This window comes from Homo sapiens, chromosome 5 (genome assembly GCF_000001405.40).
Source record: "Homo sapiens chromosome 5, GRCh38.p14 Primary Assembly".
Taxonomy (NCBI): domain Eukaryota; kingdom Metazoa; phylum Chordata; class Mammalia; order Primates; family Hominidae; genus Homo; species Homo sapiens.
Genome location: NC_000005.10, coordinates 18,707,205 through 18,779,293, shown reverse-complemented (window position 1 = coordinate 18,779,293; position 72,089 = coordinate 18,707,205). Strand labels below are relative to the sequence as shown.

General features: G+C 35.6%; 1 long non-coding RNA gene across 2 annotated transcripts, besides 6 other annotated features; it reads left to right on the top strand.

The window, feature by feature from the left end:
* Positions 32,707 to 32,986: an enhancer, noted in NCBI's record as "active region_22429". NCBI's record gives its function as "activates an Ori minimal core promoter by ATAC-STARR-seq in GM12878 lymphoblastoid cells {active_cell/tissue: GM12878}" and the evidence as "EXISTENCE:reporter gene assay evidence [ECO:0000049][PMID:35858748]".
* Positions 32,997 to 33,356: an enhancer, noted in NCBI's record as "active region_22428". NCBI's record gives its function as "activates an Ori minimal core promoter by ATAC-STARR-seq in GM12878 lymphoblastoid cells {active_cell/tissue: GM12878}" and the evidence as "EXISTENCE:reporter gene assay evidence [ECO:0000049][PMID:35858748]".
* On the top strand, positions 33,138 to 53,328 carry LINC02100 (long intergenic non-protein coding RNA 2100). 2 transcript variants are annotated; one of them, XR_001742616.2, is made up of 2 exons: positions 33,138 to 33,296; positions 45,683 to 53,328. It is a non-coding gene; the product is annotated as a long intergenic non-protein coding RNA 2100 (long non-coding RNA). The 2 variants fall into 2 exon arrangements; XR_007059121.1 differs by having other exon boundaries at positions 44,676 to 53,328.
* Positions 33,817 to 34,016: an enhancer, noted in NCBI's record as "active region_22427". NCBI's record gives its function as "activates an Ori minimal core promoter by ATAC-STARR-seq in GM12878 lymphoblastoid cells {active_cell/tissue: GM12878}" and the evidence as "EXISTENCE:reporter gene assay evidence [ECO:0000049][PMID:35858748]".
* Positions 34,207 to 34,336: an enhancer, noted in NCBI's record as "active region_22426". NCBI's record gives its function as "activates an Ori minimal core promoter by ATAC-STARR-seq in GM12878 lymphoblastoid cells {active_cell/tissue: GM12878}" and the evidence as "EXISTENCE:reporter gene assay evidence [ECO:0000049][PMID:35858748]".
* Positions 42,930 to 43,600: an enhancer, noted in NCBI's record as "OCT4-NANOG-H3K27ac-H3K4me1 hESC enhancer chr5:18735803-18736473 (GRCh37/hg19 assembly coordinates)". NCBI's record gives its function as "activates a minimal SCP1, AML or CMV promoter by ChIP-STARR-seq in naive H9 embryonic stem cells {active_cell/tissue: H9 hESC(naive)}" and the evidence as "EXISTENCE:reporter gene assay evidence [ECO:0000049][PMID:30033119]".
* Positions 45,438 to 46,637: an enhancer, noted in NCBI's record as "MED14-independent group 3 enhancer chr5:18732766-18733965 (GRCh37/hg19 assembly coordinates)". NCBI's record gives its function as "activates an origin of replication core promoter dependent on BRD2, BRD4, P300/CBP and CDK7 cofactors, and independent of MED14, by STARR-seq in HCT116 cells {active_cell/tissue: HCT116}" and the evidence as "EXISTENCE:reporter gene assay evidence [ECO:0000049][PMID:35650434]".
* Positions 53,329 to 72,089: the final 18,761 nt, after the last annotated feature.

Sequence of the window (72,089 nt, the reverse complement as noted above, 5' to 3'; positions counted from 1 at the left end):
TATTTGCTACTTAACCTACAATTTTTTCTTCATGTATTTCTATTTGTGTACTTCAATTCATATTTATTTTTCCACATTGAAACTCATTTTTCTTGCTATGTTATGTATGTTCTGTAAGCTATCATAAATCTTAAATTTTTATATACTCCAAAACAAAATATAAATCTATTTTATACCACCCCCACACACACATGGAAAAGTGATTTATTATATAAATCAATTCAATATTATAATTTATCTCATAAAAACTTTTTATCTTATAAAATGTACATCATACAAAAATATTTATGACTATTTTACAAAATGAACATAAAGTAAATTGATCTTTTTACATCTTTTCCATTTTTTGCAGTTGCAGTCTTAAACAGGGTTAGAAGTATAGAATGGGTACAAATGCATGCTCTATTCCTCAAAAGATAGTATCTTTGATTGAGATATTTAACCTCTGTGCCTCTAATATCTGATTTTTTAAACAGAAAAATGCTGGCATCTATCTAATAAAGTACGGTAAATATCTATTGAAATTATGCATATAATGTTCTCAAACAGTGCCTAAAAATTAATTAAGACAATGGACAGGATTCTCCCCTATTGTCTATACAACACTTCTTCATGATGGAAAGCTACTGGGAATGTCTAAATTTATAACTAAGTATATCAGGAAATACATAGTCATTGATGAGCTTTTTGCAGTTATTTAGTATCCAACAATTTTCAAAGTCCAATAGTTAAGGGAGAATTCTTACTTAAAATAAGAAGAATAAATGGCTATAATAGAGTAATTTTTTAAATCTTTGACTTTCTACTAAAACAGACTCCTCAGTCCTTCTGAAAGGGTCATTGTCTTCAACATGTTTGCTCTAAACACTGAATACTGTGAGCTTTGTCACCCTGACACCACCAGTCCTCAGCCACTCTTTTCTCTCCCCATCACCATTGAGTTTAGGCATTCCGTTTAATTATAACCCCACCCATCAGGATTACTGTCAGAAAAATAATATTTGGTAGAAAGTTTTTAAAGTTTTCAGATACTTCTATATGAAATCTTCTGTTTTGTTTTGTCTCTTTTTTTTTTAGTTGCATTTATATTATTTTAGTTTTAAAATAGATCATCCAGTCTTTTAGGAAAAAAAGTAGAAACATTCATTCAAGGAGAAGCCACCAACACTTTAGACATGATATACTCATTAGTTTAATTAAAGATGCCTTTTTTTTTTTTACACATTGCTCATCTATTTTACAGGTTGAGGCAGAGGCATAAAATATGGAATAGGAGAAGGGTAAAATGAAAGGGAAAAACAAATGGAGCCTAGAAAGACATAAATCTTTGGAGTTTATTATATAAAATTTAAATGCCAGAGGTCATAGAAAGTAAATTAAGAATCACTAAAAACATCACTGTTTTGCTGAGATATGTAATTGTTAATTCATGTTAAAAGTAATATTCTGATGCCACCTTCAATAATCTTGTGGCCAACCACTGAATTATCAGGCATATTGGTAAAGTGTTCTTGCACTTATTTGAAATGCCTTTTGCTAGTGTCACCAAGGACTTTCCATATCCCAAAACAATGATTAATTTAGAATTTTTATTTAAAATATATTTTATATTATGCCTAAATAATTGGCCAATATCTCCATTTTTGGAATAACCTCTACCTTTACCCCCAGTCCATTACTCTACTAATCTCTTGAAACCCTTTGTTGACATCATGTTGGTCTTTTCTTGACTGGTGACTCATTTTTAATTAGTATATAAATTGGGAGTAGTCAGAGGTTCTATTTATCATCTCCTCTTCTCATGGTGTGAAACCCTTTCTACTCTCATGGCTGAAGTTATAGGTAATGAGCTTAACAGTAATTTCTGTCATGTAGTCTCACATGCATTCTCCTACTTGTTCCAATTTTTAATTCCATTTGGGAATATTTTAAGTTATTTTAAAGACCTCTAAAATTTATTTTGTGATTCTCTGGGCTGTGACTTGGGTAATCTTTTTTTTTTTTATCATATCTTATTCTGATTTTGACAAGCATGTTTCTATTGTTAGAATGAGAATGTGACTTCCTTTATGGTAGACAGATTTTCTTCTTTATCATTGTGTGTGTAACTAATACAGAGCTGTTTATGTCTCTGAGCATTCTAGTTGACCAGAAGCAAAACACTTGCTATTTAATTTTGAAAAACCAAGAATGCTAGCAAGCTACTGATGTCATTTTCAAATATCTCAATGTTTCCAATATAGTCAACTACTTCTGGACTGGGCTTTCTTACAATAACATCAATTCTCATTTCAGTATCATATTAAGTTCAAATTTTCCTCTAGAGTCTTGCTTAGCTTATACCTTTGTCTCAAAATTTTCTGATTTCCTTAAATAGAAGATCTCTGTTCTTATTTTTATTACTACCTACCACATTCCCAACTAGGCCTTTAACCCATTGCATGTGGCTACTCAGAAGTGTTTTTGAGAAAGGGCCTGGGGAAGTAGCTCATGCCTGTAATATCAGCACTTTGGGAGGCCAAGGTGGGTGCATTGTTTGAGTCCAGGGGTTCAAAACCCGCCTGGGCAACATTGTGAAATCCTGTCTCCACTAAAAATGCAAAAATTAACCAGGCATTGTGGCACGTGCCTGTAGTCCCAGCTTCTTGGGAGGCTAGGGTGGGAGGAACATCTAAGCCTAGGAAGTCGAGGCTGCAGTGAGCTGTGGTCATGCCACTGCACTTCAGTCTGTGCAACCAGAGTAAGACCCTGTCCAGAAAAAAAAGTGTGTTGGAGAAAGGAATATAATCCTTAGCAGAAAGTTTAACAAACTGTTAATCCTCAAAGCTGATGTGCTTTGAGGATTTGAAATAGTTGATGTACTATTTACACTTATATATTTGTAATTACTGAAGATCTTTCCCCAGCCTGTATTAGATATGTTACACTGCATTTCGATAACCAACTTCTCACACCTCTCACAGCTCTTTCTCAAATACACGTCTGAGTAGCCACATGCAATGGGTTAAAGGCCTAGGTGGGAATGTGGTAGGTAGTAATAAAATTAGGAACAGAGATCTTCTACTTAAGGAAATCAGAAAATTTTGGGACAAAGATATAAGCAAGACTCTCACACCTCTAGCTAAGCCAACTTCTCACACCTCTAGTATTAACTTTGCCATTATATCATTGAAATCTGTAGTGTTTCAGATGTCTACTAGATAGTAAGCAATCAGAACATAGATTATATTTTATTCCTCTGAACTAAAAAATTATACGGGAAATTTCTGCTGGATAGGTGGAATATTAATAAAACCTTGTGGTATAAAAATATTTGGCAATTTGAAGGATAAAATGTCTAGTAAAACTAATGCAAATTAAGCAAGGAGATATATTTGCAAAGTTAAAGAAGTATTTTTTAGAGTATTGCTATGATTTGAATCTTTATGTCCCCTTAAAATTCATGCGTTACAATTCTAATACCCAAGGTTATGGTATCAGGAGATGAGAATTTTGGAAGATGATTAGGTCATGAGAAGAGAATCCTTATGAACGGGGATTAGTGGGCTTATAAAAGACACCCTAGAATAATCCCTCACTCCTTTCCCTATGTAAAGACTCAGAAGACGGCATTATCTGTGCACTAGAAAGTAGGCCCTCACCCGACAGAGAATCTGCTGGTGCCTTAATCTTGGACTTTCCAGTCTCAAAAACTGTGAGAAATACATTTCTGTTGCTTCCATGCCACTCAGTCTATAATGTTTTGTTACAGTAGCCAAAACAGAATGAAACAGGTATGCTGAGCAGAATGGGTTTTATTCAATTTCCAATGAGATACCATTGGGTAATCAGAAGTGTATCATTTTAAGTTTTACATTTTTATTTTATCTTTTAGAGACAGTGTTTTACTTTGTAGCACAGGTTGGAGTTCAGTGACAAAATCCTAGCTCACTGCAGCCTCAAACTCCTGGATTCAAGTGATCCTCCCTCCTCAGCCTCTCTAATAGACAGGACTACAGGAGTGAGCCACCATGCCCAGCTAATTTTTTTTTTAAATTTTGTAGAGACCGGGTCTTGTCCAGTCTTGTATCAAATTCCTGGCCTTAAGCGATGCCTCTGCTTCCGCCTCCCAAGTGTAATAATTATAGGCATGAGCCACTGCTCATGCCTATAATTTTTAAGGAAACATTTTCAGAATTGTATAGAAAATGAAAATGAGTATGTACCAAAATGGAAGTTTAACTCCTCTTAGCATGTTGATATAGTCTCTATTGGAAAGATGCTTTTGGCATGAATTAGCATGATGGCAGAATAGACAAACAGAAAGGGACAAATTAATGCTAAATTTTGATGTCGTAATTGACATAACTAATACATTGAATATAGTTTTAAATAGAAAAGAGAAATCAAGTTAACCATTGTAACTCATTAAGTATTTAAGCAAAACGATAATATTCCTGAAACAGAGACTAGGAAGGTGCAGGTTTGGAAAATTTTTTTTAAAGTTTATATTTTGTTTAAAATGTAAATTCAAGAAAACGGAGTGCCATCAGAAGAGGGTCATCTGTTTATTTGGCAGGACTGGAATAAAACCCTTAAGTTTATTATATTTGAATGTTTGTTTCTTACATTTATAAAACCAAAAATATGATTATTTTAACTCTCAAGATTGAATAAACTTAATAATAGTATCTTTTATAAACCCAATTTAAGATAGAGCAACTTCTGTGCCAGAAAGTTAATTGGGGGAGCGTTGATATTAAATACAACTGCCAACAAGACTAAATACAGACTTCGTCTGGTCAGCATATTTTCTCCCTAGAGAGAAAACTAAATGAGAAGCCAAATTATAATTCACAGATTTTGTGACAAACAAGGAATCAAGGGATAATGAAAATGTAATCAGACCAAAATAGGGATATGAGTGCCTCTTGCGCTTCATAGATTTAGTTCTTGAGTAAATCAAAAGAAAAAAGATGGGTAAGAAGAAAAACCATAAAGTAAGGATGGCTGTTACTAGATTTTTTAAAATTAAGAATATTATATATTGTTATAGTTGTTTTGTCCCTGATAAACCAAAAGAAATGTTATGTTTTCTATCAGCCATTCATCATGTTATGAAACAAAAATTAAAAACAAATTATTGCCTATGTCTTTTATTCGTTATAATAAGCATCAGAGCCTGTTTTACATATCCTGCAATCTAAAAGATGTGTGGGTTTCTTTTCACAGTCACATAACAATTATACTTGATCTGATTGTATGTGAATAATAGAGGCTTCTCTCTTTGAGTAGAAACTGATTAATTTGTTCAAAATACAAGGACAACATTGAACAGTATTTTTGAAAACCTAATCATTGCATAAAATTTCTTTTTAGTAATGAAACCTATTTTTTTCTCAGACAGAATGTTATGTAAACAGAAGCCCAAAAATCCATATGAACATTCAGAAAAAGACTACAGAGAATAAAAATAGTAATTACTGTAATACTAGTTCTAACAGAAGGGGCTCAGATACTTAAAAGCAAAGTGAAGAAGCTATGATAAGAACTTATTTATGCCTGAAATTATAATAGTTACATATATCTCCTCTCCTTTGGTCATTTGCTGTTTTATTTTTTTGTCGTTGTCTTTTCTTCAAAGGGTGTTTATATTATTAGTTTTAGATAAAACAGTGCTCTTGAATAACGTTGGTCCCACATTTATCATACGAATTCATACTGTTTTTCATTACTTGCTAATTATCTCATGTGCATTAGTCAGCCTTCTCTAATTAAATCATAATATTATTGAGAATAGGAAATAAAGCTAGTACTTGTTTTTTAATCACTTCAGTAGCCAGCATCCTAGAATTTCAGTGCAGAAATCCTATAACAGCTTGTTAATCTCTCAGTCAATGTATATTTATGAATAAATATTCTGAGAATATTACTTAATGGGAATATCTGATATTCTGGTTTTATGCTCGTTTGACTCTAATCCCCTTTATAGAGTTACTTTTTGAAAAAAAAGATTGGTCCATACTTTATTATAAAATCTTTCCTAGTTATATTTTAATTTTAGCAATCCTAATTGAAACATAAAAGTTTTACCCATCATAATTACCATGTATATGGTAGGTGATATATTTTAAGGGATATAAGATCCTTTTTTTGTCTTTTAAAAACCCAAAATATGTGTATGTTTTTGTATTGCTGTTCTTATTTATATCTATCCACATCAAAACATAAGATACACATTAGCAATTTAAAATCTAATTAAGATAATATTTTAAAATATCAGATTAGAAAATAAACAACCTTCCCCATCTCACATTAAGACGATTATCTTGTGTTTCACTCATTATGCATGTCATTATGTTTTACCTTATTTAGTTTCAGTCTATGACCAGTGGACTGAACACAAATTTTAACAGTCATTCTTTAAACAATCAAGGTAGATAAGTAACTTTAATTTACAAATGAAGACTGAAATTAGTTTAATAATTTTTCAAAGGAAAAAGTGAGTGGGGAGCGGTGCAACATATTAACTTGGTAAACGCAAAGAATTTGTTTTTATAGGACTCGGAACATTCATCTTCAGCCTTACCCATAAATGACTCATGATTGCTACCTCATGAAAGAAAAAGAAAGTTGGTTTTACGTGCAGCTGCTCCTCCTGCTGCTGAAAGGCTTGGATTGCCAGCCCTAGTGAAGTCCAGGTATGTATTTTTCACTTTGTCACTTCTCTATACAACTTTCAAAGGCATTACAGGAAGTTTTGTCTCTCCACACCCACTATATTGCTATTCTGTAATGCTGTAACAAATTTACCACAAATTTAGCAACTTAAAACAACACTTATTTAATGTCCTACAATTTTGTGTGTCAGAGTTTGGTGTCAGTCATTTGAAGTTCTTATCTGGGGACTCTAGGGAGAATCTACTTCCAGTCTCATTCAGGGTGTTGGCCAAATTCATTTTCATGCAGTTTTAGCACTGGGGTCTATATTTCCTTGCTGACCACTGCAAGAGGATTATTCTTCTAAAGACTGTTTGTATCCTCTGGATAGCTCACATTTAAGACTATCTCGATTGCTCCTTAATTCTCCATATGCTTTTTATATTTCTGGTTGACTCTTCTGTTTTCCTTTTCTGCTTTTACCAGCCCCTGTGATTTCTCTGAGCTCACCTGAATAAGCCAGCATAGTCTGCCTATTTTAATGTTATCTAATTTTAAATGTTAATTTATCTTTTCATCTTCAATGCCCCTTTACAGTAGTGCTTGCAGTAGTGTTTCAATGAATAAACCCTAGTCAAGAATCTTGTGACATCTTTTGAATTAAGCCTACCACACACACACACAAAATTGATATTTAAACCTAAATGTCCTGATATGCCTGCTATTATTTCTTGTTTTAAATATGAGAAATATGCCTCAAAATTTACCTACTTTATATTCTCACCCAATTGATAAATATCTATTTTGAACTAAATAAAGTACTAACCTATTGGAGAATCAAGTCATACAAGTCCATTGGTGGAAATCAAGAAGACTGAACTTATGTACTAGACCCAGCTACTATCAGCTGGATTGAACCCCCCATGTTCTTTTCTTCTGAACTCTGTGTCCCATGACATCACATTAATAGCTGAAAATCAGCCTTGGTAGAAGTAGTTATACCGTGGGGATTAGCAAACTGTACTGCAAGTTGCAATAGATTATGCTATGATGGAGATTTGTGAAGGTAAAGGGATAACCTAACTCGGGTCGAGGAAAAGGTAGAGGCCAGATAATATTTCTTTGTGAAAGCAACACAATAGACATCTTGAAGTCTCAAGCGTTTTTTAGTACTTTGGAACATTAAATGTTTCCATTTGGTGATTATATCAGACAGACCAGAAATGCATGTCTTAACTTGCACACGTTGGCTTCAGTGAGCTTGAGCAATTGAGTTAATCTATTTAGGCTTCAGTGTCCAAAACTGTGGGGCTTGTTTGTTTGTTTATTTTAACATTCAATAAATACATACCAACCACTTCCATGTATCACGTGATATGCTAGACCTGAGAATAATGTGGTAAGAAATAAATATTTTTATTAAACCAAAATGTGCTTAATATACATTCTACAGATTTGAAACTTAATAAGCAAACGTAAGTTAGTGATAATGATTTTGTGTTTCAGGACCTTTTTAACAATTTAAAGAAGCTTAAGAAAACTTTCTTGAGAACACTTATATGAAGATATGTAACAATTTATATAGAGTTTTAAGAAATTAATCAGGCATTTTATGCCCATTCATTGACTTTCTTTGTATCCATGCAACTCTGTTAAAATTTTAGAATTTTAGGAGAAAGTGGAAATAAGTAGCTCTTTATTTTCAAAGACATAGTAGAAAAAAACACTAAGGAATATAGTCACAACACAATGTGGTTTGATGTGACTGAGCAATAGGCTATAAATATAGAACAAATACAATATAAGCAACAATAGGTGAATCAAATTAAGACCATGGATGGCATTGTGTATTTATGTAGAGAATTTAGTGTTTTAAGTTCACTTTTGGGTTTGGATTTTATAAATTGTTTTCTGTCTTCTGTGTAGCATTATAAGAGAGATTTTCCTTTCATTTTGGAGGAAATCTGTTTTAAGAAGGCTTGGGAAATGGTATAAGAGTCTCTAAGCCTTTGGGGGAAAGGTTCCCTTTTTTCCATTACAGTTATTTCCTTTGGGTTGATATTTCCCTACTTCTTCATTCTACACAAGCAATAAGTTCTAAAGAGAGCTTCATGTAACATTAGAACTATTTTAACTGAGAATCTTCAAAATATTTAAGCAAAGCATTTTAACTGGCTTGCAGCTTCCTAACTCTTAAATAATTTTTTCATAAAACAGCCAGAGGTTTCATTGCTTTTAATGAGCATGAGGCAGAAAAACTTAAACTTCATTTTGGAATTGTGTTTGAAACTCTAAATGGAAATGCGGAATAGATTAACTTTTTTTAATGATAAAAGCAAAACCAAGAATTTATCCTTAGGCAAATTAATAGCCAAATAAATTTCTTATTTTCAGTTTCTACAGGACAATTATTTTTAAAACCTAATATTGTTCCATTAAAGTGGGCAAAGTTAATATTCTCCAAGTAGATCTAATATTCAAAAAAAAAGTCCATTTCAAAAGTACATTTTGATTTGCATTTTGATTTTAAGTAACAATGAGTTTGTTTTCAAATAAAAACCAAAGTAACTCTAATATAATAACATATATTTTTCATTCATTTATATGTTTGCTCTCCATCTCTACTTTGATAAATATGCTAGTCTTATGAGCACATAGCCATTATTTTTTCATTTGTATATTAGTTTATAGCTTTAATCATTATCTCATGGCAATAAACATTTAAAACAAATTACTATTATGAATGTGAAAATTTTAAATAAATAAACTGAGAAAATCTTAAAATTTGACTTTCTGTGAATAAAAATAAACATTGTGAGGCTCTTCACTGTAGTCTCATGGCATATTTAAAAGAAAATGTTTTATGGCATTTAAGCTATTTTCATTCCAAATTCCTACTCACATTATTATAAAAATTCCATTTATATATTTGAATGATGTAATAGAGAAGATAAAGCATAATCTTTGTTTTAAAATAATGATTAAAACCTGAGTAAGTATTTGGTATGGTTTAGATATTTAACCCCTCAACACCTCATGTTGGGTTTTGATCCCCAGTGTTGGAGATGGGACCTAATGTTTGGATCATGGGAGCAGGTCCCTTATGAAGGCTTGGTGCTGATCTCAAGATAATGAGTGAGTTCTTGCTCTATTAGTTCCCATGAGAGCTGATTGTTAAAACGAGCCTGGCACATTCCTTCTCTTTCTCTTGCTATCTTCCTCTCACCATGTGATCGCTGCACACACCTACTCCCCTTCACCTTCTGCCATCAGCAGAAGCAGCCTGAGTACCTCACCAGAAGCAGATGCTGATGCCATGCTTTTCATACAGCCTGCAGAACTGCAAGTCAAATAAATCTCTTTTCTTTATAAATTACCCAGTCTCAGGTGTTCCTTTATAGCAAAACAAGTGGACTAAGTCAGTATCATATATATGTATAACACACACACACACATATTTTGCTATTATATATAATATATAATGTTTCTATTTTTATATGTAATAACAAAAGTATACAGAATATATCATTTTAAAAATCGAAGTATGATTAACAAGTTCTTTCAATATACATTTTTCAAATTAGGGGTGGAGAGCCACTATATTATTGAGTGCTGAAGAGGTTGGGATAAACAAGCTAAAACCAAGCCATCCTAATGGCCATATAAACTTCACACACCTTTTTGAAGAGTTACAACCTTAGATTCAATATTGTTATGAGAAATTAAAATTAAAGTCTAATCCCGTTTATATAATTCAAAGACACTGAAAAATCCATGCAGCTTTGAGATGATGCTATAATAGGATGGGACTCTTGAACGCCTTGGGAGGTGGATGTATTTTGTCAATGGGAAAGGCATGAAGCACAGGGGTCAAGCTTGCTGAGGATGCTTTGTTGAAATTTCTTGAGTACATTCCCTCCATCTTTAGATCTGTGAAATTATAAAGTCAAATTTACTGCCTCTATCCTACATACGACGTAGAAGGAAATGCATACCTGTTACAGAAATGTTTGTTCAAAAATGGGGAAATGGAAACCAGAAAGGGGTCACTGGAAATTCTGAAATCTAACTCAGAAAATATTGTGCATTCCTTGATTAAATCGCAGCCTGGGAATGTCTTTTCTTCCTTGCAGTTTCCCAAATTGATCCGAAGACTTAGCGCAATTCTAGTCATAATCTCAGCAAACTGTTTCTTCCATGAATTGACAAGTTGATTCTAAAATGTGTTAAATATATAGAAATAGACTCATAATTACAAAATGATCTTTTAAAAGCAGTACAAATATGGAGGGCTTACAATATATGTTTAAGACATTATAAAAACAGAGCGAAATTTGAGTAAGGATAGATAGATTAGTGGAACAAAGCAGAGAATCCTAGAATAGAACTATAATTACATGGTTAAGTGATTCACACACACACACACACACACACACACACACACACACACACACACACACACCAAAGAACAGTCCTTCTTTGTTCAAGATGCACCTTCAACAAAGCTCCTGAATCAAATAGAAATCCAATGGATAGCTTTAGACCGACAGACCTAAAAAATTATTACTGTATGTACCCTGATTAACTTACTCTGAAAACATACCCCAGCAAAATAGGGGAATAAGCAGAAAACAAAACATAGAATTTCCCAAGTATGAATCCAACGGAAGAGAGGCAATGGAGAATCCAGGAGTATCAAATGTATCAAAACTTGCTGAAAATAAAGAGTCCTGATTCAATTAAGGTAAGAGAAGGCTTCCTGAAAGCTGCCTCATGAAAAAAGATAAAAATTATATTTAGCCATTTAGAATGCAAGATTAAGTGGAGATGTACAAATGCACTGGAGGGGCAGAAAGATTAATCATAGATTTTGAATACATCAAAGAAAATAAAAATATGAGACAAATATCAACTCTAGAAAAAAATGGAAATAATTATGTAAAGGAAATATAACTGTATCACTTAACTAAAAAAATTGCTATTACATGTTTATGTTGATTAAAATGCAGTTTAGACAGATATGTATTATTATAAAATATCAAATTTGTATTAGAAAATAAGCTCTGAGTTCTAAATAATTATGATCCTGGGGGAAGAACTCATCTGTGCCATTAAATCCATAAGTTTCTATATTCTTTATGTTTTTTTTTGTTCCTTCATTGTGCCTCTGACTCTACGGCATCATTTTATCTATTACATTTGCTTGAAATGATTGATGACACTCTCAAACAGATCTACAAAACTATCAGCAATCCCACAGTGTGTCTTTGACTTCCCCTTTCCCACTGCCTGCAAAATCATACTAATTTTTCTCTATTTTCCTCAAATACTATCAGAATTCCTACTTTCACCACCACCATCGAACACATACTCACTCTTAACAGGTATTTTAGAGAAAGCCAGTAACTTAATATTTTAATGGTTTTACATTCAAAATATAAATTTAAAACCAATTGATTTTGAAAACTATCATCACTTTTGTTATTACAAAGCACCTGTTTCTTATGTACCTTAAAAATGAATTATTTTATCTATGCATTGATATACAAACATATACTTACATTGCAAATAGACCTCTCCTTTGTGTCAATTTAACTTTTTTTCTATTAAACTCAATACATTTCTATCAAATTATGTAAAAGAAGAGCTTCATCTAATAAAACTAAAGCAGCCTCGGGGGCTCCATTTCTCTTTCCAGGTTATAGCTCCATATAGTACCATGATACATTATGCACCCATGTATCATTAAGCTTCTTTTTTTTAAATTATTTATTTATTTAATTTTTTTTTAGACAGAGTCTCGCCCTGTCACCCATGCTGGAGTACAGGAGCATGATCATAGCTCACTGCAGCCTTGAACACCTGGTCTAAAACAATCCTCCCACCTCGGTCTCCAAGGTAGCTAGAATTACAGGTGCATGCCACCACACCCAGCTAATTTTATTTTTTATTCTTTTTGGAGAGATGGGGTTTAGCTATGTTGACCAGGCTGATCTCAAACTCTTGACCTCAAGTGATCCTCCCACCTCATCCTCCCAAAGTGCTAGGATTACAGGTGTGAGCCACCATGCCCAGCCCAACTTTTTGAAAGAGTGCTTCAAGCTCACTGTATTCATTTTCTCACTGCTTATACACTACATTCCAGTCTGGCTTCATTCTGCTGAAATACTCTCTAAGGGCATATCATCAAAGCCATATCTTACATCACCACCACCAACAGCAAAATCAGTTCTTTTTTACTAGACCTCTCATGGACATTCAACACTGATAACTACTGAGAACTGTCCTTTAAAGGTTTTTTTTTTTTTTTTCCATTTTTCATCTACCTCTCTTCTCTTCATACTTTTTCTCTTCCTTGTTGAAGTTCTTTAATACCTGCCCCAGGTCCTAGGAAGTAGAAGACTTCCACTTCTTAAGTGGTTTTCTCTTTCAGAAAACTTCTCCACACCCAAAGATTCAATCACCACTTATATGCAGATGAATCTCCAATATAATTCCTGAAGCCAGATACCTAGTGAACATAAGATCATATATTTCTGGACTTTACTTCCTTTGTGTTTATACTGAAACATTTCATGCAACACACATACAAAACTAAACTCATAGTCTCCGACAAATGTGGTTAATTTCCGCCATTTTCTTTTTTTGCTGAGTGGCACTGGCATCCATGCTGCTATGGAAACTAACAACGTTAAGACTCATCCAAGAAGTTCACTTTTCATATATACTTATATACTTAACCTTTCTTCAGGTACCACCATATTTAAGTCCTAAAACCTCTTTTAAAATATACACTTCTTCAGAGGAAACTTCCTGGTATCTGGCAATATGATAGCCCTATTATAAATTCTCTCAGCACTGTATCTAGCTCTCAGCACAAGTACAATTCAAGATTGGAAAGATTCTAGGTTGATGGCAGTCTTCCATGTGAGACTCTATGCTGCTTATATCTACAATTGCTTACCACCATAACATCACTGTATATGCCACACCAAAATAGCTGCCTGACACATAGTGTAATATGAATATATGAATAAGGAAAACTAGAGTAGCTACCTAATTTAAAAATTCAGTAAACAAACCAACAGATTTGTCAACCTATAAAACCCATTTTTTCCACATTGATTTTGACCCGGTCATTTTGCTGAAGTGACATTTTATGAAAATCATGATTTCTAAGAGTGTTACTTATATACAACCACTCATAACTTTACCGGGGCTCTCATCAGCATTTAACATGAGAAGTCATACTTCCTTTTGTAAGCCATCTCTTTCCTTGAATTCTGTGATTTACAGATAATTATTTTGGAGGAGTAGGTGAAATATAAATTTGAGGCTATCAACTTATTAAGTGGATTTTGAGGACAGTCACTATATTCTTTTTTTTTTTTTTTTTTTTTTTTTTTTTTTTTTTTGAGACGGAGTCTCGCTCTGTCGCCCAGGCCGGACTGCGGACTGCAGTGGCGCAATCTCGGCTCACTGCAAGCTCTGCTTCCCGGGTTCACGCCATTCTCCTGCCTCAGCCTCCCGAGTAGCTGGGACTACAGGCGCCCGACACCACGCCCGGCTAATTTTTTGTATTTTTAGTAGAGACGGGGTTTCACCTTGTTAGCCAGGATGGTCTCGATCTCCTGACCTCGTGATCCACCCGCCTCGGCCTCCCAAAGTGCTGGGATTACAGGCGTGAGCCACCGCGCCCGGCCAGTCACTATATTCTTAAGAAAGTTCTATTAATTTTGCAAATACTTTGAGGGTTATAAAAAATGGGGATATAATAAATCATACACCAAACACAATAAATGATCATTAAGTACTTTATTACTGATGCTACATATTTCCCAAATCCAGTAGAAATGTAATCAATTTTTTAACAGGATTTCAGTCTTTCTATTAAGTCTTTCAGATCAAAATTAAAGAAAATTATATTGTATACTTGATCGATGTCCTTTATAGAGTCTTCATGCTCAGTCATAGGCTCAATTACATGTGTCTAATAAGAATTATAAATAATAGGACAAAGTTACTTCAGTTAATATATTCTGTTAATCTATTTCAGTTCAGAAAAAAAAAACACTAACCTATTTAGTTTTAGGATCTAATATATGTGAACAAACTTGGGAGGATTTCTTTAATAATCTATATGCATTTTTTGTTTTACATTTTTTCAAGCAAACATGTGACCTGGATAAGTATTTGCAAACACAAAATCACTGCAGTATGTTAGAGCACAAATGCAATGGCAGGCATTATTTTTCAGTAAGTTATTGTGTAAAATATTTGAGTCATGCTGAGTACAAAATCTTTTGTTAAGGCTGATTGGGTTGCAGATTATAAAATGCCCTAATAGTACCAATACATTAGACTCACCTTTCTCAAAAGAAAGTGACTAATAATATTTTGTTGCTGAGTTAAACAGAATAAATGTCTAAGAATTTAGCCAGGAGGCTGAGATTTTAATTAGTTATTAAGGTGTTCAGGTTAATGTAAATCAGATTTGCTTTTCTAGCTAAAGAATCCAGATTGACAGTGGCATTAACATTGTCATTAAATCTTGAATAAACACAAATTTCCCAGTGCTTGCAAGAATCTGACTTGGAAAAAGATGAAAAAAGAAATACTATAGAGTATTTTGTTAATTATCAAGCTTTTTCTTTGTGTTATGTTTATCAGATATATAACCTTTTAAATTGAAGCTGATAATCAAATAAAGTACTTTTTAAAAACTGCTTGTTAGAGTTAAATGATTACTCTTAGCTTTTCTTTCTTTTTTTCTATTTCCATTTTTAATAGCCAAAAAAAGTTTCTTATCACTGTTTCTAAATAACACCATGACATCCTGCTCACAAATTAAAATACATTGCAATTCTCTAAATAACAGCAATCTACCCTTTCTAAAATTTCAAATCAAGGGTGCTTAATTTTTAGTAAACCCACCTATTCTGCATGTATAAATTCAATTTAAGAAAGAGCTTATGTTTAGTAGGCTTGAAAATGAGACTATTTTTTCTCTTAATTTTTCTCCTTAAAATTTATTAATTCCCTTTTACATTCTAGATCTATAAATACTAAAATATTCTACGTATTAACTACTCAAACCTTCATGTAATAGTGTAGGTTCTACTCATGTCACAGATGAGGGAACCAAGGAGCACAGTTATTTACTAACTTGCCCAAGGCAAGTTTCAAAATTATCTTTGAAAATGATAGCTTTCAAGGTTTATTCTATAATGGTTTACGATCATGCGTTACAGAAATAGAACAACTGGGTCTAATTACTAGTTCTAATAATTCTTGTGGAGATTCACTGAGATTTTATACACACACATGTATGTTTGCGTGTATAAACATGTATATAACAATGCCTTGCACATATGTATTAACTATTTAATATATGTGAACTATTATATTCATTACTTGGCATTAATGTTTAGGTTGTTTCCATTATACCTTCAAAATGTAATGACTTTTTGAGAGCCTATAAGAAATTATTGGAAATACACATATATTTTTAAAGGGATTAGGGATTCCTGGTATTTGAATATGAATTGTGAAGACTAGCATTGAAAAAACCCTTGGTAACTTAGCAGGAGTAGCTGCAAAGGTGTTCCTTCTTTTCCTAAATGAATTATAAAGTATAAGAGCAATAAAGTCTACTTGTTTTTTTACTACTAAAGTTAAATATATATATTTATATTAAATATATATTAAATATATATTTATAATGAATATATATATAAAATATATAATATAAATATAAATAATTATATATTAAATATAAATATAATTAATATATTAAATATAATTTATATATTAAATATAATTAATATAAATATATTAAATATATATTAATATATATTAAATATATATTAAATGCATATTTAATATATATTTATATTGAATGCATATTTAATATATATTTATATTGAATGCATATTTAATATATATTTAATATATATTTATATTGAATGCATATTTAATATATATTTAATATATATTTATATTGAATGCATATTTAATATATATTTAATATATATTTATATTGAATGCATATTTAATATATATTTATATTAAATGTATATTTAATATATATTAAATATATATTTATATTAAATGTATATTTAATATATATTAAATATATATTTATATTAAATGTATATTTAATACATATTTATATTAAATATATATACTTAAATATATATATATGAAAATGTAGAATTTGAAGCTTTGGTTCAAGTAACTATTATTCCTCTGTCAAAGCCTTTCCTGAGGAATTTTTTTTTTTTGGTGGAGAGTGAAAAGACTAGGTGCGCAGTGACCAGCTAAAGGAAGAATGAGGGAGTTCCAATACTGTGAGAATGGGATTCCAGGTGGATTTCCTGAAAATGGTTAGATTCCTCAGAAGCCTTTCCTTATTTTGGAATGTTATTTATTATAATATTTAGTTTGTTTCTTATTCTGCTCAGGAGTCTCTACTAATCTGTGGTTTGTACTGACCAGAAACAGGTATTTCAAGGAAATTGATGATAAAATATATATAAAGTAAAATATAAACCTTTACTTTTAAAGATTGTGCTATTTGGTGCACAAAGAATGGTATATGTGTTTTCTGAGTGAGATGAGAAATCAGACAGCAGATGAGTCATACATTCTTACTTCCTTTTGAAAAACTGAAAATGACTCCTGGATTGAACATAGAGCTGGCAAATCAGAAGCAAGAAAATCTAAAGGTGGTTGTGAAAAATATATAGTAGAGAAGTGGTGGTGGTGGCGAGAACCAGTTATTGTGGCTATATTACATAAATAGTGCTAATAGAATTTCCTTTTAGATTCAATACATGGTGTAAGAGAAATAGAGGAGTTGAGGAAAATTCAAATATCCTGGGCTATGCTAATAGGATACAGGCTCTTTGCAAATATTTTTATATGTTTGTTTTTTTAAAATATGGAACCCTTGAATAAAAGCAAATCTGAAGGGGGTGATTGGAGTATGTAAAGGTTAGATTGAGTTCAGATTGGGGCATATTAATTTGAGATTGTCTATTGTATGTTCAAGGAAAAATGTTGAATTGTTAATTAAACATGACTGGATTTTAAAATAGAGGCATGACTGGAGATACTTTTTTTTTTTTTTTTTTTAAATTCTCAGCATCTAAATGATATTTGAAGCTATGGGACAGGATTTAGGAACCAGGAGACTGAATCTTGATAATAAGTAAAGTGGCCTCAAACTAAGTTGTGGAGCATTTCAAAGTTATATGGTTAGAGTTTGCATGATGAGTTTCTGTATAAAGAAAGAAGGACCTGTAAGCCAGACAGGACAGAGAACAGAAGGTATGTTGTCCCTGAAATAAAGGAACAGGTTCTAGGTAAATGGTAGTAAGAAGATTCAGTGCTGTAGGAAGATCAGGCAGGAAGTAAATTAAAAGTTTACATTAGATTTTCAAAGTCGATTTTATTTGTAACACTGGTAATAATAGCTTTTTTTTTGGAAGTGTTGGAATGGAATTAGTTTAAGTGAGAATGGAAGTTAATTAATCAGAGCCTGATGTCCTTATCTGTAAAACTGAACAATACTAATAACTATTTCAAAGGGTTTGTAAGAATTAAGTTAATTTACATAAATTATAAAGCACGGTACCAGGTACATAATAAATACTTTAAAATTGGGCTTCAATGTTTATTACAATTAATTATTTTTAAAGACTTTTACTAAAAAACAAATTTTAAAAGAACAGTAAAAAAGGGATGGATATACTACAACATCTGAGTTTTTTTAATTCCAGAGAATTTTTATTATTGAAATAGACAAATAGTTCAATAGCTTATTGGAATTTTAAATGGTGTGCTTAAATAATTTAGAGAAAAGAACAGATATTGAAATTAATTCCTTGCCTTTTTCCTAATTTCACATACTTTCAAGTTAGGTATATTAGATATAGAAAGTAGACCTCAGCTAGGTGTACTTTTATATTTAGAGTGAGACAGAATTAGAAACATTTTGTAATATAGGTGTAGTCTGTATAAGCTTGCTTAGTTGAATTAGAGTTGTCTCTGAGAGTTGTCAGAGTCACAGGATTGGCAGAGGATGTATGGCAAATGTGTATTTTTATTTGTATTTATATCAATCCTGTATTAGTCTGTTTACACACTGCTATAAAGAACTGCCAGAGACTGGGAAATTTATAATGAAAAGAGGTTTAATTGACTCACAGTTCCTTGAGCATAGATGGGGAGGCCTCAGGACACTTATAATCATGGTGGAAGGAGAAGCAGGCATGTCTTAAAGGCAGCAGGCAAGAGAGCAACAATGAGAGAGAAAGAGAGAGAGAGCATAGGAAGAACTGTGAAACACTTATAAAACCATCAGATCTCGTGAGATCTCACTCACTATCATGATAACAGCATGGGGAAAACTGTCTCCATGATCCAATCACCTCACACCAGATCCTGTCCTCAACAGATGGGGATTATGGAGATTACAATTCAAGATGAGATTTGGTTGGGGACACAGAGCCAAATCATATCAAATCCCCAAAAGCTAAAGCTGCGTGTGAGGGTGATGTGCTCTCTTTGGCTTAAGCACTATATTAATGTTTTCCTACATATCTGAGTTTTCTTCCTTTGTCTCTGATAAGAGTTATTCTTTACTTCCGTTTCTAACTTTCATCTCAACAAGTCCATGAATGTAATAAAAAATAAGAAAAACACTTGAATTAATGTTTTGTCCCTCTTAGCATCTTGGAAAATGAAAACAGTCCTTGATATAACGAACTTTAATTGTCAGAAATGGCTGCACCTTGGCAATGATACAACTTTTTGTATCCACGAGAGAAACATGTTTCTCGATTTGAATTCAATCATGAAATATATGTAATTATAAAGTAATTAAAAATACATAGCTTCAAGGCCTCCTGTTGTTGGATAATAGATATGAGATAAGCATTTTGGACTAGACCCTTTGTAATTTCTATGACACTAATAGAAAAGTAAGAATTATTCTGAAGCAAAAAATGTAGATAAGCTGGAAGAGAAGAGTCACAGTTATAATTTTCAATATGATTTCTTCTAATTTCCATCATGTATTCATTTGCATTTTTATGAAGTAGATCTCATATCAATGCATTTGTTCAACAAACTATTGTTGTCATTCACTCTGTAAAATGATAAGGCCATACTGATGAAAAAAGTCATGGCCTCTTTCCAGAATAATCTCACAAGCATCACGAGAGATGTTTATATCAAACTTTACAATGAAATAACAAAATGTACCTAGTACATAGTAAATTAATGAATTAACAGTTTCAGCAAAACAGGGAGGAGTCTTTAGTTCTATTTATTAATAGTAATAAAAAGTATCCAATACCTGCATGCGTGCACACATACACACATGCATACATGCACCCACATACACATACACACACACACAATGGAAATTTTTATAATCAGTATTTGGCTACTGGTTGATTATTCATGGTGAGTCAAACAGAAAAGTTTGTAACAACTCCTACTGTTCTAAATTGGACACCTTACTGCTCTAACAGAATATTCAAGAATACAGTTGACACTTGAAGAACTCTAGAGTTAAGAGCACCATCCCTGGAGCAGTTGAAAATCCCCATAAAGCTTTTGATTCCCCCAAAACTTAACTTCTAATAGCCTGCTGTTGATTAGAAGCCTTACCAATAACATATGCAGTCAATTAGCACATATTTGGTATGATATATATATATATATATATATATATATATATATATATATATATATATATAAAACTGTATTTTTAACAATAAAGTTAGCTAAAGAAAAGAAAATGTTAAAATCATAAGAAAGAGAAAATATATACGTGTTTTTCATAAAGTGGGAATGGATTATCATAAAGTGGGAATGGATTATCATAAAGGTCTCAGTCCACATTCTCTTCACGTTGAGTAGGCTGGGGAACAGGAGCAGATGGCCTTGCTGTCTTAGGGATGACAGAGGCTGAAGAAAATCTACTATCAGTGGAGTGGTGTAGTTGAACCCCATGTTATTTAAAGATCAACTGTAATTCAACTGTAATGTATTCAGACGAATAGCTACTTATTTCTCTTCCCCCTCTAACTTTAAGTATTTATTTAGATGGCTTTACAGGTAAAACTTAAAGTGATGGAGTTTAAGCAACAAATAGGTAAGTGTACTTTTTTAGACTAAGATTTTTTTAAAGATATTGCTTTTTAAATTATTTCCATCTTTGGTCCAAACAAAATATTAGAGTATAGTGGAGTATTTCGGGCATTTACTTTGTCTCTTAATAAGTAGATAATATTTAAGTTATAATATTTATGTTAGAAATATTTTTAATCTTGCTCATTGGAATAAGTTGCCCTTGATATAACTTTATTTACTTTTTGAGTAGCTAAACCATTAAAAAGATACCTAAATATATATGGTTATTTAGTGAAAATCATTCTCAGTCCACTCAGTGCAACTATTACTCAAAATATAATCATGTTATTAGTTTCTTGTCAATCTTTCCAATGGTTTTAGGCATATAGAACCAAATGTTTTTACAAATATTTTGCTTATGTTACAAAACTAATATACTATATATATCTCTGCACCATTCTTTATTCACATTACATATATATTGATGATCCTTCTATAAAAAGACATGCTCAATTTTGCTAAATATTATTCCACTGTACAGGTGTGCTCTAATTTATTTGGACAGTCCTGAACTGACACTTTAGTTATATACAACATTTCACTACGAATAGCTCTGTGCCAATGCATAATAACTTTAGTATACAGTTGTCCCTTCAACCACACAAGTTTGAACTGAACAGTCTCACTTATATGTGAATTTTAAAAATTAAAGTTACAAGTGTGACTGCCTTTCCTGCCTTCCCTGCCTTCCCTTCCACTTCCTCTACCTCTTCCACCTCTGCCACTCTTGAGACAGCAAGACCAACCCCTCCTCTTCCTCCTCCTCAGACTACTCAGCATGAAGATGAGGAAGATGAAGATCATTATCATGATCCACTTCTATTTAATGAGTAGTAAATATATTTTCTCTTCCTTATGATTTTCTTAATAACATTATTTTATTTAGCTTATATTTTGTTAAGAATAGAGTGTATAACACAAATAACATACAAGATATATTTTAATCCACTGTTTATGTTGTTGGTAAGGCTTCTGGTCAGTAGTAGGCTATTAGTGATTAAGTCCTTGGGAGTTTGTAGTTTATTGATTTTTGATTGACAGTTTTTTATTTTTGTTTGTTTTGCTTTTGGTTTTTGGTAATACTTTCATGTCTCTAAATCTTTCTGTTATGGTTACACATCCCTAATTTACTTTGCATTTATAAAATTAAAAATATACATGTTTTTAAGTATTTTTATAATGCCGTTTTAACAGTGTTTAACCCATTTAAAATTTATACCTGTGTAAATTGGAGTCAACTCTCCCCCACAACTTCAGTCATTTCAATGTCATTTATTGAGTAGTTCAACCATTTCTTTCATTCAAAATACTACTAGGTTATATAATTTCCCATATGCATTTACATATGTCTATTTCTGAACCTTATCTATCACAACTTACATTTTCTCTAGTTGATTTAATTGTAATTATTAATTAGGTCACCATTTTATATAATACTGAACCATTTTTTATTGCTAAAATAAAAGTCACTGGATTATAGGAATTATTCTGCATAATACACAAAATAGATTTATTCACTAATACAGTATTGGGTTTTGTTTATTAACACTTTATATAGATCATTTTTGTTAATATTATAGCTATGATTCCTTTTATATTCAATCCTATTTGGATTGTTATATCATCAATATTGGGCTTATTTAATAAATAAAAGTGTTGAAATTTTTCTTCTTTTCCATCCAAGTTATTTAAATATTGTGTTTTTAACTTGGTAGAAATTCCATGAAATCTTCTGCTAGATACCTAAAATTATCTATTTCTTTAGAAATCGATCTGTGTGTATATGTATGTGTGTGTTTATATGTGTGTGTATGTATATATATGTGAGTGTGTAAAAGCATATGTTTTTATAAGTATTTAAAAGCATACGTATGTATGTGTATGTATATACATATGTGTATAAATGTATATGTACTTATAATACATACACACATATATGTACACTTTTATGTACATGCACTTTTACAGACACATATGCTTCTTATAATTATACAAACATGTATAAACTTCTTACAAGTATATAGCGTATATACTTGTATACAACTATATATACTTATATATACATACATATATAAAAATTTTTTTTCTTTTCTTTTATCTTTGTTGTATCTTGTATCTACGGTGGATCTTCAATGTTGAAATTTTTCTTTGTTTTCTGGTAGATTTTCTTCAAAATATATTTTTAATGCTCGTTTCACTCAGCTTTCATTTTTTCTCTCTTCAGTATAGAAGGTTATGTTTTCTTCTATAGATATCCATTTTTCCTAATCCAATAAAAATCGTGTTTTAATTTATGAAAAATAATTTTTTTTTAGTGTTTCCTTGAGATTTGGCTATACTTTTTCAATTGTTTTCTTGAAGCATTCTTGTATAGGTGCTACAAATGTCCTCTTTCTATCATTCACTGTTGACTGAAATTTGACTTGCTTTGACACGGCCATGTGAAACATATTCCCTTTTGGTAGCAGCAGGGGAGAAGCTTTCTCTCCTGACCAGCTTGCTGTCATGATACCAAAAATCCTCTTTTTCTCCATTGCCCTAATAGCATATTGATTCCCCCTCATATTTCATGTTTGTTGGAGTATTCACTTATTCTCACTTTCTTTAAATTTCTCACCCAAGAGGAGAACTTCTTCTGCTGGCCCAGAGTCTATGTCAGAGAATGCCTTCTAGAAGTTTTTTGTTAGGTTTGTCTCCTTGTTTTTCTTGTTTGTCTGCAACAAATTCTACAGACTTTCTGTAGATTAATCTGTGCCCTGTTCTTTCTAATTCCTTCCCTTGGCTTCTATGCAAGCTTTGCTGCTGCTTTTTGGCGCATTTACATGTGCTTTGAAGTCTAAAGATATGAGCTCCCTGGTATTATTTTTAAAATAAACTTTTTGTATTTAGTTCCTATCCAAAAATTCCTTCTGTAACACTGAAAATATGTAACTGGGAAAATTCTGAACTTTTCTTCAATATCACACCAGAAGCCTTAACAATATATTTTAAAGAAACTAATTTGAGGATACTGTAATTTTATATATATTTGGAGGAGGAGGAGGTTTTGCACTCTGTTTAGTTTGGAGTTCAATGGAGGCAATATTTTCCACTGGCAATTTGCAAATGTGCAAGGACAAATTAGGTGGAAAGATTACATGTTATATATAGTGCTGAGATCAGTAAGATCATTTTGCAGATTAAGCAAATGTTTCCATTTCTATTAAAAATGTGCCCATGAATTAAGTGTGTTAGCAGAGTTTCTTATAATAAAACTGCTTAGATATTCTAGTGGATAGACTATTAGATTTAAAAATATTACATTTTCCTAATAACTATAATTATATACAGAGATAAATGATCTTGAAATTATGACAAAGACTTTACAATGTGTTTGTAATTATGACAAAGACTGTTTGATGACGGTCATTGGAAGATAAATACTGTATATTCTTCCTTTTTTTTATTAGTTAACCAAAATAAAGTATTAAAAGACTATATGGTATAAATCCTGATTTAGATAGAGGCATAAAACTTATTTATGGACATTTAGCACATACATTTGACACCATGAACCTGTTTGACATTTTTTGTTATACTGAAGCCTTACGCTAATGCATCATTTTTTAAAAATGATGATATCAACTCTAACAAAATAATAGTTACCTACATTATATATTTTATTGCTTAAAATATTAGTTGATAAAATTTAAACATGACAATTTATTTGATAATGATACAGAGAAGAGACAGGGAAATACCGGGTAGAAGAGGGCAGCTCCTGGCAAAGGCCTCACCCTCAAGCCTGAAAACCCACGACTTTAAATGGGAACGGGCATTCCTGTTTTCACACCCTAAAGTTGCCTTTTGGCCTGCCACACCTCTGTCTTGTACCCGTATAAACCCCAGACCCCTGGCTCCAGAAGCAGATGAGTAGACGAACAGAAGAGCAGAAGAATGGCAGAATGGTGTGGCAGAGAGAAGGAATGTCTGAACATTGAGAGGAATTTGGCTGGGGACAGTCAGAGTGAAAATCAGCTGCTGGATGGCCACATTCCAGGGTGAGATCATCTTCTCACTCCATCCCACTTCCAGCTCCCCATCCATTCTGCTGAGAGCCACCTCCACCGGTCAATAAAACCCCCACATTCATCCTTCAAGTCCCTGTGTGACCTGACTTTTCCTGGATGCCAGACAAGAGCTCCAGATACAGAAAGCTGTTGCACTGGCCCTTTGCCCTTGTGAAAAGGTAGAGGGTCCACTGAGCTGTCTAACACTTAAGCCATCTGTGGATGGCAAGGCTAAAAGAACACACTGTAACACACGTCCACTTGCACTTTGGGAGTCTCAGACACCCACTCTGGACGCCACTGTGTGGCCAGAGCCCAGGGGCACTTGCCCCAGCTCCTGCACCTGCCCATCCGTGGACTCCCCATCCCATAAGGCATTTGAGCATGCCTAGCGGCTGAAAAAGATGAACTGCACCCTGTCACATGTCCTGCGAGTGGGGCCAGGGAACTCTCACACTTCAATAATACTTGAAATGCATTTACAAAGTAAGACAATTTATATGTGTATTAATATCTGCATAATAAAGATCTCAAAATTAACAGATTTATACCTTTGATAGGTAAATAATAGTAAGATTTTGAATAAATATAGCACTAAGCAGTGGAGCAGTGTTTCAAAGCCTTGTGCTGCAATATTTGATGTGATTTTGAACCCCAGTTCTACTTAGCATAATTAATAAGCTTTTTATAAAGGAATGTTCTCATTAAAGGTATATATCAATGTTTTAAAATAAGCACATATAATGCTATCTTTTGAGTTTAGCTTTTTAATGTCATGTTCCAAGTGTTTTTAGGAACTGCTTTTGTGCCCATGCTACATGCTAATGATTTACCTGGAGATGTCCTTTAAGCAAGACAATGGTGAATACTCCTTAGTGATTACTTGTTATCTTCAAGGCTCTTTGAAGTTAGGCTTTCTCTATATTATAAACCTCTGCTCATCTATGAGAACGCTATGAGCCTTGTAATTCTTTATCTGCTCTTTGACACGACCTAATTGTCTGCCTTCCTATCGTCTCTTGCTAAGCTACGGATAGAAACTCTTTTAACTCTTGCTCTGAGTGTGTTTTTTTGTTGTTGTTTCTCCTGGTGCCCATGACCTGTACATGGATCTAATATGAATCAGTGATCTCATCTAAAGAGGCTTTGGAAATCTGGTTCTTTACTATGACATACCTAATTTCCCAAGATTTGAAGTCCCCAAGATGCATAACAGATCCCAGTAAACTCAAGCATTATCAGTCACTGTTATTAGCAAAGCAGTTGTGGACCACAAATCATTTTATATTTTAGGTAATTTATCTCATAATTTAGCTCCAAGCATGCTGTTACTTAAACCTTAAAAATATGCTGATTTCTATAGCTCTGTGCCTTTACAGTGTGTAGGTTCTCTTCCTCCTACCTAGAATGCCCATCTAATGTTTTGTGTGCTTAACAAAAACTACAGTTATTTCTCAGGTTCCACCAAAGGTAATATAAAAAACCTAACCTAACTTTTTCAGAAATGAATTCCTCAATCTGCTTTATTTTACTTTTGTTTGCATTGCTCTTATCCTGAGAAGTATTTTAGTTCCTTGAAAGTGAGTGTCAAATTTATCTTCTTTTTTCTTTTTGCTTTTTCTTCATTTTCCAAAGGCATATGGTAGTTATTAAAAAATTGAAAGCAATGAAAGTGATAGAATGATTAAATACATACTTTAGATTATAAAAGAACAGAATTTCCAGCATGACTATTTGAAGACTTCAAACTAGATGTTTCAAAAAAAAATCATGGTATTTTCAATTTTCGTATGTGCTTTTGTGTAGAGTTGTATTCCAATAATAATGGAAACTGTGACTTGGTAAATATGTAAATCAGTTCTTGCTAAGTATTGGCAGTAGTTTTTAGCTAACTTTCTTTGCTGTGAACTTGCTGATCTTGCTGATTATATGTGGTGCTTATCTGTTCAGAGAAGGTAGATATAAAATGTTGAGAACAGAAAGCATTTTCAGGATGGTTTTTACTTTACATAACAGGGAATCTAGGCATGTGTCTTAGATACAGGGTCACAATGCATCTTACTTTTCCCTTGCTAATACAATTGAGAGAGAGCTAAAAGCCTTTAATGGCCTTTAGAAGAGCAGAGATGCTTCATTAATGCAGCATTGAAGGTAAAAAGTTTAAGGATACACAGTTTTTGAACTGTCATAGCCAAATACTTTTCTTTGTTCATCAGAAAAGCAGATGCAAGTTGCCAAGTTGACATCAGGGAAAGGTGTTTCTCTGGGGATGCCATGATTTCATATCTCCTGGCTTACATATTAAGAGATAGAAATGTTTTCTTTTTGAAATGTCTTTGTGGTTTAAACTCAAGTGACATCGACTGCAAATAGCCTGAGGCAAAGTTAGCTTTGATTGTTCCTTTGCTTTGAATGATCTAGTCACTTTAGAAAAGATAAATCATATCAAGGGGAAAATGCTTAGAAATGAAATATGGAAGGAAAAGTATTTTAAACAACACAGATTTGTTTGCTGAAATAATGATTAACCTATCAAATTTCCTGAAACAAAGATTTAATTTTGACTTCTAAATTTTATATTATATTTAAACACATTATTTCTAGTATTATATTATTATTGTTAACTCTAACATTGCAGAATATAAACTCATTTCCTTTTGTCTCTTCATTTCTGAAGGGTCTGGGCCATCTGTATTCCTGCCTGGATAGGCTGTTGTAGTTTCCCATTGACCTTAATCACAGGGCATGGTACTACTAAGAGATGCCCTAATTGATCTCCTGTATTCCATGCATACCCGTCCTCCGTTGTGAAGTAGTGGACCGATTTCATCTTGATAGTCTGGGTCAATCACCCCAGCTAACACTGTAACTCCCTTCTTAGCCTGTTGACTTAAAGGTAAGAGGAGCCCAAAGTGTCCAGGTGGCAATCTTAACTTCCAGTTTAATGGAATCGTTGTTGTCTCTTCTGGTGGCAGCATTCCTCCCTGTGGAACTAACATGTCTAGGCAAGCAGAACATAATGTCACAAACACAGGAAGCAAAAATTTTGCTGGTGGATCACTAGGGGTGATGGTGAGTGGTTCCACTTCCAATTCTACCCCTTGATTCCTGGACCCATGAATCCTAGCTATGAGAGAAATAGTACCATATATTGGACACTGATTCAGAGCATACACAGCCTTCTGGAGAACTTTGCTCCAGCCCTGCAAAGTATGGTCACCTAGTTTGCATTGTAATTGTGACTTCAAAAGGCCATTCCATTGTTTTATCAATCCAGCTGCTTCAGGATGATGGGGAACATGGTAAGACCAGTGAATTCCATGAGCATGAGCCCACTGACACTCTTCTTTAGCCATGAAGTAAGTGCCTGGGTCAGAGGCAATGCTATGTGGAATACAATGATGGTGGATAAAGCCTTCTGTAGTCCATGGATGGTAGTCTTGGAAGAAGCATTGTGTGCAGGATAGGCAAACCCATATCCAGAGAAAGTGTCTATTCCAGTAAGGACAAGCCTCTACCCTTTCCATGATGGAGGAAGTCCAATAAAATCAACCTGTCACCAGGTAGCTGGCTGATCACCATGAGGAATGCTGCCATATCGAGGGATCAGTGTTGGTCTCTGCTGCTGGCAAATTGGGCACTCAGCAGAGGCCGTAGCCAGGTCAGCCTTGGTGAGTGGAGGTCCATGTTGCTGAGCCCGTGTGTAACCTCCATTCCTGCCACCATAGCCACTTTGGTCATGGGCCCATCAGGCAATGATAGGTGTAGCTGGGGAAAGAGGCTGAGTGGTGTCCACAGAACAGGTCATCCTATTAACTTGATTATTAAAATCCTCCACTGCTGAGGTCACCCATTGGTGAGCACTCTCATGGGATACAAATATCTTCACAGTTTTTAACCCCTCAGAGGGGTACATCTACATACCTCTTCCCCAAATTTCTTTGTCACCAATTTTCCAATAATGCTTCGTCCAAGTCCCTGACCATCCAGCCAAACCATTGGCTACGGCCCATGAATCTGTATATAACCACACATCTTGCCATTTCTCCTTCCATGCAAAGTGCACAACTAAGTGCACTGCTCCAAGTTCTGCCCACTGGGAAGATTTCCCTTCACAGCATCCTTCAGGGATGCCCTAGAAAGGGGCTGTAGTGCTGCAGCTGTCCACTTTTGAGTGGTGCCTGCATATCGTGCAGAACCATCTGTGAACCAGGCCCTAGTCTTCTCTTCCTCTGTCAACTGATCAAAGGGAACTCCCTGTGAGGCCATCGGTGCAGGATGGGGAAGAGAAGGCAGGGTGGCAGGAGTGGAGAACATGGACATTTGAGCCACTTCCTCATGTCGCTTATTTAAGCCTTCAGGACCAGCTTGAGTCCAATCATGTATATACCACTTTCATTTGATGATGGAATGCTGCTGTGCACGACCCGCTTTATGGCTAGATAGGTCAGAAAACACCCAGTTGAGGTTGCATGGTGACTTGATGACTCATAGTCAAATGTTCAGTTTCCACCAAAGCCCAGTAGGCCAAGAGTTGTCTCTCAAAAGGAGAGTAGTTAACTACAGAAGATGACAGGGCTTTGCTCAAAAATTCTAGAGGCCTCTGCTATATTCACCTATGAGGGCCTGCTGAAGGCTCCAAATAGCATCCCTATCTGCTACTGACACCTCGAACACCATTGAATTTACTATGTCATATGGCCCAAGTGGCAGAGCAGCTTGCACAGCAGCCTGGACCTATTGCAGAGACCTGTTCTGGACCCTACTCAAAACTGGCAGCCTTTCAGGTCACTTGATAATGGGCCAGAGTAACACACCCAAGTTAGGAATGTGTTGCCTCCAACATCCAAATAGGTCCATGAGGCATTGTGCCTCTTTTTTGGCTATAGTAGGGTCCAAATGCAGCAACTTATCCTTCACCTTAGAAGGAATATCAGGACCCACACCACTGGACCCCTGTAAATTTTACCGAGGTAAAAGTTCCCTGAATTTTAGTCAGATTTATTTCCCATCCTCTGGCACGCAAATGTCTCACCACTAAGTCCAGTGTGTTTGCTACTTGTTGCTCACTGGATCCAATCAGCAAAATGTCATCAATGTAATGGACCAGTGTGATATCTTGTGGGAGCGAAAAGTGATCAAGGTGTCTCCAAATAAGATTATGACACAAAGCCGGAGAGTTGATATACCCATGAGGTAGGACAGTAAAGCTATATTGCTGGCCTTTCCAGCTGAAGACAAATTGCTTCTGGTGGGCCTTATGGTTAAGAATGGAAAATAAGGCATTTGCCAAGTCAATGGCTACATACCAGGTACCAGGAGATGTGTTTATTTGCTCAAAGAATGAAACCACATCTACAGCAACTGCAACTGGAGTCACCACTTGGTTAAGCTTACGATAATCTGCTGTCATTTTCCAAGATCCATCTGTCTTCTGCACAGGCCAAATGAGAGAGTTGAATGGGGATGTGGTGGGAATTACCACTCCTGCATCTTTCAAGTTCTTGTGGTGGCACTAATCTCCACAATCCCTCCAGGGATGTAATATTGTTTCTGATTTACTATTTTCCTAGATAGAGGCAGCCCTAATGGCTTCTATTTGGCCTTTTCCACCATAATAGCCCTCACCCTTCCAGTTAGGAAGCTAATGTGTGTGTTGTGCCAGTTGCTAAGTGTGTCTATGCCAATTATGCATTCTGGCACTGGAGAAATGACCACAGGATGAATCTGGAGACCCACTGGACCCACTGTAAATTGGATCTGAGCTAAAACTCCATTAATTACCTGACTTCCATAAACCCCTGCTTTAACTGGAGGACCACGATGATGTTTTGGGTACCCTGGAATCAACATCAGCTCAGAGCCAGTATCCAGTAGTCCTCAAAATATCTAATAATTTCCCTTTCCCCATTGCACAGCTACCCTAGTAAAAGGCCAGAGGTCTCCTTGGGGAAGGATGGGAAAAAGATTAAAAACATAAATTTTCAGTAGTGTAGTGGGGTCCTTCCTCAAGGGGACCTGGCTTCCCCTTCATTCAAAGGGTTCTGGGTTTATAAACTGGCTCAAGTCTGGAAATTGATTGAGGGGCTGTGATTCTCTGTTTTATAGTTCAAATTAGTCTTTTGTCCATTCAACCTAGAAGTTTTCTGCTTATATAAATTAAGAAGGAATGCAGTAGGCTTTCTATCATTTTCAATTCTAGGAGCATTTTAATTAATTAGCCAATGCCAAAGTTCTACATGAGTCAGACTATTCTGATAACTGCTTTACCTCTGCTGTCCACTGTGATAGCTACACCCATCTTGCCTTTGATGGTTGAGTGCTGCCACTTAGCCCCTGCCACCCTGGGATCCAATTATTCCCATTGTATTTAAGTTTTGTAGTTGAGTGACTGCAGCTCCCACTGTTAGATGTGACACACAGAGAAGAGCAATTACAGAGCTCTTCAAAGATGCAAGTGATGCCCTCACAAATCTGTTTCACAAGGCATTAGTCAAGGGTATATCTTCTGGACCCTCCCAGCTTGGATGAGTAGGTCTAAAGTGACTAATCCACTCCACCATCCCAATCTCTCTAAGCCTTTAGATCCCTGCCTCTACATTAAACCAAGAAAGATCAGGCATTTCCAGCTCGCTCACAGTGGGCCATCTGTTAATCCATATTTCAGCTAACAAAGCAAATAAACTATTAGAACCTTGTTTAACTCCCCAAGCTGCAACATTAAATGCAGAGTCCATACTTAGTAGGCCCAAATCAATAAATTCAGCCTGATCCACCTCTGATCCTTTCACCATTATCCCACACCCTTAATATTCATTCCCGTGCCTGTTCTCCAGATTTCTGTTTACAGAAATTAGAAAACTCAAGCAGTTCTTTTTGACTGTAGTGCACCTCCTCATCAGTCACACTCTCAACCTCACCTCCAGGGGCCCACCAGGACTTTAGTCTAATTATAGGTCTAGAAGCAAACAGGGGTGTGGGGATGCCTGCTGAGGAGAATCAACATTATCTTGCCTGGCAACTGCCTCAGGGGAGGCCAACACTGTGGCCTCAGGCAGCATAGGGTTTATCTCCTCAGACAAAGTTGGAAAGGCTGATGGCAGCATGGGTTTGGGAAGGAATGTTGACATTACTGGGGATGGAGAAGCTGTTTCTTCTGGCAAAAAAGTTTCAATGGAGTTTACAAGCACAGTGTCCCCAGCATCATCAGGGTCCTCTCACATGTCCCCATTCCAAGTTGTAGGGTCATGTTCTTTTCCAATTAATGCCCTCACTTTAACAGTAGACACCTGGTGAGGCTGTGCATGCACCTCTTGTTGCAGGTCAGCCACTCACATGATAAAAGCTTGTGTCTGCTTTTCCACAATTTCAGCTTTTTCGCTAAAGGAGATAAAACTCTCATTCAGGGCAATCATAGCAGATTTGAGGCTCAGTATCTGCTTCTGAAGCTGGGAGTTAGAATTTCTGAGTTCATCATTTTCTTTCATTACTTTGTCAGGTGAACTGAGGAGCAACCAACCAACTTCATTATGTTCCTTAATTATATATACATATAGTGAAAGGTATTATGTATAGAGTCACTAAACTCCTTGCCTCTCATGGGTGGTGAATCAGGAGTGTCAAATGCATTTATTTTGCATAACTCTCTAAGCAGTTCATGCCAAGGATTGTCAGTATTCTCCATACAATTAGAAATAGAGTCCTTAGCATTTTGGGGTCTAATTATATTAAGCAGCCAACTCCAGAAACCCCAAAACCAATGAAATAACTGCATTCTTACCATTTTGTTCCTCTAGAACCATTTCTGGTACCAAAATTTGTATGAGGATTCCCTAGAGAGACAGAACTAATAGTGAGGGACTAGGTGGCTAAGTTGGCTGGACTTCCTGGGTCAATAGGGACTTCCCTAAGGGGACTTTCCCCTAAGCCAAAATGAGTCACAGCTGCAAGCTAAGGGTTTGAAACTTCAACCAATCATATAGGGAGTTTAAGCTCTAGCTGCAGTCTGATGTTTTTAACCAGTTAGGCCCACCAACCCACAAGTGGATAGAAAATAAGCTAATTCAACAGGGCAGAAAAAGGAAAAGGGGAGGGGTCATAAGGGAACATAAGCATAAGACACTCAAGCTAGAAACAGCAACCCTTCTGGGTCCCCTTCCACTGCGTGGAAGCTTTACTTTCGCTTTCACTTTACTTTTGCTTTCACTTTAATAGATCGTGCGGCTGCACACGCTTTGGGTCCATGCATTTCTCTAATCGAGCTGTAACACTTGCTGCTGCGGTCCATGGCTCCATTCCTTGAAGCCCACGAGACCAGGAACCCTTGGATTGAGAAAAAACCTTCAATTGGGAGGATACTTCTTATCTCATTTCTAGGGGCCCATCCGGGATTTCTCCACAGCAGTGAGTAATATTGGACCCCTTTCACTTGCTATTCTGTTCTATCTTCTCGCTAACAACTGGAGGAAAACACTGGGCAACTGTGGGCCACTTAAAAGCGACAAGCATGGCTGCCAGATTTAAGACACGGGTGTGAGGCTTTCCAGGAAAGGGCTCTCTAACAACCCCCAGCCCTCTGGGCTGGAAGCATTGGTGTGCCTGGAGCCAGTTCCACCTTTCCTGGGAAAAGCTGAGGGCTGGCTAGAGGCGGAAAACTATTGTCCCGAACTCCTGGCACTGACCCAGTCGAGATCATGGCACAGCGAGAAGCCTCTACTCTGCAGACACCCATGCATGCATTCTCTGCCTTCTCTGACCATGCCTCCTGGGTCCTAATGTCCTCAGAGATGACTTTCTTAAGTCCCTATCCTCTAGAATTTTTCCTAACCCTGAGTCTAAGAATCTTTTGGCTAGGAGCCTAAGTCAAATGGGGAGGCAATCCGAAGACCCTTGCACATGGTGTGCCCAGACTTATTCTTATGCAAATTGGTATCAATATACTTATACGGGACTTGTCCCTCATAACCTGTATCCTGGGCACTATCTGGGACATCAAACGGCATGTCAGTGGCTGATAGAAGGCCTAGGACATTTTCCCTTTTGTTGCCCTAAACTTACTCCAGATTGTAGAGGCTACTTTAATTACCAGCTTTCCTGCCTGGGGTCAGCGATTAGAACTGTAGAACTTTGGGCTGGGCATGGTGGCTCATGCCTGTAATCCTGGCTAGCATGGTGAAACCTGTCTCTACTAAAAATACAAACAATTAGCTGGGCGTGGTAGCAGGCGCCTATAGTCCCAGCTTCTAGGGAGGCTGAGACAAGAGAATGACATGAACCCAGGAGGTGGAGCTTGCAGTGAGCTGAGATCTCACCACTGCACTCCAGCCTGGGCAACAGAGTGAAACTCCATCTCAAAAAAAAAAAGGACTGTAGAACTTCTCGACTTGAAGCAGTCAGACGTATGGGCTGACAACAATGTAATAGACAATAGGTCCCCTGATCCAAGTCCAAAGGTCAATGAATATTCTTTTGAGGGAAAATGGGGTCAGAATTCGGGTACAAAAAGCACTGTTCCAACCTTGGTCCTCCAATTTGCCACTGCCTACTCTAAAACTGTTGTGCTCCAGTGCCATTTTCAAGGAATTTATCTTGCTGGGACAACTCCAAGCCCAGAAATATGCTAATTGGTGCCTGGTCTCTGAACTCAAAATACACCCCTAACCTAAGACCCACTCGCAGATGCAAAGACAACTGTGGGCATGCTGGTAAGGAGCCACTAAAATCGAGCAGCCCTGGGCCCTTTTTTCTGTGGCTAAAAAGAGGCAGGAAATGAGTGTGAGCAAAACTGCTATGTTAGTAAGCACAATTAAATCTGATAAGCAGAGTTCCATGGGTGATTGGGCACCCTGGAAAGAAGAGGACACTAGAACCATAGGGGATGCCCTAGGGAGAGTGCTCACTAGGTGATGACTAGGGGTGCAGGCACTCCTATGTTCTCCTTTCAGATAGGAGACGTTCCCTCAAAAGCTAAGCCACTCCTAAGGTGTAGTCTGGATAATTGGGACCAATTAGACCCTCAAATGCTGAAGAAGAAGCGACTTATATTTTTCTGCAGCACCACCCGGCCACAATATCCTCTTCCTGGAGGAGAGACATGGCCACCCAAGGGAAGTATAAACTATAATACCATCCTACAGCTAGATCTCTTTTGTAAAAGAGAGGGCAAATGGAGTGAAGTGCCATATGTACAGGTTTTTTCTCACTAACGGAAAACCCACAATTATGTAAAAAATGTAATATATATATCCTACCGGGGATCCTCAAAGCCTACCCCCATACCCAGGGCTCCCCACGGCTCCCCCTCTGACTAGTAAGGACTCTCCTTTGGCCCTAACGGCCCAAAAGGAACCAGACCCAAAGATAGTCAAGTAACCAAAAGGCGCCAATGGCCCTCGATTGTGCCCCCTCCAAGCCATGGGAGGAGGAGGAGACTTTGGCCTGGTGTGAGTACATGTCCCCTTTTCCCTCTCAGACTTAAAACAGATCAAACTGAACGGAGAAAAATTCTCAGATAATCCTGATGGATGCATAGATGTCTTACAAGGATTAGGACAATCTTTTAGTTTAGCATGGAGAGATATTATGTTGTTGTTAGGTCAAACATTAACTCCCAACAAAAAACAGGCCACCTTAGTTGCAGCCCAGGAGTTTGGGGATCTCTGGTACCTAAGCCAGGTAAATGATAAAATGACATCAGAAGAAAGGGAACAACTCCCCACAGGCCAACAGGCAGTTCCCAGTGTGGATCCCCACTGGGACCTCAACTCGGAGCATGGAGACTTGAGTCTCAGGCATTTACTGACTTGTATAGTAGAGGGATTAAGAAAGACCAGAAAAAAGCCAATGAATTACTCAGTGATGGCCACCATAACAGAGGAAAAGGAAGAAAACCCTACGGCATTTTTAGAGAGGCTAAGGGAGGCATTAAGAAAGCATACCTCCTTGTCACCTGACTCTGTTGAAGGCCAACTAATTTTAAAGGGTAAGTTTATTACTCAGTCAGCTGCACACATTAGAAAAGAACTTCAAAAGTCTGCCCTGGGCCCTGAGCAAAATTTGAAAACTCGATTGAATTTGGCAACTTCAGTATTTTATAATAGGGATCAGGAGGATCAGGCTGAGTGAGACAGATGAGACAAGAAAAAGGCCGTCACCTTAGTCATGACCCTCAGGCAGATGAACTTCAGTGGCTCTGAAAGAAAGAAGGGCTGGGCAGGCAACCCGCCTAACAGGGCTTGTTATCAGTGCAGCTTACAGGGGTACTTCAAAAAGGACCGCCCAAACAAAAATAAGCTGCCCCCTCTTCTATGTCCCTTGTGCCAGAGGGATCACTGGAAGGCACACTGCCCCCGAAGGCGAAAGTCCTCTGGGCCAGAGGCCACTACCCAGATGGTCCAACAACAGGACTGAGGGTGCCCGGGACAGGTGCCAGCCCATGCCATCACCCTCACAGAGCCCCGGCTAAGTGTAACCATTGAGGGCCAGGAAACTAACTTCCTCCTGGACACTGGTGCGGCCTTCTCAGTTTTACTCTTCTGTCCTGGTCAGTATCTTCCTGGTCTGTCACCATCAAAGGGGTCCTAGGACAGCCAGTCACTAGGCATTTCTCCTACCCCCTAAGTTGTGACTGGGGAACCTTATTTTTCTCACATGCCTTTCTTATGCCTGAGAGCCCTACCCCTTTACTAGGGAGGGACATATCAGCTAAAGCAAGGGCCATTCAAACCCTTAGCACACCCAGTCCCTACAAAGGATTAGACCTCTCAAAGCTACACAAAACTCTTCACACTCACTCCTTCTTGCTAAATTTATTTAATGTCACCCTTACCGAAATTCGCAAGGCCTCCAGCCAAAATCCAGCTGACTGCTTGATGTGCCTCCCCTTATGCTTTAAACCATCCGTCCCAGTACCTGTTCCCGAACATTGGAATGCCACCGAACTGAGAACAAACACCACAGGGAAGACATTGAACATTCTTAATAAAAAGAAGTGATAAATGTTTTAAATAATGAATGTGCTATTACTGTGATCAAAACATGACTATGTACTCCATGAATATGCATAGTTATTAATATTATTAATATTATTTAACAATAACATAAATTAAAAGTACATTAATCTAAGGTTAATTTATTATTGAAAAAAGAATATTTAAAATAAATTTAGAGTAGCCTAAGTGTACTGTGCATATAAAAACTATGGGTAGTGTACAGTTAGGTTCTAGGACTTTGCATTCGCTCATCACTCACTCACTGACTCACCCAGAGCAATTTTCAATCTGGCAAACTCCATTCTTGGTAACGGCCCTATACAGGTGTATCATTTTTTATCTTTTAAATATGTACCTTATCTATGTTTAGATATATTTTGATACCCAAATATTTACCATCATGTTACAGTTGCTTTTGGTATTTAGTACAGTAACATGCTGTACAGATTTGTAGCTCGGGAGCTATAGGCTATACCATATAGCCTAAGTGTGTAGTAGGCTATACCATCTAAGTTTGTGTAAGTACACTTTATGACATTTGCACAACAGCAAAATCACCTAAGGAGAGAGTTCTCAGAACATATACCAAAGGCTAAGCAACACATCACTGTATAATCAAAATCACAGGTTATTATCTCTGCTAATTTAAAATGATAATATTTAACTTTGTCCTTGACCTACAAATGTCTCAACTATTTAGTTCCTTTTGAGTTTGCATTTACCAAGAGTAGGCAGAAGAAATATATTCAAGTATAACAAATTTGGACTCTCTTATGATAGAAATCTTTATATAGAGCTTAACCCATCAAAATAAAATCTTTAAAACATATGAGCTTTCATATATAATGTGGACAGTTTCAAATGTGACAACCTATATACTACTGAGGAATGTGCTTCCATTGTATTCTTTAAGGAAATATATAAAGTACAAGAGTCCTGTGTGCCAGCATCACTTAATGATAGCTTTTTGGAGATTGTCTGCACTCTCGGAGCAGACTCGGCAACCTGAAGTTTATGACAATTTCAGAGCTTTGGCCTGAGTTGAAACAATTCTGACCTGGGAATAGGGAGCTGGATCTTATTGCTTACCAAGAAATATACCATAGTTAGTGTTCCTTTGCCAATTCAGAGTTTGACAGCCTAAGATCCAGGTATCATTTTTAGGTATATCTTATATTGATCTCTATTATACCCAAATTAAGCAAGTGTAAAGATTTTCAAAGATGTTCCCCTAAATCACATGGCTCCTACAACCCTTTGGTAGAAGAAATGAGACATCTGAGGGCATCAAGTTTAGACCCATTGAGATTCATCTCAGGGTGATTACCCTGGAGTGTTTGTGAAGGGAATCTGAATGACAGCGGAGCTCTAGTCTGAGAAAACCATTCTCATAATGCGCGTCTGAGATAGCTGCATGGATTCTATCGACTTTCTGATGGCTTTTATTTGTCTACTCAAAACAAAATTTTGCTGCAATAAAAATGAATCCATTAAAGTTCCCATTGGTGACATGTTAAGGTCAGGTGTTCAAACAATAATCCAAGAACCACCACGTCAGGAAAACCGAACTTGTTTCTTCAAGCCTCAGTAAAACACATACCAGTTATCTACAAGTATTCTGATAGAATGGTAGGACTTGAAATCCATGAATTTAGTAGGCTACTCTCTGCTTTGGAAAAATCTTTTGTTATCAAGTTGGTAATTTTTTTCAGCTCCTTCAAAGTGTGCTCTAAATTCACCATGTAGTCAAGGCCTACCTGATCATCATTTTAAATTGGAAACTTCCTCACTCTTTCAAAATTCTTGATTCTCATTACCCTGCTTTAGTTTTTCCATTGTTTGTTATCATCTATCATAAGTATAATATCCTAATTTAACATGTTCACTGTCTGTCTCTACAATGAAACTGAAAGTGCTAAGGGATATTGGTCAGCATTTTTGTTTCTATGTTTGACTTTTATACTGAAAACTTAGAATAGCATTTGGCACATAATAAACAGTACATAAATTTTTGTTAAAGAAATCAATGATAATACTTTTCTAATAAATTGAATTGCAAAAAGAAATGCTTATTGAAATTACAAATGCTGAACTAAGAAATTTACATACAATTATTCTAGATATTTCTTTCATCTGCATTATATTTTAACAGTTCCTTGGCCAGGATATCATCAATATACTATAGTAAATATTTGCAAGGCAATTTGATATGTCTTATTTACCTTTAAGCTTTTTGAGATGTGGACATTCTTACTAACATTTCTGGATCCTGGCATAGTATGTACATAGTGTTGAGTACATAGTAGGGCTTAATGAATATTTTTCTAATCTTATTGCATTGACTAACTTGCATGTATTTTCCTTTCCATGAATATGAATACCTGCAACTACATAGTCAGGAGATTTTAGTCAGTTAATTCCTAGAGCACAAATCTTCCCAATATTGTTTTATATATATCCAGTGGCTTCTCTGTGATACCTAAAAATCCTCTATTATTGCCTCAGTGGGACTTACCTTGGGTCATCTAGTATGTGTATTTATTTTTGCAAGAGTAAATAAGACAGTGTTTTAGTGAGTTCATTTGGGGTTGTTGATAATTTATCATTGTATATGAATATGTATTCATGTTTACTTACTGGAGAGTTATTTGATATAATTAAGAATTTATATATATAATATATGCATTATATATATGGAATATATATATTCTCTCTCTATATGTGTGTGAGTGTATGTGTGTGTGTATACATATTCTTTAAAGTTGCACGGGCCAGGCACTGTGGCTTATGCCTATAATCCCAGGGCTTTGGAAGGCCAAGGCAGGAAGATTTATTATGGCTAGAAGTTTGAGACCAGCTTGGGCAACATACTGAGACCCCATCTCTACAAAAAAATTTAAAAATTTAAAAATTAGCCAGGCATGGTGGCAAGTGCCTGTAGTCCTAGCTACTCAAGAGGCTGAGGCAGGAAAATTGCTTGAGCCCAGGAGTTTGAGGCTGTAGTGAACTATGATTGTGCCACTGCACTCCAGCCTGAGCAACAGATTGAGATCCTGACTCTAAAAAATATTAACAAACAGAAAGAAAAGGAAAGTTGCACAATGCCTATTCTATGGGATAGAAAACTTTCTTCTACTTCATGATGCTAAAAGTAAAATTTATATTTTGCCTCTTCTTACTGAGAATCAAGATTTTAGAGCTTCCCATTAATGTTGATGTTTTATAGCATCTGCCTGCACACTTTGCAGTTGTGTGTGAAACACAAATGGGATCAATTCATTTCTATACCCTTTATTAGGTACTAGCCTGGGGAAAGCACTCAACTGGCTTGTCTTGTGATTGTTCGGTGACAAACAGCTGAATCACTTCACTCCATCTTAAAGGAGCCATATTCATTCTCACAATTTGCCTCATTTGGTCCTGTCAAGTCATCTATGCTACATCTTAGGACTTCTTACCCCTAATAAATACCAATTTTCTGTTATTTACTCCCCTACTGCTCATAATACAAAAATCATGCTACACCTTCAATTCAACTTTAATGACAACCACATAATTTTCATGTTTAATGTTTCTCAATGTAAATCAAAATAGATATTACCCAATATTTTATACAAAAATTTACTTTTATATTTCATATTAATATTAATTTAACCAGAAAAATTACAAACATTCATGTGCTATTATCTCAAATTTAAAGGATAAGTTGTTGAATGCTAAAGCTGAAAAGGAGTTCTGAGAGATTCATGGTTTGATTAAGTCCGTCAAATCCTACCGTCTAATAGAGGAGACAAATAGAAAATTGCAACCTACTGTGATATGCACTACAAAAGTCTAAAGCATGAAATATTCAAAAATACAAAGGACAGACATTATCTGGATAGATGAAAACATAGAGTGTCTCCTGAAGTGTTGGGGAAGAGGAGAGCAAGTGAGGAGACACAGTTTAACTGAATCCGGAATGGTCAACAGAGATTAGCTTGGTGAGAACACTTTACTCACAAGTAGTGTCTATTCAAAGTTCAGAGATTAGAAAGAGCCCACCGAAGTTGCTTAGAGAACTGCACAAGTTCAGTGCGATTGCAGAAAAGTATGTGGCTGGAGATGAATGGGAGGTGCCGGCAGGAAATGTAGTCAGAGATTTTGAGAAAAGTCTAATTATCAGTTATCCATATTGTCATGCCAAAGAGTTTGGATTTATTATGATGGTCTTGGCAATATATGATACAATTAAAACAGAGTGCCCCTTTCAGTAAGCAAATAAGCATAAAGATCCGAAGTGCCAGAAGGAAATCTGGGGATATGATAGATTTTCAGGAGTCATCAGCATATGGATGGCAAGTGAGTTCATGGTATGTAGAAAAACAAGGAAAAGGACCGAGAGAACATTGTCAGCCCTTAAGAAATTTTAGACCAAAGAGTCAAAGGAATTAAGAATAGCATGAATAGCCAGGTGTGGTGGCTCACGCCTGTAATCCCAGCACTTTGGGAGGCCGAGGTGGGCAGATCACAAGCTCAAGAGATTGAGACCATCCTGGCCAACATGGTGAAAACCAGTCTCTACTGAAAATACAAATATTAGCTGGGTGTGGTGGCATGAGCCTGTAGTCCCAGCTACTCGAGAGGCTGAGGCAAGAGAATCGCTTGAACCCTGGAGGCCGAGGTTGCAGTGAGCCGAGATTGTGCCACTGCACACTCCAGCCTGAGGACAGAGTGAGACTCCGTCTCAAAAAAAAAAAAAAGAATAGCATGAATGAGGATTGCCAGAGAATGCAAGACACATTTCTCAACAGTGCTGCGGCAGACAGTTCTTACTACATCCTTTTTCTTTCTTTTCAACCACATCTGCTATTTTGTTTAGGCATCAACATGGCAGCAAATTCTGAAAGTTTCCTCTCCTGGCTCCAGGAAACGATCTGGATTCACTGGGTATCAGCCAGTATTTGTCATGCTGATCAAAATTGTGAGAAGTTGTCTGGAAGTAAGCAACTAAAGCTAAGATGAACTCTGCTGAGACCTACTTGCTACAAAACATTTGCCCTTATAAAAATCGAGGGCTGCACAAAAGAAGAGCCTTTTTTGTGTGTCACTGCTTCTGCCTTTCTGTTTTAGAGGCTCTTGTTTTAGGATGCCAGCACTGGTAGTCTTTGCAATCAAAGGACGCACAAAGAAGGCTTCTTAGTGTCTAGACCTTGTTGACAACTGAAGTCAGCTCTACAGGCTTCCTCGATTTATTTTTACACATCACAAGTAAATGCCTTTGCTGTGCAAGCTGTCAGTGTGCATAAGTGTTCATTTCTGTGTGTGTTTGTGTGTGTGTGAGAGGGAGAGAGACAGAGAGAGAGTGAGTTTCTAGCTTGCATCCTAATAAACTATCTGATGTAGATGAGGTTGTTCAATGTCCTAATCTTATAAAGAAATAAAGCAGCTGGGCATGGTGGCTCATGCCTGTAATCCCAGCACTTTGTGAGGCTGAGGCAGGCGGGTCACCTGAGGTGAGGAATTTGAGACCAGCCTAGCCAACATGACAAAACCCCGTCTCTACCAAAAATACAAAAATTAGCCGGACATGTTGACTCGCTCCTGTAATCCCAGCTACTTAGGAAGCTGAGGCAGGAGAATCGCTTGAACCTGGGAAGCGGAGGTTACAGTTAGCGGGGATTGCATCACTGCACTGCAGCCTGGGCAACAGAGTGTGAGACTGTCTCATAAAAAGAAAAAAAAAAGAAAGAAAGAAAGTAACAGCTGAAATAAAACACAAAATCCAGCTGTATAGTGAGTGTTGGAGAAACACAATTGAAAACAAAATAATCTCCCCAGTGGTAGCAGAGAAAGACAACTGCTTTATTACTGAATAGGCTTTAAACCGGAATATGATACATATCACATGGGATCTGCTAAGAGATTATGAAAACAGAAAGAAATCTTTCCTTTTATCAGCCAAGCAGATACAACCTATTATGGGCATGATTTCAAGATAAAAGATAGCTCATCCTCAAGTAAGAATTTAAAGTACACCCTAAATTTGCTTGGTAATTAGGGTGATCTTCTGTGTTAACTAGTTGGCTTCATTCAGAGAAGAAACCAACTTCACATATCTTTATGACAAGATACATTTTTGCAACATAAAGCAACAATTAGGCTCCTGCACTCCAGTGGAAACTGTGAGATTTGGATGATCTCTTCCTTGTTTACATTTCAAAGATGTGGCTTCCAGGTCTCTGGGAACGATTCACAGGTCATAAAGATGACAAAGGCCAATCCAGCTTTCAATAGAATTTATATACATTTCAAAGAAAGGAGAAAGTTCTCGCAAGTACAAGTTTTCTAAAGTAAATGCTCTAAGAAAAAGAAAGGAAGGGAAATGCCTTCCTTTCTTTTTTCTTTCTTTTTTTATTCTTTTTTAATTATTTTAATTTTTTTGGAAGGCAGTCTCGCTCTGTCACCCAGGCTGGAGTGCAGTGGCATGATCTCAGCTCACTGCAACCTCTGCTTCCCGGTTCAAGCAATTCTTGTGCCTCAGCTTGCCGAGTAGCTGGGACTATAGGCAGGTACCACCACGCCTCCCTAATTTTAATTTTTGTATTTTTAGTAGAGGTGGTGTTTCATCATGTTGGCCAGGCTGGTTTCTTTTCTTTCTTTTTTTTTTTTTTTTTGAGATGGAGTTTTGCTCTTGTTGCCCAGGCTGGATGGAATGCCAAGGCCCCGTCTCGGCTCACTACAACCTCCACCTGCTGGGTTCAAGCGATTCTTCTCCCTCAGCCTCCCGAGTAGCTGGGATTACAGGCATGTGCCACCACACCCAGCTAATTTTTGTATTTTTAGTAGAGACGAAGTTTCAACATGTCAGTCAGGCTGACCTCAGGCAATCCGCTGGCCTCGGCCTCCCAAAGTGCTGGGATTACAGGCATGAGCCACCGCACCCTGCCTGGCCAGGCTGGTTTCAAACTCCTCTACTCAAGTGATCTGCCCACCTCAGCCTCCCAAAGTGCTGAGATTACAGCCACGAACCTTTGCGCCAGGCCTTCCCTTATCTTCAAAAGGGAGAATTAAGCATCTTTTTTTATTTGCATTTGTTGTTCTATGAAGCAGCTTCAAGAAGACCAAAAATGAGGCCTGGATCTTAAACTTACACAGAGGTCAGGTCCTGATTCTGCAAATATTTTTAAAATTTCTGTTCAAAATGTAAGATATTTACAAATGACTTTTTGCTGTAAGAATTAGTCATTCAAACCAATGTGTTCCCATAGCATTTGCTTCATAAATGATTATACTCAGTAAATTGTCTTGCAAATAGAATGATCAATCTATTTTTCTGGGGATTGTAGCTTATCTGTCTTTGCAGCCCTAATGCCTTTCACAGTTCCTGATACAAGGAAAGTGATGAATAAATACTTATTCAACACAAATGTTTGGTGATTATTAAAGCAACAATTAACATGTCTTTTTTAGAAAAAAAAAAAAAAACAGAAAAGAATTCTCCTGAAAGCATTACTATTTATGTAAAATTTCAGAAAGCCTAGGTTAAACCTATCTAATATCAGTAAAAAGGGTAATGTTTATTATAAGTTAATATGGACTCGACATAAAATATTCAAATTTATGTCTTAAAAACCTATCATGACTCTTCAGAAAGGAACAAGTAGCTTATTAACAAACTTCAACATACTTCTATTTGGAGTTAGTATAGTTTTTTTTGAAATTGTGTATTTAATGTCTAAATGCTAATCATTTCACCTGATGCGTTTATTGTTCAGTAAGATAAGAGTCGCATTAATTTTGCCCCTCACAGGAATGCACTTAAATAATTACACCAGCCTTGTCATGGATGCTGCTTTGAAGAACAAAGATGGTAGAAATATCTTACATTCTGGAATATTTACATACTCTCATTTGTCCTACTTATTTATGAGCCTGAATACATAAAGGATGATTATACTAAGACACTGAAGGGTATTTCAAATTACAACCACTATATATCTTTTCTTCCCATGAGGATGTTTTTATTATCTTCACTATGTCCTTGTTATCTGAACTGAAACTGACTTTTAAGTTTGGTTCTAAATTAGTTGCCACAAGCCGAGATATTTTATTTCAAATAAATATTGTTACATAGCTTTGAGATCTTTGGAAATGAAAGATTTATTTTCAGGCTTAGGACTATTCCAAAGATTGCTGAATGTAAATTAGTGTTATAACCCAACTTACTGGCTAAAATTGTTCAGTAAAAGTCCTGGTCTTACTAGTAAATTCCAGTTAACTCTAAATGTAACTGAAGACAATTCATTTAATAACTTTCTTCTCTAGCTGTTATACTCAATTTTACTTTGTTCAAGGTGGGTCTTTATGCATGGTCTGCTTTGGAGAAAAAGCGATGTTTATATCTCCCATCTTTGTGACTAGTTAACTTCTTGTTCAGTTTGTTTTTAATACTAGTGAGAGACAGGACGAGCTGGATTTCCTAGGCCGACTAAGAATCCCTAAGCCTAGCTGGGAAGGTGACCGCTTCTACCTTTAAACACAGGGCTTGCAACTTAGCTCACACCCGATGAATCGGATAGTAAAGAGACCTCACTAAAATGCTAATTTGGCAAAAACAGGAGGTAAAGAAATAGCCAATCATCTATTGCCTGAGAGCACAGCGGGAGGGACAATGATTAGGATATAAACCCAGGCATTCGAGCCAGCAACAGCTACCCGCTTTGGGTCCCTTCCCTTTGTATGGGAGCTCTGTTTTCACTCTATTTTACTCTATTAAATCTTACAACTGCACTCTCTTCTGGTCTGTGTTTGTTACAGCTCAAGCTGAGCTTTCACTCTCTGTCCACCACTGCTGTTTGCCACTGCCGCAGACACGCGCTGACTTCCATCCCTTCGGATCCGGCAGGGTGTCCTCTGTGCTCCTGATCCAGTGAGGTGCCCATTGCTGCTCCCGATCCGACTAAAGGCTTGCCATTGTTCCTGCATGGCTAAGTGCCCAGGTTCGTTCTAATCGAGCTGAACACTAGTCACTGGGTTCCACGGTTCTCTTCCATGACCCACGGCTTCTAATAGAGCTAACAGAGCTGTAACACTCACCGCATGGCCCAAGATTCCATTCCTTTGAATCCGTGAGGCCAGGAACCCCAGGTCAGCTACCACCAGGCTAGCCACCATCTTGGAAACAGCTTGCGGCCATTTTGGAAGCGTCCCATTACCGTCTTGGTAGCTCTGGGAGCAAGGACCCCCAGTAACATGAGGACTCACACAGACTAGTAAGGCAACTTTCCATAAGGAATGACATTGCATTTTTCTGAATAATGTGGACTGGCAGATGTTGTGTGTAAGTGTTTGCTGAATCATCTGATTGAGGCATTTCTTCTTAATCATAGGTGAGGGGAGCCAGTGGCAAACTGTAAGATGTGCCACTGAGATCCCCCTTCAAGTTCAGTTCTTCAGAGTCTGCTTCAGCTGCGTGAAGTGCTTTTACCCTAAGTCTCCCCATCTTCTTCAGACCAGCCGGCATACAGCAACTGAGCAGGGTAGGAGTATAAGGGGTAGTTCATTTGAGCCTGACATGGGGCACTGAGATAGGCAATAGCAGCTTCAGAGCCATTCTGAGTAGCGTGATGAAACCTCAAACCATCCCATTCTGTCCTCCCTGAGACATGAATCATCCCTTTGTCCAGCACATATAACCATGTTGTCCACATTACTGGCCTATAATTAGTTACTTAGTAGCCAGCTCGGTTATCAGAATGACTATGGTGATATCGATGTGCTTGTGCTTAAGTAAACCTTATTTTACTTAACAATAATCCCAAAGCTCAAGACTAATAATACTGGCATACTGTCATAATTTTTTATTGTATTATTAGTTATTGTTGTTATCTCTACTGTTCCTAATTTATAAATTAAGCTTTATGATAGATATGTATATACAGGAAGAAACATAGTATATATAGGATATGGTACGACCTGCAATTCCATGCACCCATGGGGGGTCTTGGAATAGATCCACCGAGGATAAGAGGGAACTACTGTATTAAGTAATGGGGCCACTCCTCTTTGCATACGTTACATTCCAAATGCATATATTCTTTCCACTAGAGCCACAGAGCCATCAAAGATCTTCTATTATCTATATGCTGCGTCCTAGATGATGAAACACAATTCTCAGGAAGTATTGGCTCCAAACTGGCATTTTAGCTGTGCAGGCCTTTTCAGCACTCTCTCACACTGACAGCTTCTGGGTGGGTCAGTACGTCATCTCATGGTCATAGGCCCACTTACTCTTCTCCTTTACCATAAACTAAGTCTTGGTCTAATGGAATAATAATGTGTTTTGATGCCAGTGGAACCAAAACTCTGCAAGTCCACAGATAGTAATGTTTACTGTTGCTTTACAGGTAAGAATGGTACCCCCCTACTAAGAAAGTGTGTATGGCAGGTAAACACTGAGCACACATGGATATAAACACAGGGATAATAGACACTGCAGACTACTAGGGAAAGGATGGAAGGAGAGAGACATGGGAGAAAAACTACCTATTGGGTGCTATGCTCACTACGTGGGTCTAATACACTATGTAACAATTCTACACATGTACCCCCGTATCTAAAATAAAAGCTGTTTTTTTAAAAGAAAAATTGCTGTAAATAATGGAAAGAAAATGACAGGGCTAATATTTTGGGAATCTTAGAAAAGAATTATATTCAAATTACATAAGAAGAAAGACAGAGTCGGGTGCGGTGGCTCACGCCTGTAATCCTAGCACTTTAGGAGGCCGAGGCAGACGGATCACGAGGTCAGGAGCTCGAGACCATCCTGGCTAACAAGGTGAAACCCCGTCTCTACTAAAAATACAAAAAAAAAATTATCCGGGTATGGTGGCGGGCGCCTGTAGTTCCAGCTACTCGAAAGGCTGAGGCTGGAGAATGGCATGAACCTGGGAGGCGGAGCTTGCAGTGAGCCGGGACCGTGCCACTGCACTCCAGCCTTGGCGACAGAGTGAGACTCCGTCTCAAAAAAAAGAAAAAAAAAAAGAAGAAAGACAGGAGTTATTATCTTAGTCTGTTTTGTACTTCTACAAAAAAAATACCTGAAATTGGGTAATTGATAAAGAATAGATTTTTTTTTTTTCTCACAGTTCTGGGGGCTGAGAAGTTTAAGTTCAAGGCACCAGCCAGTTTGATGTCTAGTAAGGACCCCATCTCTGCTTCTAAGATGTAACCTCCAGAGGAAAGAAACACTGTTCTCCACATGGCAGAACAGTGGAGCTAAAACTCATTTCTTAATGTCCTTTTCAAAAGTATTTGATCTACCCATGTGGGCAGATCCCTCCTGGCCTAATCGCCTCATAAAGGCCCACTTCTCAATATCATTACACTGATGATTAAATTTCAGCGTTAAGTTTTGAGATAAATATTCAAACCATGGCAGTTGTCTATTTGAATTTTACCTTCAAAAACTCCGTTCACTTATATTATCATGTGGAACACCATACTTCTTTGAGTTTGCTTCTTCCTTTCTCTCTCTCTCCCTCTCTGGATATGCCTTCTCAGTGTCTCTTCATTCAATTTATTCTGTCTGTTCTTTACATGTGTCTATTATTGAGAGATCAATGACAGTTCAAGTTGCTTCTTATTTTTAATGCTTTTGTATCTCATTTTCATGCCTTTAATTATTATTGATGGACTGATAATTTCCAGGTCTCTTCTGCCAGCTCAGATATCACTAATCACAGCTGGATTTATATATACACTGCTTATGAGACATCATTCAAATCATGCTGCTCAAAAGATGACCCAAGATCTTTTTATTCTTAACTGGGGTGTGTGTGTGTGTGTGTGTGTGTGTGTGTGTACATCTTTCTATACACGACACTACTATAGTTCACCCACACCCTAAGTCAGAGACAAGTTCATTGACATTGTCACAGGCCACAGCCAATCATGTCACAGCAACTCTTAGTGAAATTGTACACTTTTGAGGCTGCTAGCCCAGAATGTGAAGCCAGAATCATGCTGTTTTTAAGTAACTACGTGATCTTGGGCAATTTGTGCAATTATTCTATCCCTTAATTCCCACATCTGCCAAATTGAAATTAAAGTAGAACTCAACACAAAGGTTTTTGTGTGGGTAAAATACATTGAGATATACACAGCGCCTTACTATATAAACACTGTATGTGTCAGCTACTGTTGTGTTAAGAGTATTATGATTGATAACATCTACTAAATCTCTCTCTCGCCTTACTGCTATTTCTCTAATTCAGAATTCTATTATTTTGCAAGTATCACTGAAAAAGCTAACTTCTCTCTTCAGTGTTGCTGTTTCATAATCCTTTCTATATATTACAGTGATTTTACTAAAATGGGAATAGAATTAAGTTGCTTCTTTAAATAAAATTCTTTAATAAGATTATATAATATATTTTATTATATGATCATTCTTGTTCCTCCTGACTAACCACCTTATTAGGGATTTTCTGGTTATTTTATCTTTCTACATAAAATTTGGATTTGACTTGACAGTGATTGCGGAAAACATATTTCTATTTTGCCATTATTTTATTACATTTATAGATTAATATGGACTGAATTGTCATCATTATGATGTTGTGTTTTTATTCCAAGACATTACATGCTTATATATTTGATAACAACTTACTTTAAGTTCTCCAATAGTATACAATTTTTCCCCTTAAAAATCATGCACATTGATTATGAGGTCTGTTTCAAGTTTTTTGCTTTGCAAAATAGGGTGTTTTCTAATTATATAATGTATATGTTATGAACTATTTATTTTTATTTTGTATTCACCTACCTTAATCATTTGCCATCATGTTTAGAGTCATTTTTTTCAGTCTTGGCTCCTGTATACTGAAAGTGTTGAATCGTATCATCTGTAAATGATGACAGTTTTGCCTCTTTATTTCTTATGCCTTGTCAAATCTTAATAGCTAGATACAAGAATATTTGCTTCTAGCTATAGCAGATGAACTTGAATATAGCCATCCGTCTTGCTAGACTAATTAGTAAGGCTGGATAAAATATGAAAGATAAAGTGTTAGAGGGCACCTGAGATCTCTACCAAGCAGCAGAGACTTGAGGAGGCAAGACTCCAGAAAGAAGGGAAGCACATAAACATAAATTAGATGTTCTGTTCAGATTTTTGCTATGACACATTTGCCAGTTGAAAGAGGCAGAAGGAGGCATCTAAAAATCTTGAAAGTCAAACTGTCTATGCAACAACATTTTGGACCTGGTGTGCTAAAAAATGAATTCACATCAGATTGAAGAAAAGCACAGGGAGATGTGAATGATATGGGCTGCTGAATAAGATGTGTCTTCAACACAATCTCCTATTAGGGCAAAATTCAAATAAAAGAAATATATTGAGATTATATAGAATTTTGATGCTGACTGGCCATGAATTCCAGAGGACACAATAAAAAAATTTTCTGAGTGAGAGGAATTGGAAGATAAGGCTATCTGGATAGCTGTATCAGGACAGACATGGCTGAGAACAAATAATTGTCTGTAATAGAACATGCAAATTCTTCCTTAGAATGTAGTAAAGGGACTCCTTTATTCATATGTGCTCCTGCCACAACTCTGAATGCATAGATTCTTTTGACTTGACATAAATGCCACAGATTTGTTTTTATTTTAATGAAGTCCAATAACAGGAGATCCACCAATAACCTGGAGGTAGCAGGTAGCTATTGAAAGGAAGTTTATGAAATTATTAGAAAATGATTTATTGAAACTTTCTATTACCCATCTCCTAGCATTCAATATCTGCCCTCATTAAACTCTACTAGTAAATTTAATAATCACCTTTTGCACAATCAAATTTTTATTATTTTGGTTGTTAAGTGGGACATAACACCATGGTCCCAAATTTTCTATATTTTAAAATGCATTTTCTTCATTTATACTTCATACCATTCTACCAATTTTCCTAACTGGTTGAATTCATTGCTTTGATTTCTGATTAATTTCTCATATTGTATAATCCTTGAGAGAAAATACGTCCTTCACACTCAAATTGTTTGTTTCCAGTGCCATATAGTTAAACCTTTCTTTTATTCGGCATGTATTTCAACCTTCCTTGTCTCTCCATTAACCACTGTCCTTTCTTCCCTTCACAATTGGTAAATGTTTTATTTTGCAAAGAGGATAGGCTAATTAATTTACTAAATATAATAGTTTTATGTAGGAAAATACACTGAAATTAGGAATATGTATTCAAAATGACATATAACAAACCCATTTTTTTCCTTATCAATGTTATCACCCAACAATGTGGAACAAAATGATGTTACTCAAAGACTTCCCATTTGTCATGTTGCTTAAAGTCATAGATTCCAAGAACTTAACAACATCGTCAAGCAAGGACTTACTGTACTTAATATACAAATAGTTTTTTTAATACCAAAATGTCTCCTTCCTTTGCTGAATGCTGATTGCATACATTAAATCTCCAGTTCCTCGATGAATGCATATTCTTTTAAAAAACAAGCTGTCATAACCTATTATAAGAGCATAGCAAATTAGCAATATACGTTTACCTCCTTTGTGATAGATAAGTGAAGCAAGTTTTGAAACCAAGTTAATAATTCTGAATAAATCCACAATTTTTTTTAAAATGCTGAAATTTTGTGTAATATTTTTCAAAGGTCTTTAGTGTAACAAATTAGTGAGATGAAATGGTAAAATGTGCCAATTCGCTTCCTACCATAGTTCACTTATATATCACTTGCATTTTAATCCTTATAGATTTTAATCCTTATAGATTTCTGAGAAGACCATTATCCTTAACAAACTAACACAAGAACAGAAAATCAAATACCACATGTTCTCATTTATAAGTGGGTGCTAAATGATGAGAACATATAGACACATAGAGGGGAACAACACACACAGAGGCCTTTCAGAGGATGGAGGGTGGAAGGAGGGAGAGGATCAGGAAAAAATAACTAATGGATACTAGGCTTAATACCTGGGTGATAAAATAATCTGTACAACAAACCTCCATGACACAAGTTTACCTGTGTAACAAACCTACACTTGTACCCCTGAACTTAAAATAAAAGTTAAAAAAAGGAAAATAAATTTAAAAAGAATATTATGTGGTCTGAACACTTATTTCTGTTAATCAAATTTCTTTGTAATCATATAATTATTTAGTACCACCCACTTGTACAACATTTATTGCATACATCAGTGTTTATAATCATTTCTAACAAATAAACTTTTTTATTAAACATTGGGTAGAATTTTATATGTATGATTATAATTTAATATACTGCATCATATATACATACGTAAGATGCAATATATCAAGTTGATATAAGCAGAGCTTATCTGCCTGAATTCATTGTGGAGATCATGGTATCCTAGATCCTCAACTTCCAATGATATCTGTTTACTCTTCATTAGCCACCACTGTAAAAGAAACAAGATTTATTAACCACTTGATGGCTTTCTATTCTAGAATATAGTGACTGCATTATCGAAATGCATATGGCATGTCATTTGGGAGAATAACCTGGTATAGAAGACAGTGTCCAATACTCAGATCAAAAGAAATGAATTTGCTTCCTGATTGTGTCAAAAATCAGTGGTAATCTGTTAGCAATTCACTTAAACTCTTTTAAGGCTTAATGTAGTCATACAACTATGAATGCATTATCAAGCGGAGTTCACATCATTTTCAGAATTGTTGTTATATTATTTTATGAACCTCTGTGTTTTGATTATATAGTTGGTAGCTAGCTGCTGCACTAAACTGTGAGAAAGAAAATGACACCTAACATCCTGAACTAGGTAAGGTTATGTGTTACTACAAGCTGACTTGATGCTCCCAGCTAGAGAACACTGTTCTCCTGGTGAACATAAACAATCTCACAGAGCATAACAACATCAGGTCACGTTGAAGGGATGATAAAGTGAGATAAAACAAGGTCACCATGTACCCCATGAAGTACTCGAACATCCTCCTCTCTCTGCTAAAATGAATTATGGCTGCTTCTTTACCTAGTCTATCCTTCCTGTAGATAAGATTTGTTGAGGTTCTCAATTATGAACTTGTCTGTCTTCCTGACAGCATCCAATCATGATCAAAGCCTGAATCCTTGGACCCTCCCCTGAATTACCGGACCAAAGCTCAAATCCTGTAATAGGTCTTTCTCTTACTGAGAGAGGCACTATGGCTTTCTTTGCTGTGTGTTTTCCTTTCATGCAAAGAGTCATAAATTCAACTTGTTCAACTATCACTGTGTTCTTGGTGGCCTTTGTCTGGAGATATTTGACAACTGAAATTTGTTCAATTTAAGTAATGCTGATGCTTTGCAATGAATGCTATTTGAAATCTGTATTAGCAGTTATATAACTTCTGCTCTAGCACTCTATGTATTTACTTCTAAAATTAATAAAATTCTGACATGTTTATAATATTCTATACTTACATGTGTTTCTCCTTCAAGATTTTAATTTGTTATGTTTCATGGTAGTATTTGTTTTAGTAATGTACTTATGTGATAGTTATTATATGTTTTAAATCATATCTCAGTTGAGTTTTTCATCCATAGGCCACATTAATCATTTTAATAAGCCATGCAGGTTATATCAATTCATTTTAATAAATAATGTGATTTAATAGTTTACCTTATTAGTATAAACCTAACTCTATTGATCTTGAAATGCCTAAAACATGATTTTTTTGTCTTTTCTTAAAGTTATTACCAATAATAAATCATATTGTTTTAATTCTGAAATAAGTATTTGGAAACTATTTCAATTTTGAGACAGTGAAATATGTTATTTTTGTGGTTGCATAATTTTATTATACAGAATTAACTGACCATATTGGATAGTTTCGATCTAATATACTCCAGTATGTCTTTTATGCTAAGTATTTAAAATGATAGAAAATATATTTTGCTCACATTGACAGAATTAAATTTGAGCAATTTTCTCTTTCTCTTTGTTTAACTGAAGATAATTGGTGCATCTACAATAGAGGTCATTGCTGTATCTTTAACATTTCATCTATAATCCTTATGAAAAGATTGCAATATTTGCCTTCCTTAATTAAGTATTCAGTTTTGCAATTTTTAAATCACACCAATAATAAGCATTTTTTAGGAAGAATGGAGTAGAGATTACAGAATTATTAGTTTTATAAGCAAAGCATATGTGAGGTAAGTACTATATTAGGTCATATTTATTTCCTTTTGACCTGAAAACTTATTGAATCTTCCTGAAGTTCTTATTTTAGGTAAAAATGGGACAAAACAAAACAATGACAAGCAAATTCTGTTCTAAAAAGCTTTAAAACTGATATCAAAATTACTCAGCTAGTAACTTACATGTTTGAGAATACAATATTATACACCCATGTTCATAGCAGCATTTTTCATAATGCAAGATGGTGGAAGTAGCCATGTGTCCATCCATGGACGAATGGAAAACAAAATGTGTTATAAATATATAACAGAATCTTTTTCAGACCCAAAAAGGGAGGAAATTCTGATACATGCTACAACATAGATGAACTTTATGTGCATTATGCTAAGTAAACTAAGACAGTCACAAAAAGACATATTGTATAACTCCAGTTATAGGGGGCACCTAGAGTTGTCCAACTCATAGACATATTAAGTAAAATGGTGACCAGGTGCTGAGGGAAGGGAGGATTAGAGAGTTATTACTTAATGAGTATAGAGCTTCAATTTTTCAAGATGAAAAGAGTTAGGAAGGTGATGTTGATGGTTGTACAATAGTGTGAATGTATTTAATACTACTTGACTGTACACCTAAAAATTGTTCAAATGGTAAGTTTTATGTTATATATGTATTTTACCAAAATTTAAAACAAACAAACAACTTCTCACATATGTTTATACAAATAAAGGGATAACTCAGCCAAGCTATTTAATAACTTTGATAAATCTACACGGTTCTACGCAGAACTACTATCTTTAGAGATTAGAAGAAAATAAAAAAATATCTCTCACAGTTTGCAATCCACCTCGTCATAGCCAAAAGCAAACTTCCTAAAGGGAAAAAAGTCTTTATACAATAATTAAGGGTTTGTTTCAGTCAAGAAGAAGACAGATCCACGCTTGTAACCTTATGTGCTTTTCACATTATTTCAGAACATTTTGTTAAATGTAAAATGCTGTAATATTTTAACAAAAAAAAATCAAAGGAAGTTTTTTACAACATTGTACACCTTAGAAAGTTCATAAATATTGTAATTTTCTTTATTTCATATAATAGTGACTACTCATATGGTTATGAATTTTCACTAGAACGTTTAGCATAAGACATTGTTGCAAACATTTTCAAAATATATCTTAGAAACTTGGGGGGATGATAAAAATTTAAGATGTTAAGGTGAAAGGGAATTTAGGTATTATCTTTTTCAAATATGCTATAGTTACAGGAGTGTTTGTCAACTATAGATGAAATATTGTAAGTCGGTGGAAAGTTTTAACCTTCCTTGGTAGTTGTCCATTCTGTCTTTGGTCAAGTCCATTTCCTAGAACATTATTTTTTTGTCCTAAAATTTACCAACTAGTCATTAGCTACATATCTAAATTAACCAAAAGGGATATCAAAAAGGAGTGAGAATACATTTTATATCCCTTGTTTGCACATAGGTGTTTTATAATTTCCCTCTTATCCCTTTTGGTTAGTCAATCCCGTCTATGTGTTTTAGACATTCCAAGACAATTATTGTGACTCATTTTGGCTATGCTTTTTCCCTTTTCAGTGTTTTTACATTTGTCACATCCTTGATCCAAAAGATTCACCCTCTCTTCCTATCCCAGCTAACACTCTTCAAACTCTCTTCCACAACCTATTATTTATTTTTATCTTTACCTTTTCATAAATTAATGTGTTACACCATAATCATTCTTTATGAATACTTGTCTTGACCATTTAATTGAAGATACCTTAGTTCAGGGACTTGTTATATTCACCTTTGCAGCCTCACTTCTAAGCAGAGTCAGCTGCCTATTAGGTAATCAAAGACCCCACTGAATAAATAAATCGGGCTAGTTCTGCCCTCTGGAACTTCCAACTATTACATTTACTGAATCTGAAATATCAGTTATTATTTTCTCCTTCCTTCTTTATCTATTTAGTGTTTAACAAATACCTATTGGGTATCTGCTACATATTGAACAGATATACAGCAAAGACCCAGAAAAAATATGCCTGTCACATGGAAATTTTTGCAGTCAGTTAAGCATATCATGTTCTCTTGATTCTAAAGCACTGTTACGAAATTTGATGCACTTAATAAACTTAATAATCACTTATATATACAGGCATATCTCATTTCATTGTGCTTTGCTTTATTGCACTTTGCAGATAGTACATTTCTTACAAATTCAAGGTTTGTGGCAGCCCTGGTTCCAGCAAGGTATCAGCACCGTTTTTCCAGCAGCATGAACTCACTTTATGTGTTTGTGGCATATTTTTCTAGTTCTCACAACACTTCTAACATTTAAATTATTATTATATATGTTATGATTATTTGGACTAGTGATCCATGACGTTACTATTGCAATTGTTTTTGTTTTTGGGGTACCACAAACCACAGCCATATAAAATGATGAACTTAATCAATAAATGTTGTGTGTGTTCTGACTGCTCTACCAATTGGCCATTCCTCTAGCTCGCTCTCTCTCCTTAGGCCTCCTTATTCCCTGAGACACAACAATAACAATTCATAATTCTCTAAGTGTTCAAGTGAAAAGAAGACTCACACATCTCACAAATCAAATCAAAAGCTAGAAATGATTGAAGATGAAGATATATTGAAAGCCAAGAGAGTCTGAAAGCTAGGCCTTTCACATAAGTGAGCCAAGTTGTAAATACAAAGGAAAAGTTCTTGGAGGAAATTAAAATTGTTACTCCAGTGGAAATACAAATGATAATAAATTAAATCAGTCTTAATGCTGATATAATTTTTTTTTGTGGTCTGAACAGAATATCAAATGAGCTACAACATTTCCTGAAGCCAAAACCTAATGTAGAACAAAGCCCTAAATTTTCTCAATTCTTTGAAGACTGACGGAGGTGAGGAAGCTGCAGAAAAAAATTTTGAAGCTAGCAGAGGTTGGTTCACAAGGTTTTGGGAAAGAAGCCATCTTAATGACATAAAAATGTAACATGAAGCAGCAAGGGTTGATGTAGCAGCTGCAGGAAGCTATCTAGAAAATCCAGCTAATGTATGAAGGCAGCTACACTAAACACTGGATTTTCAGTGTGGATGAAACAAGTTTATATTGGAAGAAGATGCCATTTGGATAGTCATACTGTATTAGTCCATTCTCATGCTGCTATAAAGAAATACCCAAGTCTGGGTAATTTATGAAGGAAAGAGTTTTAATTGACTCACAGTTGTGCATAGCTCGGGAAGCCTCAGGAAACTTACAATCATGACAGAAGACAAAGGGGAAGCAAGGCACCTTTTTCACAAGGTGGCAGGAAGAAGAAGTGCAGAGTGAGGGGGGAAAAAGCCCCTTATAAAACCATAAACTCTTCTGAGAACTCACTCACTATCATAAGAACAGCATGGGGAATCACACCCATGATCTAATCACCTCCCACGAGGTCCTTCCCTCAACACGTGGGGATTACAATTCAGATTAAAATTTAAGATGAGGTTTGGGTGGGGACACAGAGCCAGACCATATCACATACCTAGAGAGGAAAAGTCATGCCTGGCTTCAAAGCTTCAAAGGCAGTCTGACTCTATTGTTAAAGACTAATGCAGCTGGTTGGTGATTTTAAGTTGAAGCCAATGCTCGTTTCCCATTCCAAGAATCCTAGGGCCCTTAAGAATTATGCTAAATGTACTTTGCCTGTGCTCTATAAATAAAACAACAAATCCTGGATGACATCATATCTGTTTACAGCATGAGTTACTGAATATTTTATACCCACTATTAAGACCTACTTCTCAGAACAAAATATTCTTTGCAAAATATTACTGCTCATTAAAACAATGCACCTGTCACCCAAGAGCTCTGATGGAAATGTACAAGATTAATGTTTTCATGCCTGCTAAAACAATATCCATTCTGCAGCCCCTAGATCAAGGATTAATTTTGACTTTCAAGTCTTATGATTTTCAGAAATATATTTTGTAAGGCTATAGCTTCCATAGACAATGATTCTTCTGATGTATCTGGGTAAAGTAAATTGAAAAAAACTCTGTAATAGAGTCATCATTCTAGATACCATTCAGAATATTCGTGATTTATGGGAGGAGGCTAAAATATCAACATTAATAGGAGTTTATAAGAAGTTGATTTCAAACCCCATGGATGATTTTGAGGAATTAAAAACTTCAGTAGAGGAACTAACTGCAGATATGATGGAAATAGCAAGAGAAGTAGAAGTGGAGCCTGAAGATGAAAATTGTTGCAATCTCATGATAAACTTTAATGAATGAGAAGTTGCCTTACACATGAGCAAAAAAAAAAAAAAGCAATGTATTAAGCAATGTATTGAGTTGGAACTTACTCCTGGTGAAGATACTTGTAATCTTCACCAGGAACCTGGTGAACGTTCTTGTAATGACAACAAAGGACTTAGAATACTATATATTAGTTGATTAAACAGCAGCAGGGTTTGAGAGGATTGGCTATAATTTCAAAAGAATTTCTACTATAGGTAAAGTGCTATCAAACAACATTGAATGCAATAGAGAAATTTTTCTTGAAAGGAAGAGTCAAAGAGGCAAACCTCATCATCTTGTTTTGAGAAATTGCCACTGCCATCTCAACCTTCAACAACCACTACCCTCATCAGTCAGCAGACATCAGTATGAAGTCAAGAGCCTCCACCAGCAAAAAATGTATAACTCGCTGAAGGCTCAGATGAGAGTTATTTTAAATTAAGTTATGTACATTGCTTTTTTAGACATAATGTTATTGCACACTATTGATGGTAAGGTTAACTAACTGCCATTATAACTTAAAGAAAATTTGAGGTTAATTTTATTCTGAGTGAAGTTTGGGGACTAACAGTCTTGGGAACATAGACCCAGTGCAAACCAAGAGAGTACCCACAGTGGACTACACAAGACACAGTATTTATAGGTTATATTACATAGAAGATAGGAGAAGGGGGTAGTGAAACAAAGGTGATATTCTTACAGTTTTGATTGGTGCTCAGTGATGCAAGTATATAAGATAAGCAAATATGTGGTGAATGTATACAGGGTAAACAAACATGCAGGTGTCTTAGGGTCTGGAGATGGATGATTGATTCTATCCTGACTGTGCTTGTCTGATAGGCAAGGTTGTAATCAGTACATGCCAGTGAAATATTTGACAGACTCCAGCCATACAGGTGAGAGTTCAGCTTTAGTTCATAGGCCTCGTTTCTATTACCCATATGTCCAAACTGCAACCATCTCAGGTCACTTTACACATTTTTCTTTCAGATTTTCTGTTTCCTGACAACACTATATAGACAATAGTATAGCGTAAACACAGCTTTTATATAAACTGGGAAATGAAAAAAATTCATGTTACTTGCTTTATTGCAATATTTGCTTACTGTGGTTTTCTGGAACCAAACTTGCAATATCTTTGAGGTTTCTCTGTAAATTGTTCAAAAAAATACATCTTTTTTCCAAACACTAAAGTGAAAAAATATAACTTTCTTTTATATTTGGGGAAGTGTATATTTATATATATCATAGTAAAAATAATCAACATGATTGATATAAGAAAAGTATTTGAACAAGTTCATAAAGTTATTTTTACATGTAAATTGAAAGAGAAATGGTTAATAAAGATAAATCACATGTCATTTAACTTATATGTACCAAATTACCCAACTAAAAATTCATGTTTACATTAAATATATCACTAAGTATGAATAAAAATGAAAGTATACTAGAAAGTGTCCTTGCTACTTTCTCATCTGTTGGTATAGGTCAGCTAACATCAGAATGATAAACATATATGACAATTTGGAGTCTAGGCATGGAGATATAAAACAGAAGAGGTTATTATTATGCTAGGCTATAATTATTGTAGTAATTGTTTTTGCTAGAAGCGTTTTTTCTCATCATGATGGTGTTTTTGACAAAGCACCAGTAACAATGGTCCAATTAGTTATACAAAGTGTGAAAATGCATTTGTGTGGGGAAATGTGATATAGAAATTGCATAGATTGCTCAGGAAGATATTAACTGAATTTTGAGATGTAATCATCTGGTGCTCAAAGTGTTCAGTGAAGTTGTCTTACATGCTCTGAAGCAGAGCTATCACAGAACACTCCAACTATTACTTTCAATTTAGACCATCAGCTTCGGTCCATTTACTGAGTGGTTAAATCAGAGCAATTGATTCTTCTGAATCTCTGCCAGTTATATCCAATATAGTTCATCCAGGCCATGTGCATTCAGCTGAGTGTTATTTTTGGACTTCCATAAGAACTGTTCTATCATCAACTGAACAGACATAGCTTCAGAAAGAGGTTCATCATGTGAAGAGCGGAGATTGCACACCCAGGTCACAAGTGACCTTTCATTAAATTACAGACAAAATCCTATTCTAAAAAAGGCCATTGAGGTATGTGACACCTCATAACAAGGTTATTTTCCATTCCTGTATAACATCCCACAGAAGCATTATTTGTGGATGTGAATAATGTATTTTCAGTAATAAACGTTTCACAAGTCCCTATCCATTTATAACTCACCTATTTAATAATTATCTCATTTTCTCTATATTGCACAAGGGTGCCACAAAATTAATTATAATCTTTGTATCTTGTTTAATTATGATGATAACCCATGGTATGTTTTATGAAAGGGTTAAAAGGGGGTTACATATATAAAATATGATCTCTAAGAAAATTTAGATTGTATGTATCATAGTAATTATTTTTTTGTTTAGAACTAGATAGTATTGGCTACAAAAAAAGTCATTCTTCAAAAAGTACAAATAAGTTATTATTTAAATTTTCATTCTAATGACAGTTTAGTCAGTTGCACACACACACACGTAACATATATGCATTTACTGTATTTATCTATATGTAAATATATTTTTTAAAGAGATGAAAAATAGTAAACACTAAAGAAACATTTATTGCTTACTAACTGTTAGTCATTGGACTTAATATTTTATTTTTTTTTAATATTTTAATGCTTTATTAGTAAAATTTTGCATATATTCAAGAGTGTGGAAAACATATAGATATAGATATACATCTTAATTAATAATTTAGTGAATGACTATATAAAAACCCTCAACTACTTAGATTTTGAATCCCCTGTCTTGTACTGCAATACTACTGTCAGGAGACAATGCTTCATAGTTAATGTTTCTGAAACGTGAGGACTTTGTGAAGAAAGATTATACAAAGTCATATTAACCTGGTCTAGCAAAAATACAATATCTGCATCATAACAACAGTGGGGCTACTTATTAGTAATTTTGTAATAGTCTACTGTTAATCCTGCTGTTTTTTAGAAATTTGACTAGTAAATTAAGTGGGGTCATGAACCACTATTGGATTTTTAAATCTTTAATACTGACATGATTTCCTGCCACAACCCTGGGATTAGAGAATTAAAGATGGTGCTACCCTTCTCACCAGCTCATCACACACCTTTTGGTAAACAGAATGTTCTCTGGGCCCTACCATGAAATAAAGTTCATTGGCAGGATTTCTGGCCTGACTTAGTAGCTCTATGCCATCATTCCCCTTTTTAGTTTTTAGAATTTTGCTGAACGTTAACAAAGAAAAAATAATCTTATGAATTAAAAGGGGGTTTTATTATAGATCCTGCAACTAATAATAGAATTAATAGAATAGCAACAATATATATGTGCAACTTTATGTCAGTTATTTTTAAAGCCTACATGAATGGAACACTTGTTGAAACATAATTTATCAATCCTGACATAAGACTATCTGAATAGTTTTTATCGGCAAATAACATATTTCTGTTTTAAATTCAGATTATCCAACAAAGAAAATTCCAGGAAGAAACGGGCTAACTGGTAATTTTTCAAAATATTTAGGAATGAAATGATGAGTCTTACAGATTCTTTCAGAATGCAGAGAAAGAGGGTACACTTTTTTATTCATTGTATGAGGTAAAGTTAAGCTTGATACTAACATCTACAAAGGATAGTACAAGAAAGACAAGTACAGGCCAATCGCTATAATGAAAATAGATATAAACATTCTATACAAAATAGCAGATAAGATCTGGTTACATACAAATCAAATAATGTGATTTATTTTGTAAGGCAAAATTTTCTATTGAATATCACTATAACTAGTCACATTAACAAGAAAATGGAATAAAAAGACCATCATCATCTTGTGGGATAAATTTTTTAATTTTGATAAAATAATTGAATATTTTATCAAATACCATAACTAGCTATGGATAACAAATGTCAGCAAAACATAAGTAAAAGCTATTGCTTGTGTAAGAATATCTACCAAAATTAAACAACTATTATCTCATTCAATAGTGAATATTGAATGCTTTCTTTGTGATATCATTATGAAGAAAAGCACAACCACTATCTCAACTTGTATAAATATTATATAAGTTCCTAGCTGGTATAATAGAAAAAAATAGGTTAAAGTTTTTGAAGAAAAAAAAAAATAAACTGTCTCCTAGTCTCAGATGAAATTAATGTGTGAATAAAAAAATGAAAAAAAAAAAACAAACTGGTCATTTAATAAATGCATGTAGTGAGTTCTCTGTATAAAGCTTAATAAAGTCCAGCTATAATGGTGGAAACCAAGGAACTGGCTGGGATGATTTAAATGTCCTTTATTTTTAGGGCTTAGATTACATGAGGATATGCATTTGCCAAAACCCATCAAACTAGACACTTACATCTATATTTTATTATTTTCACATTACTTGCAAATAAAAACAATTTGGAAAAAGTGATAAAACAACTAAATGTAGCATGTTAATTTTAATTCTACTTCTAAAAACTGCTAATTGATAGCATTATTTTAATGTAAGTAATAAGGGTATAGCTTTCATTATACTATTTATACAACATTTCTTTACGTTTTTCTTTTACTATTAACTAATAAATTTTTCACTTTAAAATAAAGTTACCTTATGTGATTTTCATATTGTAGCATAAAGCATCTATGAAAGAAAAGAGACCCCTTTTCTGCATAGATGACCAGAAAGAAAAAGATAAAATGTCCCCAGTCCCAACAGCAGTCTTCTCATAAAGTCACTCCTGGCCACAAAACAGAAGATTCTAATGACTCCTAGAACATTTCCCTCCATCATTATGTGTGAATTCCACAGGGCACCAGAATGTCCATTTCTACTCCATTACCATCTTTGCACTGCTTTTCCCTATTTACCATCTTAGTGAAGCAGGAGGTGTATAATCAAGTCTTAAGCCATACCCTGGCAGTGTAAACGGAAACCCAGCTGCAGCAACTCCAGTCTGTGTCCAAGGCTCAGATTTGAGCCAATTCCTATTCCTATTCGTATTCCTTTCTCAATTCCTATTTTTCAAAGGAAAGCCAGGTATTCCTTGCTCAAGGAGGGTTTGAGATGGAGTTTTAAAATCTCTCAATGCATTGTTTACTGTTATATTTCAAAAAGTATAATTATCTTTGTGAAATATTTTTACGTGAAAATGAAGATTATTAATTTGATCAAGCACTTTATTATTATGCCTTCTGTTAAGTAATTACTGAAGAAAAAAATAGTAATTATACCTAAAGGAATTATATTGGTTAGTATTTATGGAATATTACCTATGCACCATGTAATGGGCCAAACTCTATTAACTCAACTCATGGATGAAGTAATTGAGGTACAGAAAGTCACAGAGAAAGTAAATTTTGGGACTGGAGCCAATTCAGAGCCTTCTGACACTGAAACCAGATCTTCTAAGTGTAATAGTCTAAGTTCTTTCTAGTTTAATATATGTTATCATATTAAGAAAGTATTCATTAATTTTTATCTTATTAGGGAATGGGTATTAAATTTTGTTAAAGGAAGGTCTTTTTAGCAGTTATGGGGTGATCATATTATTTTTCTCTTTTTATATCAATTAATATGGTGAATTACATTAATGGATTTTTAAATGAGAGTTTTAAAGAGAGAGAGAATTAATGTAAGGATCTTTTAACTGAACTTCCCAATAAATGTGAAAGAAGTTATAACACAGAAAACAGCCATTTTAAATTCTCAATGAAATAATTAACTTTGACAAGGATCCTCAGTCCTTGTCAAAATAATTGTGGGGAAAGTTTGTGGGGAAAGGAGGTCTAGAGGTCCAGAGATTCATACCAACCATTACCTGTCCACCCCCCACCTACCCCTATGTTTTCATTTTAGACCAGTGCTTGTTAATCCTCCCTGAACAGCTGAAGAGCATTTATTTTATTTATTTGTTTTTTCCACCTTTATTTTAGTTTCACGGTGTACGTGTGCAGGTTTGTTACATGGACAAATTACATGTTGTTGAGGCTTGCATCACCCAAGTAGTAACTAATGCTTCTTATTAATCAAGGGAAAGGCGTACCTTGGTAATGGAGTGTTTTCACAGAAACCACCTGAATCAAGTAATTCATTTTGGGAAAATGACAATATTTACTGATTTAACCATGGAATGGATATTAAAAACACAAGTTCTACAGCATTCTTGCAAAAACAAAACAAAACACTGAGTTGTATCAAAACAATTATTAGAAAATACTAATAGTGGAAGATACTAGTAAACAACTCACCCAGATTACTCAAATATGTCAATAATCTAAAACATAAACACAGACAGGAAAATGCTCTGATTAAGGAGACTAAAGAAGCGTAAAACCTCAGTACCATATATGATTTTTAATTGGTCTCTAGATTTGAAAAAAAGCTATGAAGGACATCTTGGGTACAATTAGGAAAACTTGATTATGTACTTATACATTAGGTAATATTATAATACCATATCAGTAATAAATATTTGGGATATAGTAATGGTATATTACCACTGTTCTTAGGAGATGCCTGCTGAAGTATTTGGGGACAAGGAGTCTTGATGACTGCAACTTTAATTTTAAAACATGCAAAGAAAGAGAGAGAGAGAGAGAGAGTATGTACCAGAATATATTGTATAATTCTTTCAAATTTTCTGTATCTTTAAACTTTTTTACAAATTGAAATTAAAAACCTATATAAAGCACTTCATTACATCCCACTATTTAATAGTAAATGTGCTTCAGACACTTTGTTCAGGTTAACACGAAAAGCACAAGCAGTGTCAGGATGCAGTCAATACAGAACAATAACAACAAGAAAACCACAATCATTGAATGTCTTCCTTTTAAGCTGTCGTGATATTTTATAAAACTGTGTGTATAGATCCGTGTTTAAAATTATCCTCACATTTTGCTTTCCCTTGTTTCTTCCTCCTTCATTATTTGTCTTAAGTAGTTTTTTCACCTTGGTGAAATAGTTTTTTCCCCCCATCAATTCTGTTATATTCATGTAAATTAAAATTCAGTTTTTTTTTCCTTTTTTTCAGAAAAACTATAGTAACTTGATTTATAGGTACATGTAAATATGTTTTAAAATTCACACTTGCAGAAAACATTTTCAGTCTTTCATTGACATCAATAAGGCTATAAGAATGGTATACTTTAAGTTATCTTTACTTCAGCTGAACATTAGCTTTCCATCACACTTTAATAGTGTTCATGGTGGGGGGTGTTTAGTTAGAAGTCAGGCCAGAGAAAAAAGCCTCAAAAAACTGTGTTTATGTAAACTTATTTTATACATTACTATATTCAGAGAATGCATACTAATGTGTAGGTATGTACAAATAAATGCATGCCACAGAGTATACCTTTCATGGGAATAAAATAAAGTTTGTTTTTCTAGATCTATATTTGTCATCTTGCACTTTTATATGGAAAGTGAATGCTCTAATGTTACCGGTAGGAAGCCGGCTGATTGTTTGAGCTTCCACATCTTAGGCAATAGTCCCGTACAGAGCACTTCTAAAATCAGTAAGTTATGCAAAAATTGACTAAAAATGGAGTAAAGACTTAAATGTAAGACATGAAACTGTGAAACTACTAGGAGAAAACATACGGGAAATTCTTCTTGACATTGGCCAATCGGTTTATGAATAGATGCTGAACATCATCAGGGAAATGCAAATCAAAACCACAATAAGATGTCATTTTATTCCAGTTAGAATGCCTATTAAAATGACAAAAGATAACAAGTGTTGCAGTGATGTGGAGAGCCCTTACACATTGTTAGTGGAATGCCAAGTAGTACAGCTACTATGGAAACAGTGTGGAGGTTCCACAAAAACTTAAAAATAGAATACTATATAATCCAGCAATCCTACTACTGGGTATATATTCAAAGAAAATGAAATCAGTGTGCTGAAGAGATATCTAGACTCCCATATTTATTACAGCATTATTCCCTCAAACCAAGATATGACATCAACCTAAGTATTCAGCAACAAATACATAAAGAAAATGTGGTATATATACACAATAGAATGCTATTTCTCCATTAAAAAAGAATGAAATCCTGTCATTTGTGACACAATGGATGAATCTAGAGAACATTATGTTAAGTGAAATAAGCCGGACAGACAAATACCTCATCATCTCCCTCCTATGTAAAATCTTAAAAGCTGATTTCATAGAAGTATAGAATAGAAAGGTGCTTAGCAGAGGCTGGAAGGAAAAGGGGAAAGGAGGGCAGGAAGAGGTTGGTCAATGGTTAAAAGTTACAGTTAGATAGGAGGAACAAGCTCTAATGTTCTATTGGACAGTAGGGTGACTTCTTTGTTAATAATAGTGTATTGCATATTTCAAAATAGCTAGAAAAAAGGACTTTGAATGTTCTCACTACAAAGAAATGTTAAATGGTTGAGCTGATGGATTTGCTAACCACCATGATTTGATGATTATACAATGTATACATGTATCAACATGGCACATGTTGCACAGATATTATGTGTCAATTAAAAATAAGATAAACTTAAGAAAATTAATGAGTTATTTGATATTTTGTGTTCAAAGGTGTTACTTGCAATCTAGATAAATAGAAACTGATTAGCTATAGAAAAATATTTTACATTATTGTATACAAATCTATCTAGATATGTGTCAGAAGAATTGAATATTTACAAAAAATGACATATAGGAAGCACTGAATTATCATAGAATGAGAGCTATCTAGACTTGCACATCATTTTCTTTTTTAAACTTTTATTTTACATTCGGGGTACACGTGCAGGTTTTTTTATATATGTAATTTGAGTGTTGTGGGGGTTTGGTGTATATATCATTTTGTCACCCAGGTAATAAGCATTACACCTGATAGGTAGTTTCTCTATCTTCACCCTTCTCCCAGCCTCCACCCTTAAGTAGGCCCCAGTGACTATTGTTCCCTTCTCTTTGTGTCCACATGTATTCAAAGTTTAACTCCCACTCATAAGTGAGAATATGCAGTATTCGGTTTTCCGTTCCTGTTTTAGTTGGCTTAAGATAATGGCTTCCAGCTCTATCCATGTTGCTACAAAGAACATGATCTCATTCTTTTTCATAGCTGCATAGTATTCTATTATGTATATGTACCACATTTTTTAATTCAGTCTACTGTTGATGGGCATGAAGATTGATTCCACGTCTTCACTATTGTGATTAGTGCTGCAATGAACGTACACATGCATGTGTCTTTATGGTAGAACAGTTTATTTTCCTTTGGGTATACACCTAATAATGGGATTGTTGAGATGAACGGTAATTCTATTTTAAGTTCTTTGAAAAATCACCAAACTCCTTTCCACAGTGGCTGAACTAATTTACATTCCCATCAGCAGTGTATAAGCATTCTTTTTTCTCCACAATACAGAATCTGTTATTTTTCTGACATTTAGTAGTGGCCATTCTGAATGGTGTGAGAAGGTATCTCATTGTGGTATTGATTGCATTTCTCTAATGATTAGTATGTTGAGCATTTTTTCATATGCTTGTTAGCTGCATGTATGTTTTCTTTTGAAAATGTCTCTTCATGTCCTTTGTCCACTTTTTAATGAGGTTGTTTGGTATTTTCTTGTAAATTTGTTTAAGTTCCTTATAGATGCTAGATATTACACCTTTGTCAGATGCATGGTTTGCAAATATTTTTCCCATTCCGTAGGTTTTCTGTTTACTCAGTCAATAGCTTCTTTTGGTGTATGGAAGCTCTCAAGTTTAATTGGGTCGCATTTTTCAATTCCTGTTTTTGATGTAATGGCTTTTGGCATCTTCATCATGAAATCATTGCCAGGTCCTACGGCCAAAACAGTATTTCCCAGGTTATCTTCCAGAGTTTTACTGTAGTCTTGTAGTATAGTTTGAAGTCACGTCATGTGATGATGCCTCCAGCTTTGTTTTTTGTGCTTAGTGCATCAGTTTTCTTTGGCTACTCAACAAATGCTAGAGACTTAAAAGTTTAAAAAATACAAGTTTATTGTCACAGTTTCCAATAATAAGGAGCCCAGATATGGGTTAGCTTAGTCCTTCCCTCCAGGCCTCACCAGGCTGAAATTGATGTGTCAGGCTGGGGTGTGATTTCATTTTAGGCCCAGGGTTCTTTTCCAGGCTCCTGTGGCTCTTGACAGATTTACTTCCTCACATGTAACTGTGGAATCCCTAGAGGGCGTGTCTTCATAATCAGCCGCAAACTGACTTCAGGTGGGTGTCCGTACTCTTTAAAGACTTACCTGATTATGTCAGACTCACCTGGATAATGTCCATTTTGATAAAATTAAAGTCAACTGTTTAGTAACTTGAGTAGAGGAATGATATTCCATTATATTTACAGGTTCTTTCTGCACTCAAAGGGAGGATACTATACAGAGAATACGCACCGGGAATAAAAATTTCACAGGACCAGTTAGAAATTTTGCCTATCCCAACAGTTATTGAAAAAACTGTAGCTCAAATAGTTACCCTGACACTAGTATTTGGTCTTGGAAAACTCACCTAAGTAGTTCCTTAGATTGTGTGTTTCAATACACTTAGTTCTAACATGGAAATATGAAGATCAGCTCCAAATATTTTTTTCCCATGAAAACCATATGATATGTTTAAATGCTCCAGGACATACTGTGTATTCTTAGAATGGACCATATCTAAATGAAATAGAGACTTGGTCTCTATCAGAATCCATACTAATGTGTAGGTATGTACAATATCAGTAATAAATATTTGGGAATAGTAATGGATTTACATGGAGTTAACAATCTAGAAAAACAGTTTTTTAGTTACAAAGATATTTAGAAAATATAACTTTCCAATGTCATTCTTAATAATATTAAGAGTTCCATGCTTATAAATATTGTTCTGTATTATCATCAACTGACATAGTTTACATACGTGTCTCTGTTCAAATCTCATGCTGAAATGTAATCCCCAGTGTCGGAGGTGGGGTCTAGCGGGAGGTGATTGGATCATGGGGGTGGTTTCTCATGAATGGGCTAGCACCATCCCCTGGGTGACGTCCTCGTGATAGTGAGTCCTTGAGAGATCTGGTTGTTTAAAAGTATGTGGCACCTCCCTGCTTGCTGTCTTGCTGCTGCTTTTACCGTGTGATATGAAAGCTCCGGTTTGGCCTCCCATCATGAATGTAAGCTTCCAGAGGCCTCTCAGAAGCAGATGTCACTATGCTTCCTGTGTAGCTTGCAGAACCATGGCTGAAGGAAATAATGTATACAGTGGTCCATTTCCAAGACAAAGTGCCTTAAATCGGCTTAGGTCAGCAAACTGCAAAAGAAATAGAATGTACTAGGCCCTTGCGTGGATAGCCAATGCCTGCTTGTTGGACTCACTGCCCCCCACCCCACCTTTAGTTGGCTCACCTGAACCAAAAAAGTCGTCTAAGATAAAAGTTTACTAGCCCGCAAAATAGCTTGTTTTGTCCATTCTTATCAGCCTGCCCAGGTACTTAGGTCATAAGTCAAATATATAAAAAGCCCCTGAGCTAACTAGGATTGCAATGCATTGTGGGCTGCAACAAAATGCAGCAAAACAACCCTAAAAAGAACACCTAAAGCCCCTACCCAACAACCAATAGGTGATGTCCGGGAAGACTGTGACCCCATAGTACTCAGGCTATGAGGAACCTGGAAAGGGACTTGCACACTAGGGGATAAAATGCTTGTTAAAAACTGTGCTGGGTTCTTTGTAGATTCTGGATATTAGCCCTTTGTCAGATGGATAGATGGCAAAAATTTTCTGCCATTCCATAGGTTGCCTGTTCACTCTGATGGTAGTTTCTTTTGCTGTGCAGAAGCTCTTTAGTTTAATCAGATTCCATTTGTCTATTTTGGCTTTTGTTGTCATTGCTTTTGGTGTCTTAGTCATGAAGTAATTGCCCATGCCTATGTCCTGAATGGAATTGCCTAGGTTTTATTCTAGGGTTTTTATGGTTTTAGGTCTTACATTTAAGTCTTTAATCCATCTTGAGTTAATTTTTATATAAGGTGTAAGGAAAGGGTCCAGTTTCAGCTTTCTGCATATGGCTAGCCAGTTTTTCCAACACTATTTATTAAATAGGGAATCCTTTCCCCATTGCTTGTTTTTGTCAGGTTTGTCAGAGATCAGATGGTTGTAGATATGTGTCATTATTTCTGAGGCCTCTGTTCTGTTCCATTGGTCTATATATCTGTTTTGGTACCAGTACCATGCCGTTTTTGTTACTGTGGCCTTGTAGTACATTTGAAGTCTGGTAACATGATGTCTCTGGCTTTGTTCTTTTTGCTTAGGATTGTCTTGGCTATGTGGGCTCTTTTTTGGTTCCATATGAAATTTAAAGTAGTTTTTTTCCAATTCTTTTGAAGAAAGTCAGGGGTAGCTTGATCGGGATCATTGAATCTATAAATTACTTTGGGCAGTATGGCCATTTTGATGATATTGATTCTTCCTATCTATGTACATGGAATGTTTTCCGATTTGTTTGTGTCCTCTCTTATTTCCTTGAGCAGTGGTTTGTAGCTCTCCTTGAAGAGGTCCTTTACATCCCTTGTAAGTTGTATTCCTAGGTATTTTATTCTCTTTGTAGCAATTGTGAATGAAAAACAACCCCATCAAAAAGTAGGTGAAGGATATGAACAGGCGCTTCTCAAAAGAAGACATTTATGCAGCCAACAAACATATAAAAGAAACCTCATCATCACTGGTCATTAGAGCAATGCAAATCAAAACCACAATGAGATACCATCTCACGCCAATTAGAATGGTGATCATCAAAATGTCAGGAAAAAACAGATGCTGCAGAGGATGTGAAGAAATAGGAACACTGTTGGTGGCAGTGTAAATTAGTTAAACCATTGTGGAAGACAGTGTGGTGATTCCTCAAATATCTAGAACTAAAAATACCATGGACCCAGCAATCTCATTACTGGGTATGTACCCAAAGGATTATAAATCATTCTACTATAAAGACACATGCACACGTATGTTTATTGTGGCACTGTTCACAATAGCAAAGACTTGGAGCCAACCCAAATGCCCATCAGTGATAGACTGGATAAAGAAAATGTGGCAAATATACACCATGGGCTATATGCAGCCATAAAAAAGGATGAGTTCATGTCCTTTGTAGGGACATGGATGATGCCGGAAACCATCATTCTCAGCAAACTAACACAAGAACAGGAAACCAACCACCACATGTTCTCACTCATAAGTGGGAGTTGAGCCATGAGGACACGTGGACACAGGGAGGGGAACATCGGGGCTTGTTGGGGGGTGAGGGGGAGAGATAGCATTAGAAGAAATATCTAATGTAGATGGCAGGTTGATGGGTGCAGCAAACCACCATGGCACATGTATACCTATGTAATAACCCTGCACATTCTGCACATGTACCCCAAAACTTAAAGTATAACAAAAAAAATTAAAATAAAAAAAAAAACCGGTACTGGGTGTTCCTGCTCATCAGACCCCTAACCTTGCAAGACCATCATTAAAAGTCTCACTTTTGCTATTTTCCAGGTCTCTGAGTCCATTCTTTGGGTTTGGACAAGTGCGTTTGTTTCTCACATGGGCCAGTTGAACCTCTTCTTTATAAATTATCCAGTCTCAAGTATTTCTTGATAGCAATGTAAGAATGACCTAATACACAAACCATTGGAATACTTTATGATCCCTTGTGGTTACT